This window comes from Cydia fagiglandana, chromosome 9 (assembly GCF_963556715.1).
Source record: "Cydia fagiglandana chromosome 9, ilCydFagi1.1, whole genome shotgun sequence".
NCBI lineage: Eukaryota > Metazoa > Arthropoda > Insecta > Lepidoptera > Tortricidae > Cydia > Cydia fagiglandana.
The window spans coordinates 10,787,805-10,859,893 of NC_085940.1; the positions used below are offsets into that span (position 1 = coordinate 10,787,805).

The 72,089-nt window shown below is 36.7% G+C and overlaps 1 protein-coding gene across 1 annotated transcript; it reads left to right on the forward strand.

The window, feature by feature from the left end:
* The first annotated feature begins 4,400 nt into the window (after nucleotides 1-4,400).
* Nucleotides 4,401-47,615, forward strand: LOC134667370 (uncharacterized). Its single transcript, XM_063524752.1, has 47 exons — nucleotides 4,401-4,494; nucleotides 5,247-5,409; nucleotides 6,240-6,492; nucleotides 7,094-7,197; nucleotides 7,644-7,819; nucleotides 7,925-7,994; nucleotides 9,151-9,282; nucleotides 10,321-10,531; nucleotides 10,914-11,092; nucleotides 12,232-12,309; nucleotides 13,322-13,429; nucleotides 13,715-13,856; nucleotides 14,375-14,517; nucleotides 14,971-15,147; nucleotides 15,660-15,887; nucleotides 16,846-16,947; nucleotides 17,293-17,454; nucleotides 17,993-18,094; nucleotides 18,298-18,389; nucleotides 18,843-18,960; nucleotides 20,095-20,214; nucleotides 21,319-21,417; nucleotides 21,983-22,090; nucleotides 23,228-23,323; nucleotides 24,082-24,170; nucleotides 24,848-24,971; nucleotides 26,702-26,899; nucleotides 27,297-27,356; nucleotides 27,492-27,720; nucleotides 28,381-28,434; nucleotides 32,269-32,420; nucleotides 32,717-32,836; nucleotides 33,476-33,691; nucleotides 34,243-34,317; nucleotides 34,628-34,820; nucleotides 35,519-35,614; nucleotides 36,239-36,375; nucleotides 38,539-38,691; nucleotides 39,051-39,183; nucleotides 40,180-40,304; nucleotides 41,065-41,189; nucleotides 43,997-44,174; nucleotides 44,511-44,598; nucleotides 44,898-44,962; nucleotides 45,174-45,333; nucleotides 45,929-46,125; nucleotides 47,495-47,615. The coding sequence occupies exons 1-47, from the start codon at nucleotides 4,454-4,456 to the stop codon at nucleotides 47,609-47,611; spliced, it is 6,288 nt and encodes a 2,095-aa protein (XP_063380822.1). The 5' UTR covers nucleotides 4,401-4,453; the 3' UTR covers nucleotides 47,612-47,615.
* The last annotated feature ends 24,474 nt before the right edge of the window (nucleotides 47,616-72,089 follow it).

Below are 72,089 nucleotides of genomic sequence, written 5' to 3' on the forward strand. Positions count from 1 at the left end.
GTGAGACTTGTACCCTTTTTCACTAGGGCCACAGAATTACTGAACTGATATTGTCATTTGACTTATATATGTATTGCATATAGCAAAGTGTACCCATATAATATTACTAAGCCTAAACTAGTGATATTACTACACGGTTGTAAGTACACCTAAAATTTGCTAGATGATAATATCGGCTTCATTTTATCACACCTTAAGCGCCCGCCCTAAGAATGGTCCAATATTCGACGATTACAATACACGTATGCTTCTGACGAGTGCTTTGGCATCACACACACATTTGTAGGCGACTCACACGCACGTACATGTAACACCTTTTGCCTGAAACTTTTCTCTCTGCATTGATATTGTTCCTGTTTGTGATCCTCGATATTGTATAACATTTTTTTCTGTGTTGCAAACGATGATAACAGCATACCTACCCGCATAGTTGACAGATTTTTGTTTGTAATATTTACTTAGATAGTGAGGTCGCTCTATGTACGAGTAGATTGCCTGCGTATGTATAGACATACAATATTTTTTTATTAACAGACGTTTATCATAAAAAATATTACTTCGTAGCGTCACATCTGAATATAGGTCAATAGTAATGTTTTAATACTTTAACCAATGAACAAAGCTCGGAAAATTAATAGTACATTACTATAGAGGCCGGGACAAAAGGGGTTGCCGGCCGAAGACATATAGACGGCCGAGCGAAGCGAGGCCGGATAGGTCTGAGCGCGGGCAACCCCATTTCCCGCCGAGGTATGTATAGTGCTTTTCTCAAACATGCAATGAAATAAATAAAATAAAAAATCCACGAAACCCAAGTTTTATTTATAGAAAAAACTAAAAGTAAACTACACCCAAAATATAACTAAACACGTAACTAAATCTTTATCACGCGTATGTTTTACACGAGTCGTGTATTTTTACTACCCGTATATTTTCATGTATCTTTGATTTTTTCGCCTTGTATCCGTCTGACTGTCGTTTTCGTCACATAAGTTTACATAGTCTTTCATGTTGATATCATGTTTCACATACATCGTTGCTTTATGCATGGAGAAAATAAGTATAATTTCCACAGTGTTCACGATTTTGTAGTTACTTTCATTTCTTTAAAATATGCCACAAAACTGTTTCTAATAAACTGTAAGCCATTTTTCTTAGATTCTAAAATAATAAAATTGCCATAAGCAACCATAAAGATACTTCGTCTTTGACTTGGCGGCAGAGGCAGCAAGTTATTTAAAATCAATTCTGGTTACGCTGCCAATTCCAACTCCTACGATTACAATTAAAATTAATTTCATTATTTTGTCGGGACTCATATTAAAGTAAAAAAATCAACAACGCACCATAAATCCAATAAAACAGAAATACAGAATGAAAATTTTTCAACTTTGCCTCCATAACAATTTAAAAAAACAATTACGCGTGTTTGAGGAGACCTTTTTACCGCTAACGTTTAGATGAAATATTTTAAATGTATTTATTTGTGTAGTTAAATTTAAAATTACAGAATTTGGTTAATAATGTATTATTTATTAAGTTCATGTTGATTTTATACAAATAAAACTGCAAATTGTAGCAAACATTGTTTTTTGTTTTTTTTTATAGGCGTAGTGGCAGAGTGTCATTACGAACCATAAAGCAAATACTGCCTCTAGTTTTTTTTAATGGCTGAATGCCACGGTGCTGTGTCACAAATATCTGTGAAATGGAAATTAAAAAAGAGGACTTTGCCGGCCTAGGCCTGCAAGATTTGTATGAAATTCCATTAAATACCTCTTGTCCTAGCCGAACTTGAAACGTCATACTTCGCAGCCTATTATAAGGAACATAACATCAATATTTCATTGCATGTTTGAGAAAATAAAATTATTGCGAAACGACGGATTGAGATTTAAATCCTCCAACTCTATTTTAAAAATATTCAGATTTTAGTTTAATTATTTATACGTATTAAATAATTTATTAAGTATTTAATAAATTTTTAGGGTTCCTAGGAAAATTTAATTTTAGTTCGATAATAAACGAAACAGACGATTGAGACAAAGGAAGACCATGCCATTAGGTCAAGTCATAATTTGTCAAGAGATACACAAGTTACAGGCCACATAAGGTAATGACAAAAAACGAATAAGACGAGCGATGCTGATATCATAGCTTATTTGGCAACTTGTAACCCGCGTAGCATAATACGAAGTCGCACACAACTTTGAAACACATCATCTAATAACGTCTTTAAATCCCCTCCGTGAATAAGTAAACATGTAGAACATTTTATAGGCATGGCTCTCTACCTTTTATTGGAAAGATGCGAAGTCGGTGGAAGGAGAATTGGCCCTGATTGTCAAAAACGTAATCTTATGGAAAGTGGCAGTCGCAGTGGCAGAACTAATTTTGCTCCATATAATAAGATTTAACGTAGAAAAGCCCACAAAAAGAGGGTAGCACCAGCCATGCCATGCCCTTGTACGAATTAATTACAACATTCTAAACAAAAACTATTACAATGAGATATATTGTTTTCTTGTCCTCAAAACTTCGTTCCTATAATATTCCACTAAATCACTATAACGAGAAAAACTTTGCCCATCAGATACGCATAAATAAACAAATCCAATCAAAACAAATCATGTAAAAAATATGCTTCAACGGTTATGCGCGCCATGTTGATTTTTTGTAAAAAGCTGTTCGAGCTCGCTCCACGTTACCCGCTGATCTTTAATCTCTTAATTACATGAGAGCTGGGTGCACGGGTTTCACCAAAATAACTACCTACCTATGCAAAGTGGATGGCCTCCCCCCACCCCCCTGAATATGAATTATTCTTTCGTTGCTACAGCTTGGACGCATATTTTCATTTTATATGAGTTGCTACAGCGTGAAGCTGCGTAGCAGTTTCACTAGTGGCTTTATTCTCGAATGTGAATTTGACGTATCGAATTTAAATGGAAAAAACCTTTTACAAAATAAGGAAATATATAATGATTCAAAACCAATGCATTGAAGTAAATTATTGTACCTCTAATTATTAAAATATACAATTTCTATGAAGTAAACAGTTCCGACGAAATATTTCAGTTCTAAGTACCATTTTGCGAACCGATCGGAACGATTGCAAGGGGGGTTTATGACGCTCAGTCGCTCACTGCTAGGAGTTTGGCACTTACACCTCATTGGGGATATTTTAAAGTTTAGGACTGCGCTCGCCGCCTGTCGTACACGCTAAGGGTGCGTTTACATTGGGTGGTCTTATACTTTGAAAAAATCGGCAGCCGCAGAGTCAAGATTTTAGCAGGAGACTGTCGAATGTGGCTGCGAAAGCTGATCTACCAGTAACGTACGGATTGAAGCGATGACAAGGTTGGTTTATGATGTACTGTTACGAATTTGGCACTTTCATCTCATTGGGGATATTTTCCTGTTTAGCGCCGCTTTTGCCGTTCGTCGCACGCGCTAAAGGCGCGATTACACTGGGTGGTTGTACAACTTCGACAGAAGGCAGCACACTAGCGCCACGGGATACTGAACTCGAATAATGGAGCTCCTGGTGAATGATAATTGATTTACTACAAACGAACTGATTGTAGCGGAGACAAGGGTTTATGGTGATCATGATCGTTGTTCGAAGTTTGGTGCGTTCATTTCATTGGAAATATAGTCAGTTTCAGAAATACCCATTTCTGCGCCAGGAATAAATGTAAAACCTTATACGCATCATAAACGGTTGCAATAAAGAAAAGATGTACGTAGTTGACTTGTCTGCCTAAGAATCATGTACCGTAAAATCAGGTAACTTTAGTGCACAACTTACAACTATGGACCAAATTCCAGTTCCAGAAAAAAAAAAATAGTATTTTTCAAATTATGTTGATTACATATATTATATAATATGTAATACCTAAATATTAGTGTACCTAAGCTCCAAAATAAATGTAACGAATACTAACCATAAAGGCTCGTTAAGAATCAACGTTAAAAACTGGACCATAGTTGTATTTAAAGACTATAGTTATCTACCTGAATTTACGGCAATAAATTTGAATACGGGAGAAGTTATATTTTCAATATATTAATTATGATCTCCCAGTGTGCCGCGGGGCTGCGCCCTCGTCCGTTTTGCACGCTTTACGACCAACGCTCTCGTGAGCCGAGCGCAGTAAAATTTCAATATCCGCCCAAATATGGCATTTCATTTCGGCTGCTTAGTGATACAGCCGAAATGAAACATAAAACTGTATTAGATTTCTCTTATAATGGACCCTTTGGGTATCTTTTTGCACTCGAATGTACAGGAGTCATTCGACAAGTTCCTTTCCTATCCTGTCGTATAAAAAAAGGATAAATATTGTATCAGCATTTACTGAACTAAAGGTTTTGATGAAAAACTAGGTGGTTATGAAACCATCATGGCTGCAGCTATTACTATTAGTGTGTAAAGGGTAATTTAATAAATATGTTGAGAAGTCTCAGTGAACCGTCCTTGGGGACCATCGGGTTAGTAATTGTATTGCATTTGGAATTTGTTTTTATTATTCCATGTCAACAATATTATAAATTATAATAATTGCCCCATTTTATACATTTCCCTCTGGCGGTTCATTGCTCGCGGTAATTAAAGCCTTAACGTAAAAGTAATAAAATGATATCGGAAAAGTATCTTTCGATTTTCATTTTCAAAGTACGAGTAGTAATTCCTTCCTCGTATTTTTTAATGATGACATTTTTCTTATTCTATTCTTATTCTTATAACTCTCAATTAGAGTTTAGTTGCTGGAAGTTAAAGTGCAGTAAGTATAGGTTTAGCCACAGAGTTTTTTAGTTCCGAATAAATATAAATAGTAATCCTCAAGATTTGCCTTTCTGAAACGTCATCTTTTCGAAACCAGATTTATTGACTTTCGCTCGATAGAAAAAATCACGAACATAGTTCTAAAAAGCACCTTACAATTTTGTAACAAGTTTTGCACAAAAGCTTAAAATATGAATATTGCTTCTATAATTGGGCATTGAACTCATCGATTACTTTTTTTTACAGTACATATGGTGGTGCTACTTTACCGCACTAGTGCGATAATTAGCACATTACGTGACAATGTCGAAAACTTAATGGGTCATGTACTGTAAAACGTTGTACGATACATGTGCGAATAGATAATTCGGAACTCGTGTCGATTTCGGTCGTGTTTTAATGTATCTCCACTTGTTTTCTTACTTTTCGCACTTGTATCGTAATGACACTATTACAGAACCACTGCCACCGAAATAACAGTAAGGTCGAGCCGCATCAACATCCACCATGACCAGAGCAAGCTGGACAAGCTGGGGCTCCGGGGACAGAGGTTCTTCGAGGGGCGGCTGTACCGCGTCACCATGGCCGTCATACTTCTACCCTGGCTCATGTGGTGGCAGGTCAGTAGTGTGTTACAAGCCTTTATTAAGACAAGTAGGTACCCTTAAACCACGAGTCACTGACAGTGTCCACACTATACGCTAACGTCTACGTAACTTACTTTCTGCACCTCGCTCGTACTCACGTATTAGTGTCAGCGAGAAGTATAGAATAATTATTTGTTTTACAAGGGGGCAAAGTTGTTGTTTAACCGCTCGTGCTAATATTGATGCCCGAGCAAGCGAAAGATTCCAAAATTGAACCACGAGCATAGCGAGTGGTTTGAAAAATGGAATCTTGAGCGTTGTGAGGGTTTCAAAGCACGAGGGCTAGGCTAGGGAAGCTACCAGTTTTTGAAGTGCAAAATAAGCCTTTCCGAGCTAGTGTAGTGAAAAGTAAATTACTTAGACGTTAGCGTTTACGTCAGTGTTGACACTGTCATTGACTCGTGGTATGGTTACTGCATTGACTTGCGGAGCGCAATCGGTACAGCGCGCAAAAGTTCCTACTGATCCGGGCTAGGATATGATTAGCGCGACAGATCTCACCCGCGAGTTAGACTACCCGTCCCTCTTTAATTAAAACAATCAGCAAAGACGGGTAGTTTATCTCACGGGCGAGATACTGTCGCGCCAATCATGTGCTAGGCATTATAGACAGGCAGGGTATCGATAGTGATGTCGCACCAATACCTGCCTAATCAGAAGAGGTTTTAAGTAAATTTCCTTTGTGGGTCTTTCTGCGTCTTTATTATATTCGGGGTCTATTTAAATTTGACACTTTTCTCACTTTTCACATAAAAATATAACATCTCATAAAGCGCTATTTAATTTAATTTTCATCATTACAGGTTCTTGTACAAGTGACGAATGTATACCAGTATATTATTCTTCTACTGACTGAATATTACTTGAATAATATTACCGAGTTCCCTATCTACTTGCTAGATACTACCATCTGCGATTTGATTTTCGCGGCGGATGTCTTTGTATATATGTTACACGCTTGTTGGACTTTGGCTAGACTTCATATAAGAGTTTATAGGAGAAGTACCATACTACTATTCTACGATGTGGTCAGTCTTATACCATTGCGCTTGATATGTAAGTATATTGAACTATAAATGTGTCCGTCTATCCATAAATGTACTTATTGTATACCTAGTAGATTAACCAAGGGATGAATGGCACGCATTTCTGCCGCGGTAGTTTCACTGCCGACTGCCAATAGTCCGAGGCTGAAAGGTCGCTTTTCACCCGAGTTAAACACTCTAATTTTCATTTCGAATATGAGGAAAGTAAAATACATGACTAAGTATATTTTTATAGCATTTTCTAAGTATAGTATAGTATAGTAACCGTATAGGTAAAAGTACCGTTATTTATGGAATGGGGAGTTAATTATCAGAATGGAAATTGTATAACAAATCCATTTACCTAAAACAATATTTCAATTGCTTATCTTAAAAAAATGAAAAAATCGTACTTGAAAAGTAAAATGATCCAGTGCAGAAATGTATCACTGTCTACGTAAGTGTGCACACTTATAGAACAACAATAACATGCTATTTGTTTTCAGGCATGATTTTTGTCCACTTATTATTTTATGCATTTTTAAAAAAATTCATTGCCACTGGTTGCCTATTTTGTGATTATCGATGCACTGAATAGTATCTGACAGTAGGTTCTTATTTCTTTTTTCTAGTTCAACACAGTGTGAACTACCGTTATTTGGCCACCATGAGCTGTTGGTTTTGTATAGGCCGCATATACAGACTGCTAACTTTCTTTATGCAAGTTAACGAGTATGTAAGTACCTGTTTATTATATCAAATAATTTACCACGTACGTACTGTAAGTATTTTGTATTTAAGTACCTTTTGAATACATAAACTAGTTTTTATGTTCTGGATTCGTCAATCTATGCGTTAAAGTTAAAACGGCCATTTTTTTTTGAGGTCAAAATACAGTACTGCCCTGCTAAGCCGAGTGGCGCTATCTCAAAAGAAAATGCATTGTTAATTTATACTTTAGTTTCTATAACTGAGAATTCCATTTTCAAAATCATTTGTTTTTGAGATAGCGCTTTTCGGCTTAGGAGGGCAGAGTACGTAGCGGCCCCCCATTTTTAAATATTTTTCGTTAAATTTAAATAATCACGATTATTTAGCAGTGGCGCTAGTGTGCACGTTGATGGCCTCTTAAACACAAATCAATGTGTAAAAAACTGTACAAACAGGCTTTTACCGTTGCAGATGCACAGTTCGAGGAGACTGATTTTACTCTCGCAACATTTCGTATTGATAGTGCTGTTCTTGCATGGTGTGACATGCGTTTGGTACCATATTCACAAAGTGACTTTTGATGCATCGAAACATTATAACCTGGGATATCCGCCGCAAGTCGGAGCAGATCAGCTAAGGTTTAACAAGTGAGTTTAATGTAAATGTGGTGCCTAAGGTGGATGCGTGTGGTACCAAAAGATCGGAAAATAAGGTGTTTAACCCAATAAAATTATGTTTTACTTGTTTCACAGTTATATGGCTTGCTTCTATTACTGTGCCTGTCGCCTTTTAAATGTCATATTTGGCGATTCTTTTCCTGTTGTAAGTATAATAATTTAATAATATTCCAAGTTTAATTTAGTCATAATGGCTCATACTTTTTTAATCATAAGGACTACTAAGTACTTATTACATAGTTAGGCCTCATATAGACGGCGCGAGAACTCGCATGCGAGTTTCATTACAATGCGGATTTTGATCGGTCGGTTGAATTGGTCATAACCAACAGTCCGCAATATAACTAAAATCGAATGCGAGTTCGCGCGCCGTCTAAATCAGCCCTTAAATACATAACAAATAAAATTTGGCAGATAGCTCATAACCTGGACGATTCCACAAAATAGAACGTTACGAAATAAATCATGAACAAGGTATTTTGATCGTAGTTTCATCCGGAATAATTCTATTAAGAAAATAAATATAAAGGAGCAAAAATTGCACATAATTAAAAGCGATTAATATAACATTACGCATACTAAACAAGTAGAGTACAAAAGCCAGTAAATAAATTTGCTCAGTCCGTAGCTTCCGCTTCCACTTTTCTTCTTGTAGCATGTACTTACTTATTGCTCGACCGGATTCTACTAGGAAATTCTAAGTGCAATCCGGTCTTGGAATTTAAAATAGGTGTGAAATGGGGCTACAATCAAAAGTTATTAAAGGTAGGGGTAGTATCTCTGATTAAACGAGTTGAGTTGATGTAAGATAACAGAGAATAAATGCACACCTTTATGTATTTTTTTTTATTATAATAATAATTTAGAAAAAAAACCGTCTTTTATGTTGTGTCTTTTATGTGTAAGTATATATCGTTGTCTAGTCAAAATTAGTTTTTCTGAAATAAATATTCGAATAATTCGTATGCTGTCTGCAATAATATCTCAAAATGTATGACTATTGGAGATTAAATATTAATTCAAAATTAAAATTATGTTTTCTTTAAAACATATGGTGCCCAAACATATGGTGCAAAAATGGTTTTGCGAAAACTAGTTTTGACTAAACAACAGTTAGAACTTGTTTTTTCCGAAACATTACGGTAATCTATTTTTTTTATATAGGAAAAACGGTTTTCACTAAAACCGGGTTTTTAAGGTAACATCCATTCAAAGACTACGTCGTAGGCTATCTCCCTGATTTACATTTCTTTTAGATATTTTATGTCGCTAACTTCATGTTGGTATTTATTTTTATATAGTTCCCCTTGGAAATGTGGTTGACTTCAGCCATGATGATAATGGGACACTGTATCGTGCGTTATCGTTTCATTGGAAAGCTCACTTGGGATTTGGTTGTGGGTAATAGCCGCCGTTTGCTGTTCGTCGACCAAGTAAGTTATTATTATAACTAATTTAGACAGAAAATACTTCTATCACTGAATAAGTAATAGTATTATGAAGTATTATCTCTATAATGAATCTTTACGAGTTTGTCCTCTGACTTAACAACTTTTTATTGTACCACGTTCTTATGGTACCTACGCCACGTCAAAATATTTTCAACAACAAACAAAATATTTTCCCTAAGGCACTTACACAGACATTGATGCGCATACTGATATGAAATACGAGTAGGTATGTATTAAACGATTTTCTAACTATGGCGAATCCATCCATAGTATGGTCCTATATGTATAAATCCAGAAAAGAAACATTAGTTACCTATGTACCTATATATTGCATGTTTTAAGCATTTCACAGAACGTGTACAGGCGTTCGTGGTAGTTACAAAGAATGTTTAAAATTTCATCTCCCAAGAAAGTTAAAAGAAGTTCAAAGTTTCTATAGAAATCTTGTCGGTGCTGAACATGTATTCCGATTGGAACTTTTATTGGATAACTGGCTTTTGTTCGCGTGGCTAGGATATTATGTATTCTTCGTGAGCATTTCTTCTGGCATAAATGCTTTTTGTTATGCTAAATTGGGATTGAACACGAACTAAGTCTCAAGCTAGCAATACTTAAGTAGTAATATGCATAAATATCACGATTAGTCTTCTTTCGATGCTGGCTTTTATAAAAACGAAAGTTTATATGAATGTACTATACAAAACTTTGTATATTTTATAATGGCAAAGTATAGATAGGTAAAAACTGTAAATTTAGAAATAAAGGGAAAGTAGAAACACTGTCTCGGGCCAGACCCGAACTCACGACTCCGGGATACCAACCCATCGCCCTACTAACTGAGCTACCGATACTTACCCGATGACAGCGAATGTTTCTACAATATCCTTCATATGGTATACTTGCATGTCCTGCATATGCCAAGCGGCATCTACCGTAAGAGAGTTATAAATTCTTTAACGGCTACACGGCACACACATGCACAATAACATACAAAATTAATTTACTTAAATTTATTTTCAGTTCCATCACATGTTAGACTACCTACAAAAGTCCGGTGCCCCAAAGTCGCTAGTCGAGCTCGCCTATACATACAAGATGCAGCTTTGGCGCATGAAAGACGGAGTCTTGACGTCTGATCATCTTCAAAAGCTACCGCTGCCGCTGCAGATGGAACTAATTTATGACATTAACATAGCTCACTTCCATGATACTCTGATATTTAGAGATTCACGTAAGATTTTCTAGCATCTTGTTTTAGCAATGAAATAAATTTGATAAAGATTGTTATCAGTATCAGACGCTCTCGCCCGAGACGTAATGCCAAAGAACGCTTGCTCTTGGTGATTTTTTATGACAGCATAACATGTTTATTAGCATTATTAATAGTAGTAGCTTACTACAAAACACATGTTTTTAATCTCACATGGTGACTACGGCTAGGTACAAGTAATTGTATTATTGACGAACGTGATAACTGTGCAAGTCTAAGTCCAAGTTACCAATACATAGAGTGCTAGTTCAATATTGGAAATATGTCATACGTATTCGATATATGAGTGACGTGTCACTCCACTTACTAATATTACTGGATGTCCATTTAATTTATCTTGCAGCTGAGGCGTTTTTACGCCAGATTTCTCTGCTCATGCGCCACGAGATCTTCATGGCTGGCCAGTATATCTGGAACCAAGGTGTGGTGAAAAACGGCATGATCTGTCTGAAGAAGGGCGTCGTGGAGATGCTATCGGACGAGGACAATGAGAGCCCGATGATAGCATTCACGGAAGGAACGGTAAATTCAATTGACCCTTAAGCTTACGTGTTGCCTCTCTCTCTCACTTGTGAATTCGTACGTAAGCGTGACAGGTAGGCAACAGGTCGAACGTGGTTCGCGATAGGCCCTCTGGTCACACCGGCTGCGTGTGCGTAGACGTGAACGTGCGCGTGCGCTAAAATATTTGATCCATGAAAATTAAGGGAATTAGAATTGAGGGAAAAGTGCTGCTGGAAAATGTATATTCATTTTAAAGATTTACCACTTCATGCGTTGCCGGGTTTCATCGTGTACAGTCTTTATTTATAAAAATCCTCCAGAAATTAATACCTAGGGAGGCAACGGGCGACCCCCGCGCGGGCAGCTTTCTCACGCAGAGAATTTCAATCGCAATCCAGCGCGGGAACGCTGCCTGCGTGTTGGGCACCCTCCCGAGGGCACCAAATTTTGAAAAGTATTGTAGTTAGTTTTAGTTTTATATTCCTGTTTATTTCTTTTAGTAATTTATATTAATAAATAACCATAGTAAGTTGATTTCTATTTCGTCTAGAATCATTATATAGCCGTTCAACTATAAAGATCAGCTCTTATACATTCTTTCCAATTCGCGATACTTCCGGTCTGTAAAATGACTGGAGGAATCGTGTAACTGTAATGGCGAAAGCTTGTCTAATGTGAATAAATAATGTCTACCTTTGAATAATTTAGAATCCAAGGATGGCTACTTTTAACTGTCATTCCCATTCAGTATTTAAATGTGTGACTTTCTGCTACCTCCTAAAATATTTTTTATGTATTTGATGTGTTCAAATCAAATTTGATTTTTTTCCTTATGTATTGTAACCAAACCTAAGCTTAAATGAGGCCTCGTCTTTCTTAGCCTCCTGACACCCAGAAGCTGTTGTTTTGAATTCGGAACCCTTAGTTACTCAATGAAAATTCATAATTAGATCTTAAAATAATATGTACTTACAAAAAATTGTACGCGAGGGTCTCTAGAGGTTAAATTTAGTTAATTAATGTTCTCTCAGTAAAGTGAGTATTTTCTTGAATAAAATATCCCATTACTTTTCCAATACAATTTTAAAACAAAAACTTAAGGCACCTATAACGCAATCAAATACGATTTATGATTGAAAAGTTTTTTGATTTTACAGGTTCTTGGAGAGCTGAGTTTGTTCTATTCGATCCCGGCCAAAGTTACCGTCACAGCTGCTACGTACGTGGAGCTACAGGCAAGTTTAAGGCTTTCAACTTTTCGACTGAATTAGCAGAAACGGGTTATTACAGTCCGTTTTTTTTTCAGATTAGTAATTTTATAACCTCAACGTAAGATATTGTAATATTTCGCTTGCTTCTAAAAATGCTCAGTTTTACTTTTGGTCGAACTATACAATTATTTTATTTAGTTTAAAATAAATACTTATAACAATTCTAAACAATGACAATTCTGTCAGTACATAAGCGTATTTTTTTTCAAACAATAATACACAATTGATATTATTCGTCGATAAAGCAACGATTGCTTTTAGTTTCAGCAATCAAAAGCAGATGGGCCCTTTTTCTCGCGGTTTCAAGAAAGTAGAGAAGGAAGAATAGTCCTTACGTGACGGAATTGGCCGCATTCACCTTACATTATATGTATTATACATTTATAGGTTTATATGTATAGGTTTTAGTTTAGGTTACGTATGTGTGTATTCTTTGAAAGGTACTTTATTACGTTTATTAACGAAACGTTACATGTACATAAAAGAGCTTTTAGATCGATGGCTGGAGCTTAATTGGGAACCAAACGAAAACACTATATGTAGTAACATAAATATGATAATATTTTATGAATAACCATTAAAATGGCCGCTGCACTCAATTTTTAAGCCGTCCTCGGCGTGGCGATTAACGGCTTCTGTTAATAATGGCCAATTTCATTTTCTGATTTCATAACGATCTCGCGCAAGTACTGAATTTTATTTTACTAGCATTAAATTTATGGAAAATGGGAAATATTTATAAATGGCTTTTACACAAAGCCAAAGGTTAATATTTCATGTGTTCAGCTACTTATATTTTAATTATATTAACGTGGACTGCTACAAGAGGGGTAGGGACAAGAGGGTGCGTCTGTGCTTGCGCGAGCACTAACGCACCATAATATAGGTATCCTGCGCAGCGGACTGTTTCTGGGTACTGGCATCATCATCATCATATTAACGTATATAATATTAAGGTTAATATGTCATTTGTTAGGTGTTGCGACGAACTGACTTCATGCGCGCTATGTCCGAGCAGCCGGCTTTATTGTACGAAATACGCGACAAGATAGAACGACGGCTCCGTAGTGCTAGGACAAAGCAAGTAAGCAGGTCTTCACGTTTGATCTGGTGTGTGAGCGAGAAACTGCTATGCACGTAGAGCGATATCTTGCTTACACACCGGAGCGGTGTCCCGATCCGCATTCAGTGTGATCAGTACCTAAGTAGTAAGTTTTACACATAAAACTCGTACCAGAACAAGTTAGTAGTATATAGTAGCAGAAATTCCTTTTTCGAATATCGTCGGCTTAGCGAAAATTCCATAGTTCATAGCCACACATGGTTGCTAAAAACTGCCGAGCTTAATTTTCTTACAATATATCTTCAGGAGGCAATAGAGGCGTATGAAGAAAATGATTCTAGGCAAATCAGGACTCGGTACAGACCAATGAAAGTGCTCAAAAATCGTTTAGCGGGTATAGAGGACGAGGATCCTACGTTCGTGGATGATTCACACATGTATTACAGAGGTAAAATTTATGGTCATATTAAAGTAAGGTACTCGAAACACTACACGGCGTTTCAAAACACGCATACCTGAAGTAAATAGGGGAGAAGACCGCTAGGCTGACGTGGGACTGGGCAGGTCACGTCTGCCGCATGCATCCGGATAGGTGGGCTAGTATAGCCACCAAGTGGATGCCGCAGAATAAGCGCGGATGTGGCAGGCCCAGACGGAGATGGCGGTATGATTTAGACACCTTCATTAACAATTAGCCGAAAAAACTCAACAACGGGAGTCGTGGAAATCCAGGTGAGAGGTTATTGCCAAGCAGTGGGATACTATAACAGGCTATTGAAATAAAGATATAGGGCCAGTTGCACCAACCACATTTGACAGACTGATCAACGTCAGCCGGCGCGCCCCGGCCCTTTACTATGAAACTTTCCATACATAAAAATTTAGCGAACTCTTTAACGATACGAACAGTTTCGTGCAACCGACCCATAATGTCTTCAATAGTTAACATACGGATACCTTCCTTAGATGCCAAAAACGTGCGTCGGCCGAAATTTACAGAGGAGTTCCTAGAACTGTATCAGATGTCCCCAAAAGTGACCAGTATTAAGGCTCCGAGGATTTGTCTCAGGGCGTCATTTCCATGGATTCTAGAACCGGACACTGATTTTGTAAGTTACAGTCTATAATTTGTCTCATCGAATAATTATTAATCATTGATTGATAACCGATCGCTTCTCGTCGGCGACAATTAGTCTTTAAGTGGAAAACGTACCATTTTATCTTATTTTTCCTAAGTTTCCTGATCTATTTTCTATTTTATTTTACAAGTGTAGCTATAGTTTTTGTAGTTTATAGAAATGTTGAGTCACAAGAAATACGGCCCAATTCCAACTTTAAGATACGTCAAATATAACGTCTAGATACGATATGGATTAGATTAGAGATAGATTAGACGTCAAAAGTGACGTTTCTTCATCAAACACACTGACATCTATATGTAATCCATATCATATCTAGACATACCTAATATTTGACGTATCTTAAAGTTCGAATCGGGCAGATATGAATTATAAGGGTAGGGAAGATAATATTAATAACTAAACGGATTCTGGACATTACAGATGCGCATGTTGCATGTCATTCACTTCATTATGATCCTGTACTTATGCATAATGGTCCCATACTCGAACATCATTCAGCCCTCGCAGTCCGACGCGGAGAAGGTGCTCAACACCGTTATCACCACCGGGCTGGTGCTCCACATCTATATTCAGCTCACTACTGCCATCTATGATAAGGTTTGTCAGATTGTAAACATGAAGCCAAAGTCAGCGTTACGGCTTACCACGACATTATTCATTACGGAGCTAAATTGCATCTAGAAAACGAATGAAAACGAGACACTGTGTATGAGAATTTTAAGTCAGTGTATTTTATAGTTAGTTAGTTTAGAAAAAACTAGTACCTACGTCAATTCTTGGGGTAAGAAGTCAAGCGGACCCCATCATGCTCTCACGAGCCGTGGGAAAATGCCGGGATAACGCGCGGAAGAAGAGTATTTTTTAGTCAGAAAGAAAAAGTACGTGCAATACTTAAACTTCAATGAATGGGAAAATATCTAAGTGCCTACCATTTGCACCATTCACTAACCGGGGTTAACTGGCTAAAACTGGAGTTACCATGGTTACCAGTACAATTTGTCACTGGATTAACGGTTTAACCGGTTAACCCCGGGTTAGTGGAATGGTGGAAGTGGGCCTAAAAATAATATTTTGGGAACTCCACTTTGTTCTTGTGCTTTTGTTTACAGAATGTTATAAGAAATACAGTAAAGGATATATCAGAGGTCAAAATGGCAACTTTTGGTTTCTACTTGGACATACTGTCAGTGTTCCCTTTCTACATTTTCACGGATACTCTGGACCCTCAAGGAAGCTCAGTAGCCAATCAAGTGGCGGCACTCTGTCCCGTACTGCAAATGTGGCACATTTGGGAATATATGGACAAATTGGAAAGGAATTTCAAAAGTAACGTCAGGGTATGTCTATGATTTTGTATCACAGATGATTTAAAACAGAATCTATAGTTAGCTTTATAAGAAAAGGTCAGCATAATATAGCCTACTAATATTGTTAATGTGACAGTTAGCATGTAAAATAATTCCTTCTACGCGGATGAAATTGATGCTGTCATTGTGATCCACAAAATTTGATATACAGGGTTATTTTTGGAGCGTTAGCCATATTGTGCGAGGTGATTAGGTGATTAGGTGATTGTACTCGGGCGAGTGCAGGCTGGTCGGCAGAACAATAGGATAAGGAAAAAATGTTATTTATTTAGCGCTCAGTGCAGTGGGGTCGGTTGTTGTAATTTAAATGATAGATTATACTGAGCATGTTATGAATATGTAAGTAGTTTCTTAAGTTGTTGTTAAAAGATATTTTATTGTTGTATAAAATCTACCGCGGATGGAGTATCGAGACAAACCTTACTGGTTTAACGATACTTTTGTAATTAAGCTTAGATATTGTGTTGTAATTACCTGAAAATAAATAAAAATAAAAATTAGGTAGGTCATACTGAACAATTCTTTCAATGTAAACAATCCCGAAATCCCAAAAAAAAATTGGCCTTCCCATAAAAAATGTCGACGTCCACTCGACCAAAATGTATGAAACGGCCAAAAACATTTTTGTGATTTCAGAGTTGGTCCCGTAGAAAAAGTTGTTCAGTGTTTCCTACCTAATCACCTCGCACAATATGGCTAACGGTCTAGATAAGATAAGATAAAAAGATAAAATTTATTTCATTGAAAAATACCCAAAAATTAATACAATCATAATACGCTTAAATAGTCTAAAAATAACAAGTATATCAAATAAAACCTGAATAATAAGTATATATTTTTATCATTCAGGTTTTCTGTAATTCTTGTTGTTACTTTCCAACTAGTGTAATTTACTAGTTAGTCGCTATAAAAATGTTAATGGTTTCAGGTTATTTGCGTTCTGAAGTTTGCTCTGATGTTTTGCATATTCTGTTACTGGTCGGGTTGCTTTCTATACTTGATCTCTTGTCCCAATCAGTTATGCCGACCGGTAGGTGTATAAAATTATTAATTTCTAGATTAATATTATGGTGGTGGTATTTATTTGTAAATCAAGACCTAGTTTTCATTATATGAGTATATTCCTTTTCATAAGTAGGTAATGTAACTCCATAAAAGTCTTTCGAAATCTAAGTACCTACTTAAAAAAGCTAAAAATATCCGTGATCAAATTATTTTACCACTTTCATTAGATATTTAGTTACTCTCTTTATTTCCATATAATGTTTAAGAAAAATAACAATGACTTCTTTTTGCTTGTCAAATACGCCTGTATTTTAAAACGATCCTTAATGAATTCTTGTTGCTAAAACCATGTTCGTCTATTTGCTTATAGAACTCATGGGTAAAGCACCTGATATTCTGGGAGACAAAGGTATTCTCGACTTTAAACGCTAAGCACGAAAAGCCGATGGTATCGTCGCTCATGTTCGGCGCGGCGGCGTTCACCGGCGCCGGCATTGCCGACATAGCCCCAGGAGTCGCCGATCTGTTTGTGGTGAGCAGGGCTATAACCGCGAAAATAAAAGTTCGCAAATTGCGGGCATTTTTCTCTGTCACTCTAATTACGCCTTCATTGGAGTAAAAGAGAAAGATCCCCGCAATTTGCGAATTTCGGTTTTGGCGGTAGCTCCTCAGTTCTGGCCGCATAGCCAACATGCTAATCGCTTACGCTCCGTAGCGATCGAAACGCAACTGTTACTGTTGCACTAATATGGAAGAATGATAGAGAGACACAAAACTTTCGTTGTCAAAGCGATTGTCCCCTTGGCTAGGCCGGCTGGTATAAGCAAAGGTGAGGTCAAAGATCAATTGTACAATTCGCAAGTCTACGATCGCGAGACTCGGGAAACACAATAACATGGGTTTTCTATTTCTAATTAACGTTTCTAACAATCAGCGCGATGTCCATCTACTGGGTAAAACCGACACAGTCCTGGTTGTCGATCGTTCAGGGTTTGTACGAGAAATGTGGCTTGTACTTATTATTAAAGGGTATTGAAATATAATAAAATAAAAAAGATTTACTGTTTCAGCTGATTGTAATCTTCGTTCTTGGATTTTATGTTAGCTGTTTCTATACGGGCACTATGTGCAGTCACTTTATGCTTGCAGCACGGAGGAGATGTAAATTCAAGGTAATTTCTTGTTAATTACATAAAATCACGGAAACACACAGCAACGGGCATATTACTAACGTAACTGTCAACTGTAACATATAATTACAGTAACATATACCATACTTAGCTTATATGATAACATTGAAAACATTAAGTAAGTAGGTACCTAATAGCAATATAAAAAAATTCAGTTCTGCGATATCTAAATTTATGTTTAACAGGAATCAATGCGGGAACTTTTCTGCTTTCTATCGGTAAATCAGGTTAGCGAGAAAATCAAGGCTCGAGTGAGGAAGTTTTTCTGCGTACAATGGTAAGCGGTTTTTTCTTTTGGTTAAATATAATTTAAAGTTTGACTTGTGCCATAACGTCGTGTTCAGATTTGGCCATTAGCAGATTAAAAACTCGGCCCCTAAAGAGTGCTGTAACAAAATACGCAGGATTATTCTAAAGCGTACTTTGTTCCAAAGAAATAAGACCTAGAATTTAACAAATTTATCTATGTAGTTGAGATATGATTAGCATGGTTAAACTTCGTTTACGGATTTGTTTATGCTACGACGAGAGTGTCGTTAATATTTCAGCTTGTTAACTTTTCATTAACTATTTACGTGTGTACTAATAACCTTCGTTTGCGAATTCGTCCGGTTACCTTTCGGTCGTCATTCGTACCTTTAGAGGTTGGTTTCAAAAAATGTTTTCTCAGTCAAAGTTTTTTAAATCTCAATCCTTCAACGGATAAAGAATGAAGAAATGATCTAAACAGGTATTACAATAACGCAGTACGTGTCAAGGATTTATTCGAAGACATGTCCGCCAACATTCAACAAGAAGTGCTGTCCATCGAGACCGTGGAGACATTATTATACTGTCCGCTGTTTCAGGTATTTTCTTAATTATACTTTAAGAAAGTATTGACAGTATATTGCACGGTTGCCATAAATTTCGCGGTTAAACTATACTTTATGCCTACTTGATTAGAGCTTTCAATTTTATACTGATATGATATAGCTAATTTGACAGTGCACAACGTTGTATGGGGACCTTGCACTTTGAGACTATGCGCTGAAACTTGGCACAGTTGATTATTAGCTGGTCTTGAGCAGATACAGACCGGTAGACATCGAGAACCACGTCTCATTTAGTGGGGGGAGAGGGGGGGGAGAGTTCGACGCCGCCGCGCTTCACTTGGAGCAACATTTCTCTAAAACTAGACCTATTAGGGCATGTAATATATCATTTTCGGATAAATTAAGGATGAGAAATCTAGTTTTGGAACTAGAACAATGCACTTTCTAACAAAAAAAAGCGTAAAGTAGAAAAGACTAAAAAACGTGATTTTTTCATAATTACCAATTATTTTTTAAAGTGTAGCAGGAATCTGAAAACAATAAATACAGTTGTAAAGCTACACTTATTACGTTTAAGAAAATATATAGTTTATTATACAAAACTTTTGATAAATGGGAGATAAAAAATAATATTAAGCGTGGGTCAGAGTGATCTCAATACAAAATACTATGAATGTGGGAAAGTTACTTATAATTTATTCTACAATCGTTTATTTTTTTTAGTTTTTCGTAAATAACTCGTAAACGGTAGCCCACAGCATTTTTATCTGAAAATGATATATCACATGCCCTAATAGGTATAGTTTTAGAGAAATGTTGCTCCAAGTGAAGCGCGGTGGCGTCGAACTTTCCCCCCTCCCCCCACTAAATGAGACGTGGCTCTCGACGGCTCCCGGTCTGTATCTGCTCAAGACCAGCTAACAATCAACTGTGCCAAGTTTCAGCGCATAGTCTCAAAGTGCAAGGTGTCGTGCAGTAACAAACTAGCTAATATGACATAATTTTTCTTTTGATTATGCTGATTGATACCTGTCAGTATTAAATGCCCAGCTCCCGGGGACTATACATAAGTACCTACCTATTATTTATTTAATCAAACAAATTATTTTTCAATGTTTGTTTCATTAAAATTATTATATTTTCCTGAGGGTTTGTGCCAATTTTAAGGATTGTAGCCGAGACCTACTGCAAACGGTTGCGGCCAATAGCAGAACCATAGTGTTACCTGACGACGAGGTCGTTCAACATGCAGCCGACATAGGCCGCGATATGTATATCGTACAAAAGGTACAGTTTATTTGAAAGGTAAATTATATCATGTTCAAATAGCCTACTTTTTTGTAGAATTTATAACAATTAAATTAAAGTAGGTAACTATAGGGAAAACAAAGGAAGGGAAAGTCATGTCCAATTAAATTGTAAACACCATTAAATTTGGCGGCGACACGGCGACCACTTCGACTCCTCTCCTAGTTAGTTCGGCGCTCGTGCGCCCGAAGATGGTTGACGTAGCCGATCTTCGAGGTGAACCTCCGAGCACATTGAGGGCACGTGAGGACACCAGCCACGTAGTTGTAATGGATGGCAGTACGCTGGCGCGTTCTCAGCTCGTCGCGTTTAGCGTCGAGGTCAACCCTACATATTGCTACTCGAAGTCGCGTAGGTACTTTGTCGCGCACCAGCCTGCGCCACTCAGAACGCACCTCATGGCTCCTCTACACGGTGGGCCATGGGACGCAGCCATGAGGTAGAATGAGATAGCAATATCACTTGCTCCCTCTAACGCATAAATGCGACCCTTGGAGTGGCCGGCGCTGGCCCATCGTGTAGAGGAGCCATCAGTCATAGCCTACATTATTGCCGAGACGGGGAGGCAGCCATTCTCTGGCTGTGTATTTATTTTAAGTAAACGAGCTAGTGAGTCCGTTTATAATGTCTATCGCATAAAACCCTTTTTCAGGCTTACTTAGTCCGATGTATCTACCTCAATAGAAATTCAACCTTAGCAGTCCGACTTAAGGTTCAAATGAACGTTTGCAAAAATAGATTTGAAATTGATTACCAAAAATAACTGTATTGAATTTATCTTAAGTTTTTTTGTAAAACAGTCTGGAATTGGAGCGGTTTAAAAAGGGTTAAGCTATTAAATATGTTAAAGAAAATTCGCTTCGATGAAAATTTTCGGTATACTCGAGAGGATATCATGTTTCGAAAGGGACAAATATTAAATTTATCCCGACCTTATCTATTTTCAAGCCTAAAGAAACAGTTACCGAAATAAGAGGTTAAACCTTTATTTTAACAAGTTATAATATTAAGCACGATATGAAGCTAGGCCTGTACAAACCGTACGCTAGTATTGATTTCTAAGAAAATTGTTTATATTTCTAGGGTCACTGCAATATTGTTAATAACCAGGGAAAAATAGTAACGTGCGTGGGCCCTGGAAGTCAATTTGGAATGATCGAAATGCTTTTTGGATTACCGAAAGTAAGCAACATTTTAAAATGTAAGTTAAAATGTGGGGAGAGTACTCTGGTAAGGTATTAACTATGTTATTTAAATACTAACATCAACACACTTTTATCTGACTATTGGTAGATCTTTACAATATTTTTCCACTGTAGTTAATGGCACCTGTCCAATTTATTTAGTTTGATTTCATTGACTACATTTTCGTCATCAAGAACAGGGCCATGGTACACAATAAATACAGTGTATATGTATATTGGGACAAATGCTTAGGTACATAGGGTTAGGCCAAGACAATCTTCTATGAAATCATGACGTATAAATAACACTTGCACTGCATGTGCTATGAAAATCGTTGTAGGCTTCTCTTGGTTTTACTCTAGTATTTTTCGTTTCCCCAAGAGAGACCTAGTAGTACTCATTACGTAGATAAAATACCAAAAAGGGAACCCTCGACCAAAACTAAACTCAAGGGAGGACGTACTAACTTTGTCAATTTACATAGTTCCATGTTATCAAAGGATTAAATTTTGCCGAGCATGCCTACATAACATAATATAATCCCATTGTTCACTACGCCCAGGTGTACACCGTGTTGACGTCGACTAACTGCATATTGCTGCATATGGAGTACAGTGCGTTGGTGCAGTGCTGGGGCACGTTTCCCGACATCAGCGCTCCCATTATGAAGGTGATTCATGCGAGATAAGGCTGTAGTCTTAGTGTAAGGCCTGAGTGGACGCTCGAAGCGGAGCGTTCGGCGGGGCGTGCAGCGTGGCGTCGGGCTCACAAGTGATTTGAGCAGCGTGCACTAAGGTCGCTCCTACGCATTTGTTTAACGCGAGCGCGAGCGTCCATTCAGGCCTTACACTAATAGTGAGAGAGCGTGAGACTCCGAGGATTGATGAGCGCGGTCTCCCTGACGATGTTTCTCCAAGCCATAACGTCACTTTTGACTCTGACACATCTAATCCATATCGTTTTTAGATCTATTAATTGACGTATCTTAAAGTTCGAATTGGGCAGTTACGGGTTTGCAATCCACAACATATCTAGCGAAATACAATATTATCTTTAGAGAACAGTTCTCATACGAGCAATCTTTTTATTATCCATACAATTGTAAGATTTTTGGAAACGATCTGTCCACACGGGATATCTCGTCAGTTTTACTAGTTAATCGTTTTATTAAATGACGATTAAATACACTTAGCTGATTGTATCAGGACTTGTAGAAAAAATTGTTTTGGACGATGTAATAGATAGACCACGGCCTTAACTACGAGTATGCCCCGTATCTGTGATGGATTTGTATTAACGGGGGATAAGATTTTTAGGTGTTTTTTTTATTAGAATTTTCAGCGAAAATCGTTGTCTGCCTATCGTACTGTTTGCATAGTCTGTAATTAATAGACTCGGAGGTCCCTCAACGATAGACAGTATACATATTATTTATGTATAATAAGCATTTTAATATCAACTGTAGCTTCAGACATGCCGTAATATAATTTTTACTATGTTTTATGTATTACATAAAACCGTTTGGTCGTCTAAATAGTGTTTAGTTTTAAGTTTATAAAATACATATGTATGTTAGTCTGTAAGGTATTATATGGGCCTTGTTGCCTGATTTAATATCTAATAATAATAATAAATACTGTACACAATATAATCCGGCCACGCATGATATGGTAAATTGAATGTTCATTTTCAAGGAGCACTTTTCCGATGTATTAATACTCTTAGTTTAGCATTGCGGCGTTTATTTTACCCTATTTTGTAACTTTGTGTTGTTGATTAAATTATGTTAAACTTTAATGCTTTTCAGGTTTTAGAGGATCCGGAAATCCGAAGCGAAGTGGTTCAATATGAAGTTGCTCAACCCATGGTAGGCCGGATAGACGTCAAAACAAATCGAATTGCGGTAAGACAACGAATTTCTGTGGGTAATACAAAGAAAGAGATATGGCTGACAATTACATTGCTTTGCAAGCCAACACTTTGCAAGCCAACACTTTGCAAGCCAACACTTTGCAAGCCAACACTTTGCAAGCTAACACTTTGCAAGCCAACACTTTGCAAGCCAACACTTTGCAAGCCAACACTTTGCAAGCCAACACTTTTCAAGCTAACACTTTGCAAGCCAACACTTTGTAAGCCGACACTCAGGACCTGTTATGACTTGTTGATTCGGAATTGGTATACATGCACCCCCACAGCACCCTTACATTACATCTACAGTAAATCAGGTAGTAATTATCAACTGGTAGTACTGATGTCACGCCAGTTCCTTACTATCAAGTCAGGGAAAGGCACGCAATAAAATTCACTTCGTACCAAAATGAAGAATATGCTCATTTGAAGAATTTGTGTGGTACTTTTCCGTGCTGTGGATTCAGGCATAGCATTTCACCGTTACGGGTATAAATCAAAGTCAAGAAGTTCTAAAATGTGGTCGGAGATTCTAGTACGCATATTTTTAATATATCAGTGCCTTCAAAGTAGTTTTAAAGCATTTGCAGACGGTTCGTCGCAGCGTTCGAGCAGTGAGGCGTAGGTTAAATCGAACTCTGATTTTTCAAGTCCGATTTGCGGCGTTCGATGTAGGGATGGCTGCCTGCAAAATACGCTAGTGTGTATAGGCTCTTAAAACCTCGTACGCAAAGTTTGTTCTCCTTACAGCAAGAGATAAAAGAAAGTTTCGTCGCCATAAGCGGCCGCGAGGAGAGAGCCCACTACACGAAGACCTTCGAAAAGTTAGGAGTGATGAGGTAATAATAAAAGACTCATCATCATCATCATACTGAAAGTTTCTGTAATGAGCCACTTAGAGATAACTCAGGTCAAGTATAAAAATAGTAAGTACCTGTTCTGGTTTCTCAGATTTAATGGTTTTTATTAGAATAACATATTTTTAGGCACTAATATATTGTTATTCGTGAACACCATAAATCGTTTTGATGAATAATGTGATGTTTTTATGAAATCGTTTTCCACGATGACTGAATATTTGGCGTGGGTTGAGCACAGATTATTTAATACTAGATTTAACAGATGCGCCACATACCCTGGGCTTATTGCTTAAATATTTTTTTTATTAAATATAAATATAAACACAGTAATATTATGTGATTTGAGTGAGAAAAACGCAAATTTAATTAGTTTTCATCTTCTAAGATTGCTATTACGTATTTTAATTTAACCTCTTTGCTTTTTCTGTGGCTCTTTATCTACGCCGCACTGGGTAGGGGGGCCCTTTAAGGGGGAATTCAAAGAGTAAAAGTAAGTATAAAGTATATAGGGAATCTTTGAAAGAAATGAAATACTGAGAATCTACCCGTTCATTTATCTTGTGTCATGTGTGGTCTCTTTATAGACGAACATACTTTACGTCATTTCAGTCATTTGACTATGTATATGGATTATTGCAGCTTCTTTCTATTCGCAGGTTTTTAAGGTTTATCATATTACCAGGAAGCATTACTCCTTACGGGATGTTTCTGAAGGTCTGGTGCATTGTGAGATCCCTCCTGGCCGTATATTATCTCATCACTGTACCATATTGCATAGCGGTAAGTACGACGTTGTATCGTCAGTTGACAATCCAAGTTCACTAAATGTAGAAAGGGAACACTGACAGTATGTCCAAGTAGAAACCAATAGTTGCCATTTTGACCTCTGATATATCCTTTACTGTATTTCTTATCACATTCTGTGAACAAAAGCCAAGAACAAAGTGGAGAGCAAGCCGTTCTCAAAATATTGTTTTTCGCAGGCCCACTTGCACCATCCAACTAACCCAGGGTTAACCGGTTAAACCTGGAGTTACCATGGTTACCATTACCAGTAGGTACAATTGGACACAGGGTAAACGGTTTAACGGGTTAACCCCGGGTTAGTGGAATAGTGCAAATGGCGCTATAGTTAGTTTTTTTTAGAACTTGAAAGAAGGTAAGCGATTTTGGCATGTCTTTTAATTGAAAAACGCTTATTCAAAATCAGTAACTATCATTTATGAAAGCAGAAGAATATAAATGATCGTATTAGATTCATAATTGTTACATATTTGCCGTAAATTATTATTAAAATGTGTTTTTCAATTAAAAGACACATCAAGGTTGTTTACCTTATTTCTAATGCTAAAAAAACGAACTATAAGTAACAAAAACATGCTTTATACAGCACGTATCTGAGTATCGATTAAGCGAGATACGTGATTTTCATGAATTTAACTTACAAATTTGCTCCACTCGAAAGAGATAACATAAAGTGAGAGCAGTTCATTTGTTTAATAATATTGCATGTCATGGTCCATCATTCTCTTGTGTTATATCCTTATAGGTATAACTTAAGCAAGCAAGCGCTATCGACCTATTTAAATTAAATAGGTAGGTAAGCAAGTATTAATGTTATTTTCTCATTTGAGAAGTTCCACAGGATGCATAAATTCCAGAAAACAGCTGTTTGCATTCGTAGGTAACATTGTTCAAATTATGAAAAAGTTACTCAATTGAATTTCCAGTTTGGAAACAAAAATTTAAAAAAGTCCGAGTTTCAGTCTGTACATTCGAACTTTTTTATTGCATCGCATCCTCGTAGAGTATACCAGCAAGTTACAATCAAATGAAATATGTTAACGAAAGTCTGTACCTACATAATTGGTTTAGGTTTGAAGTAAGCGCCCACATCGCACGTATCAGACGTATCGCAACGGATTTCGGCATGTCTTGTATATAAACTCATCACTCTCATTAGCCAAACAATGTCGTCAACAGGGTTTAAGATATGTTAAGTAAGGCAATAAACGTACTAAAGTGCAGGGGACAATTTCGATTGAGGGATAATTTCAACTAATCGAAATATCTTCCATGTTTTATATTATTAACTAGAGTCATGCACACACAACACATATTTTCACTATTTGGACATACAGTATGTATCAGAACGAATGACCAAGAAAGAGAGCTATTAATGTTTAGGTCATACTGAGCAACTTTTACTATGGGACCAACCCCGAAAACGCGGAAAAAAAATTGACTCTCCCATAGGAAATTTCAACTTCAGACCAGCAAAATGTATGAAACATCCAATTTTTTTCGCGTTTTCGGGGTTGGTCCCAAGTAAAAGTTGCTCAGTATGACCTAAACATTAATGGGTCTCTTTCTTTGCTTTTCGTTTTGATACATACTGTATATGGCACTTTAGTTAATAATGTAAAAACATGGAAGATATTTCGATTATGTAGTTGAAATTATCCCGCAGTCCAAATGGCCCTCCTGCACCTTACTAAACTTGTTTTCAGGTATCTTACAGTAGATTCCGTACCCATGAGGTTTATTACGTAGACATTTTGCTGTACGTTGACATGGCGATAATGGCGTATGTGGCTTATTACGATGAGCGATCTCTTCTAATCACTCATCCTTTATATACGATATCACGATATCTAAAACATGGATTTGTTTTGGATGCTTTCATCTGTTTTCCTTTATCCCGTTTTGTAAGTTAATGTATCTTTTATTTAAGTATATAAGTAAGGCGAATCTTGGTAATTCGGTGCGATGTAAAATAATTGTGTCACGCTGCTAAGTTCAAATTAAGAATTGCGGTAAATTCCGCCCTATAATATTAACTGAAACAACCAATTTGTTAGTAGAGCGATTTAATAGTATAAGCTCATGAGAATATCTAGGTAAGCGTAGTTTATATACATGCTAATTTAATGTAAAAGCTTGAGTTTTATACATATATATATATATATATATATATATATATATATATATATATACACTGATCTTGTATTTTAATTCACAAATAATCACAATATAATATGTTGTTTTTGTAGGTAGCTAATGTTCAGTATTTAAGTGTGTTTATAACATTGCTTCATATTCCAGGTAGGCCTTATAAATGATCAAGCAGATTTAGATAAGTATCGTTTGAACAAATTATTGCAGGTATGACTACGTATTTAACGTATTTATATTATAAGCCCAAAATGTATGGGCTTAAATCCTACTAAAAACAACGCAGTTTAATGGTGCCTTTGCAGACGATTTTCCCGTTTGATAAACTAATCATTACAATTTCAGCTAACCAGAATAGTGGCTGCGGTGAATTACTGGGAAGAAGATATAATGCAGACCAACCAATTGATATTTTTACTAAAATTTTTGCCAGCGGCCTTGACGATTGTGAATTTTGCATCTGCATTTTCTTTCATCTCGTTTTGTAGGCCCTTCCTTCCAAACGGGACGGATTATATCATGGCTAATTGTTCACGGGTTATTGTTATGCACGGCTCGAATCATAACATTGGAGGTAAGTGCAGACAAATGTATAGGGATTTTAAAAGGTCTCAATATAATATTTCATATCATTTATCTTAAAACAGCCCCGTCTAGTAGGTAAGCTGCTCTATTAGGTAATCTTATCTAAGTGAGAAACATAAACAACAGACAACACTTTCAATTTAAAAAAAACCGCCTTCAAATCGGTTTATTCGTTGCGGAAATACTTACCTACGATGCGACAGATATACACATGAAACTTACATTAAACTTATACCATCTCTTTAGTTCACAAATCACTTGAGGATGAGTACTTTTTGTGGCATGCAAAGCATGCATTTTTGATTAACATTGATATAAGAGAAATAAATAAACATTATTTAATAATCTTACACAAATCGACATAATCTCACTGTAAACTCAATAAGGCTTACTTATGCTCGTAGTGGTCTTACTCGTAGATGACCCATGATATTATACCCAATATACCCACATCTCTTTACCTCGACAGAAATGGGTGCCTTTCATCCCTTGGTTAATTAACGTTTAGTTCAGTGAAATACAACATTTTGTGCTTGTATGTTACATTAAGGACGACAACATAGTACTTGCGAGCATTACATATGCTGTTATTAGTGTTATTAGTTATATATATTTCTATTTTTAGTTTCATCTTGCTTTTATCTTTTAGGTGCAATAACGGAGTATGTCAAAGTGTTCTTTCACAGTTTCAAAACCTTTGTGGGTTAGTATGACTTGCTAATTGTACATTTAACCATAGTAAAATATAAATAAGTAATTAAGTAGAAGTAGGTATATCAGTTGACTTTTTTATGGGGTTGAAAGTTATGTAGGTACGTTTATTCAAGACTACGCAATTTTGTATTTAGCGTCACATGGTGCATCGTGCACTAATTACTTTGTGAATAGAACCTATTAAATTCTAATACCGGCCAATAAATACATTTTGTGTCTAAAATTGAGGTTCTTGACACAAAATGTATCGAAAAGAAAAATCATAAAATTAACGTCATAAGTACATACGAGTACATATGTGGATGATCCTATATCTAGTAGGGTCAGTAAGGTCATTTAGCATGCACTTTAGTCTCAGGCGATGCCGCTTGGCATGATTGTTCCTTAGGTCAAACAAAGTTGATCTGGCCCGGTAGCCAGGAGATCGTACCATGCAGACCCCCCAAAAAGGGGGGGTGAAAGAGTCGGCTCCCCAGGTCCAATCTATGCTATATTCCTTCCTAGTCTTAGCAACTAGGGCAAGTTATATATCATTTTCGTATAAATTAGGGACGAGGAATTCATTTTTGAAATAATGATTATGCCTTTCCATACAAAAAAATATATTTTTGTACAAAACATGAAAATGTTATGTCATTTTTTGTGACAATTTTGGATGTTACAATCACAGTGTGGCGATTTGCACTAAATAAAAAATTGGACGATGTAGCCCATGTATTCTTTATTCTGGAAAATATCACTTTATAGTAGGCATTCATACATTTTTTTGTAAAAAAAAATTAATTTATAGCGCGTGGCGGTAACGATTTCCATACAAATGGAACTATGCCCAAAGTCAAAGATTAAAAATGTTTACTAAAACACTGAATTTGACATTTTAAAAGTTTAAATATTATGTTTTAATAATTTTTCCATGCGTTTTTGCCCTTTTTTTGGTACAAATTTGTTGTTTTTATTTTTCTTCCACACAAACTTTCTCCCCCCCATTTCCCCCCCTTAAGCGTTGATTTTATAAAATTTTATTTTATTTTAAACTTAAACCTGTCGCATTTAATTGATGTTGAAAATTTCAGCTTTATATCTTCAGGGGTTTAGATTGTATGATGTCTGGAAGTAAGCAGAGTTTTGTTAGATATTTTAATGTATGGGATATTATGAAATAAAATGTCTTTAGCTCAAACACATGTAGATCCTAAACTACCGAACATTTTAACCTGATCGTTTGAACATCGATTAATTACAAAAGGAATAAGTTAGTTATAAAAACAAATTTAAAAATATCTACCCTTAAGGGTGGAAATGGGGGGGGAGAAAGTTTGTATGGAGAAAAATAAAAACAACAAATTTGTACCAAAAAAAGGGCAAAAACGCATGGAAAAATTATTAAAACATAATATTTAAACTTTTAAAATGTCAAATTCAGTGTTTTAGTAAACATTTTTAATCTTTGATTTTGGGCATAGTTCCATTTGTATGGAAATTGTTACCGCCACGCGCTATAAATTATTTTTTTATTACAAAATAATGTATGAATGCCTACTATAAAGTGATATTTTCCAGAATAAAGAATACATGGGCTACATCTTCCAATTTTTTATTTAGTGCAAATCGCCACACTGTGATTGTAACATCCAAAATTGTCACAAAAAATGACATAACATTTTCATGTTTTGTACAAAAATATATTTTTTTTGTATGGAAAGGCATAATAATTATTTCAGAAATGAATTCCTCGTCCCTAATTTATACGAAAATGATATATAACTTGCCCTAGTTGCTAAGACTAGGAAGGAATATAGCATAGATTGGACCTGGGGAGCCGACCCTTCCCCTCCCCCCTTCTTGGGGGGGTCTGCATGGTACGATCTCCTGGCTACCGGGCCAGATCAACTTTGTTTGACCTAAGGAACAATCGTGCCAAGCGGCATCGCCTGAGACTAAAGTGCATGCACTTCCATACATTTGTGTTCCTTACTGACCCTACTATATCAATTTTCAATCCCAGAAATCCCATTTAAACGGTGCGAGAAGTGGTATACAATGGTGTGTTTGACCAATCGAATGAATTAAGTGTATTTCTGTAGTCTAATAGGGTAACAGCACCAGTGGCCAGCCAGGGACCAGTGGTCAGCCTTTTGAGTCGTTTATTGGTCATAAATATCTGGTATATTCGTTTAAACAAATCGCGAGTACTCAAATAGGAGCTTTGATTCCTTATTGGTTAATACGTCACACGACAGGTGCGGTGAGGGAACGGGGGGAAGAAATATACACGTTCATACAGGTGCTGTTTGTCGACGAGTGCAAAAGTGTCATGTCGGCCATATTTTTTACTGCACGTGGTGTTCTCTTAACAGGCAAGAAAAACTATGTTTTAATGTTATAAGTTATTATTTTTGTTAATGATTGGTTTGTTTATTAGTTTATCTATAAAATTGGATTATGTTTTGATGAAAATATCAATATTTCACTTATAAATTGAGGGGGCTGGGCACTGGATAACACTTTTTTCCAAAAAATCCAGTGTTCAGCCCCCCACGGCTGACCTTTGGGTTATTCGTTTATTTTATTATTTTCGAGCCAATGTGACCGTTAGGACCGTTAAATTTACATTTTCAAATTTAGTTAGGCATGCCCTAGTAAATTTTAAGTAAAATCCAGTAGTCAGCCGCATTTGAAATTACGTTATAATGCGGCTGACCACTGGAACTTCTTCACTTCACTTCGCGGATCCAATACTCAGCCATTGACGTTGCTTGGTACGTCGCCGCCAAAAATATGTCCACATTTTTAAACCCTATCTCATTGAAATAAGGTTTAAAGGTGTATACATATTTATGACGTTAACTATACATAACATCATTTTGCTTTTTCCTGGTAGGTATATGACTTTGTTTATTAATGATAATTAGATCTGCATAGAATCGTTTCATTATTTTTTTACCGAATACCTTCTTCTTCCTTGCGTTATCCCAGCATTTTTGCCACGGCTCATGGGAACCTGGGGTTCGCTTGACAACTTTTTTAGTTAAGTACATACCTAGTACTTAACTAACAAATTTCGTGTCATAAGAATTGTATGTACTTATAGGAAAATTTAATGATAATCATATTGTTGGTTATGATATAAATATAAGTTATTATGATCAGATTATTATGAATATTATAAAGGCTGAGTACTGGGTACACAGAGGCTGCTTACTGGATTTTGGAGGCTGACTACTGGAGAAAAGTGCCACTTTTTGTTTAAACTTAATTAAAGATATAATAAAGAGGATTGTTATTTTTTTAAATATTTTGTTTTGAAATTATGATAAACAATTGATCTAACTATGTCATTTGTTTAATTAACCGACTAATCCTGTAGAAATGCCGAACGTTCAAACTTAAAAAAGTCGTTATAAGGCTGACTACTGGTGCCTTTACCCTACTACGTAAAGAATATTGCATAGGTATTAGGTTTCGCGCCGTCTAAGTGGGCCTTTCGCGACATGCAATTCTGTATTAACCGCAAGGAACACCCAGTGTCATTGACATAGAGATATCTAGGACTGGCTTTACGGGCAATAATAATGAGCCAGTACAGCGGTGTGACACCGCTACAACGCGATTGGTTGACGAGTTCGCATCACGTGCGCGATTTGTTGACGAGTTCGCATTACGCGCGCTATTGGTCGCAAATAGTTGCGTTAGACTGCACGATTGGCTGGAATTCGTGAGTAACACCGCTGAACTAGTATCATTTTTAGTGCCCGTAGTGCCCGTCCTTAGATATTATACGTCAATGCCCAGTGTACAGTGACTTATAGAAGCTTGGTTTTAGGGTGCGGATGCACGCCTACTATGTCTGTGAATACGACGGACGCCCTGATCTCCACAACGCTTGCAATCTTAACTATCTTGTATTTCGCCTTTATGTGCGGATATGTCGCGTCCGCTCGCTCCTCAACGGGCAACGCCTTACTTGATCACATAGTGAGTGTTAAATAGTTGCATTTCACTTCTATGATAAAATCCCCATAAAATCCTAACTTCGCCTTTAAAGGTCTTACGCTCTATGCCTAATAAAAAATGCATTATCAATACCTACTGTTGTTTTCAAACTTATCCTCTAGCTGCCCAGACGTCAATACTTGCCAAGAAAAATGGGATTTTGATTTGACAAAACAAAAATTCAAATTATAATGGAACAGGAGACCTTTTTATAGGACTCTGGGCGGCTAAGATTATAATATTGAATAACCAAACACAAGTGACTATTTTTATTTAAGGAAAAAACATCAGACTTGGCGAACTTCTTATACCAAGAAAACGTCGATCCAATGCTAACAGCAAGGACGTTAAAATACTTCGATTACTTGTGGCGACGCACCAACGGAAGCAATCCTCAGGTGAACGGATAAAATTAATACCTACTTCACTATTATCAGGGGTGCGAAACCCCTGACTTCGGCCAAACTCGGCTCCGCTCTGCTCAGCATTGCTCCGAGCAATTATTAGGGTTGACACAACTTGACGTCCCTTTGCGTGCACGACCACATATAAGATAATGGCTTGAATTTTGACAATCCTAAATAGCCGAAGGCATAGTGCCGTATATTAGAAAAGGACAGCATGATTCGACAAAACCGCTGTCAAACTTCGGTTTTGTAGGAAGTTTCCTTTCTGTACGGCGGTACTAGGTATTATTTATTTTGTGCTATAGTTGACTAAAATTCAACGAATAATGCTAAATCCGCATCACTCGCACTCTAAGATAAAAACTAAAAGACGCTGCTATATGTGATTCTACCTATAATGAAGAACTCTTTTGAATTACCTGGCTATTTTATATTTACCTCGAATAATCTTTTAATCACATTTAATTTTACAGTAAGTCCAGCACATGATTGGCGCGACAGTATCTCGCGGCGAGATACGTTTTCTATGTTAATTAAAGAGGGACGGGTAGTCTATCTCGCCGTGAGATACTGCCGCGTCAATCATTGTGCTAGCCCGGCTGACATAAAGTATGGATGTTATTTGTACAGCAAATATGCCGGCGACTCAACTCTGCGTTAATGGAAGATACTCTCGTGTTCATGTACGAGCGGACCCTACGCGAGGTCCCACTCTTCAGCAAAGTGGAGCGCTCCTTCATCAGAGTTATCACTCAACACCTCAACGAAATGTACTTCCTGAAGGCTGAAACCGTCATACAGTGCAAGGATGTACAACCTTATATTTATATTATTTATCGGGGCAAGGTAAGGAACACAGACAAAACATCCTTCAGACTGAGCATAGTCACGCTACCCCCTCTGCCACGCATACGGTAAATTTACTCCATGTTCGAGTCGAAAGTGTCTTTGTGTGACGTCCGTGTCTTTGAACGGACCAATCACGGCACGGGACTTCGCTCACCTCGTCCCGCGCACACCGTATTTTTGGCATCATCGGTTTCATGAAATAATTGCTCTAAACTCGGTCTAGAGGATTCCTAGTCTATGGTAAGGAAGCTTGAATTGCGGGTTTGCCATTCATTAGATTTTTTGAAGGATGGTAAGTAGGTATTACCGTTCCATAAATACTCCATAACCTCTTGGGGTTCAATGTCCTAATACTAGTACAAATTACCTCTGAATTTTAAATATTAATGAAATGGAACAGAGTTGCATTTATTTTGTTTCGTTCGATTAAAAAAAAAACAAACTCAACTCTATTTTCTAATACGCTTGATTCAAATTCGATTGGCAATGTAGCTGGTACTCGTATGGTGGGCCGCTAGAGTATAATATGTGGTTAAAATATTTTTCAGGTTGACGTTATGAATTCGTACAATGAAATGATCACTTGTATGGGACCAGGCGGAATGTTTGGGAATTTTACTGGGGTAAGGAATGTCTTAAAATGTAAATTTGATATCAAATTGCTTTTATTTACAAACAAGATATATACAGTGGTATTACTAAAATAAATTAATAACTAGCTTAAATCTAAAAAAGGCCCTTGAGGCATTGTACCAAGGATGGCTTCGGTCGCCAGTTACGTCAACCAGACGCTTCGCGATTTCTGCGAACAACTTATGCGCGCTGGGACCCCATGGACTTAGAGTTTCAATTTAATATTATTATAATGCATGTTTTAAACACTTGAAAAATGACAGTAAAACATCAGAATAAGCAATAATTTTGTGGTTTCAGCATCCGATATCGTGTTCCGAAGTGTCAATTTACGCAAGCCGGAGCCTCGACTTGCTCGTGATCCCGAGCCAGACGTTCTTCAACCTGGTGAAGTACTACCCGAAGATACAGGAGCCCTTGAACAAAGCGTTCGAAACGTCGAAAGACTACATTCTGCCAATCAATGTGAACATCGCGGATGATTCTGACTCAGGTACAGAGGGCCTACCGCGAACCACGTTCGACGTTCGACGTGTTGCCTTTCTGTCGCACTTGTAAATTCATACGTAAGTGTCACAGGGAGGCAATACGTCGAACGTGGTTCGCGGTCGCGGAAGGCACTTATTCGACTTAATGTTGGAACGAGGGAATTTTTCTTACTTGTATCATCAATATCTTCAGTAAAACTGTTCTTTGTCCTTCGGGGACTGGTCCGGGTCCGTGATTTTTTGATATTTGTTACGATTTATTTCGTACATATCTTTATTTACACAAACGTTACACGTTACGTTATACGTTACGTTTGTGTAATTAAATATGTGTACAAAATGCGAGAGTTTAAAGTGTTTTATTTCGTACATTGTAAAAATGTACTATTATTTATTTAGGTATTTGTCTAAAGCTGATTTGTAACCTATTCCGTGATATGGTGGCTGTGTTACAAGATTTCCGATGTCACATACGACATAAAAATAAAAAAAATAAAATTAATTTAAATTCGGAATAGGATATTTAAAGCGGTACATCTAGTTATCAAGGATCTGAAAAACAAACAAAAACCAAACATACTTATAAAATAAACAGTGAAATATAGAAGTAAAAGTTCCAAGCAATATTTTGAAAGCTGTGAGTTCTATATTCATTTTATTGCGAATTCGTTAATATAATTATCATCTCATTATCTATTTACAGAAGGGTCAGAACTCTACGATGTATACTCTATGGACTCTAAATTCAGCTCCATCTGCACGACCGATGACAGTCGTTATGACATGCCTGAATACTCAGGTATGTAAAGAAAATAAAATCTTAAAATTTAGGTACGGAACCTTGAAAAACTGCATAATCTACATTTGGGTTCTCTGCTTTAACGTGAACGTAAAATGTGCCGTTGCCGTGGACGTTCACGGTACCTAAAGTATAACGGCTCTTTCGCTCGAGAAATTACTACAAGCTACGTAGCTGTCTTGCTATCATATGATTAACCTTTTGGACGCCAATGACCGATATATCCGCACCGCAGGTCCAACGCCAAAGACGGATTAATCGGTCACAGACCACGTGCATAGGGGCTATCCATAAATTACGTCATTTCAAATTAGGGGGGGGGAGTCTGGACATCGGATAAAGGTAGCACGAAGTAGGAGGAAATGGGGTCATTCGAAGCACGATTTTTGGATGATTGTAGGGGGGGGGGGGGGGGGGTCAAAAATCGTCAAAAATCGATGACGTAATTTATGGACAGCCCCATATGCATAAAGTTCAATTTCAGTTTTGACACCTCGGTGACGTGGCGTCCGAGTGACTGCTTTTGTGTTTGACATGGCGTCGAAAAGGTTAAGAGTAAAGCCTATTCCATCTAGTATACTTATCAAACTTTGATATTGCTTATGAAGTAAACTTTGTACGCAGCTGTTTCAACATTAAGAACCGCCCATTCGCAGTCGAACCTGAGCCAGACGAAGTCGGTGGGCACGATGAGCGCGTTTTCCCTACAGAGCCAAAAGAACGTGTACAATTTGTTCAGGCCGGGCACTTGGATGTATTTGGTGAATATTTAGATTTATATTTAGGTACTTACATAAATACAGGGCGTTTTTTAAACAACTAGCCATATTGTGCTAGGTGATTAGATAGGCCATACTGAACAACTTTTTCTATGGGACCGACACTGAAATCACAAAAATTTTTTTGGCCGTTTCATACATTTTGGTCGAGTGGATGTCGACGTTTTCTATGGGAAGGCCAAATTTTTTTTGGGATTTCGGGGTTGGTCTCATAGAAAAAGGTGTTCAGTATGGCCTATATAATCATCTCGCACAATATGGCTAGTTGTCCAAAAAACGCCCTGTATAGTTTCGGCTAAGTTCTTATTCTAACGCAGGCATTTTGTACGCATAAAACGTGTGCAAACAACATAAACTAATATGTGCTGTACAGACTCTTATATGTTTAAAATATAATTTTACAGTGATATTTTTACAAAGGAGATGATATTTGTGATAAGGATAAACGGTTTTTGGTCATATTAAATATCCAACTTTTCTAATTGTCAGTCAATGTAGGTACCGATTGTACTCCTATTAGCATTTTGTAAGGTAAACGTATTAGTGCATGACAGCCTTATTCTAGTAGTTTGTCACCCATTTGTCACCTTTATTGCTTATAATTAAACATTAACGTTACTGTGTTTACAGTATCAATGTGTTGGTTATTCCCGCTTCGATTAGAGGCCGACGACGCCATTTAAAGTCCGAAACGGCTCGCGTTCATCATTGTCAGCAGTCCGATTATCTTTTAAGCCTTTACACTCACTCCGGTACTTTTCCTCTTTTAAATAATTATACGTAGGTACCCGAAACCGGCTAAAGAAATAAAATATGAGTATTTTGCTGGAGATTTGTAACTGGCATTAATTCAGGCGATGATAAAAAACGCTAGCTAACTTAATTGTTTTTTATTAGATAAGTACTTTCTTTTAAACAAAGCGTATTACAATTATCTGAGTTAGTAATGTGTGTAATAGGAATGTTTCCTGTACTTAAAATAAATTATTTCAAACCGTGTACGAAATAAAGCACCAGATAATTATTAGAAAAACATAGAAAACAGCTAGTTTTCAACACAATTTGTATCTAATAAGTAGGATTGAAATATAAAAAGTAGGCGAGTTTACCGTGACGTCACTACATTCGTTTTCATATAAATTCCATATTACCAAATCGTTTTGACAGTTCTAAAAAAGAAGCTGATTTGACTAGTAGGAAAGTAGCCTATTAAATTGCTATTTTAATGACAGATTTTTTATAATGATCACTTGATCAGCATAATAATTATGCATTACTGATTAGGTAGTTCATTTTAGATTCCGTTAATTTGCAATATCAATATCAGGGTTTCCCAATATTTCCTATCCGCGGCGCCTTAAACTAACTAGGCTATACGAAATAAAAGCTTGTAACTTGTAATACGGATGCTACTTTTTGACAGCTTATGATAGAAAGGGACTTCCACTTGTAGGTATTACAAGTTATAAGCTTTTGAGAAACGGGCCCCAGAAGTTCTAAAGTCGCGTTTATCGCGTCCACGACGTGATAGCGAGTCTCTTAATACCTTCTGAATACTATTGCCTGATTATTGCGCGGTGTCAAAGTGACATTAATGCTTTTCTTTTCACTAAAGAATGGGATAAGCGCGACCCACTGAAAAGTGGTTGATCTGTCGCGACCATAATAATACCGGGTGTGGCCTGTAACATGAGCAAATAATTAAAACATAGATTGTACTTCTCAAACGGTGACACTTTTTTTCAACAACTTTTAAAAATTATGAAGTATTTAGACTCCCTATTTATCATACAAAATAAATATTATCTTCAATGGACGCCATCGCCACGACATATCATTGTGATTGACGTTGCTTGTCACGCCTTAAACATAACAAAATTCGTAATACATTGCGTCTTAGAATAAACTTTAAAGTGTAATAAAAATCAAACCACTAGTTATTTTTAAAAGTCGCTGAACAAATGTTGGTCAGTATGAGGAGTACAGCCTACAGTTTAATTTTTTGCTCATATTACAGGCCACACCCGGTATAATATGCAGTTTCAAAAGTAGGTAGGTAGGTAAAGGTAGGTAGGTAGGTAGGTAGGTAGGTGTAGGTAGGTAGGTGTAGGTAGTCTGTCTTGAACTTTTGTATTTTCTTTACAGATGGGAGGCTACTTGACAAGTTTCATGGCAACGGCGAATTATGTGATTGTTCTCTACAGCATTACTACGCTAAACGACTGCTATGGTATTATGTGGGCGTTGGCATTATTCGACATTTATTTTTATCTGAACATGTATTTGACGATGCATGAGGTAAATTTTTTCAGTTATAAATCTATTTCATATTAGGATTAAAATCGACACTGGAATGTTGAATCTGTGGTGCGAAAGGCCCCGTGCATGAACTATAGGGGCCAGCATAGGAGCCGTCAGATTTTTGGCGCGAGGGGTAAATCTGTAGTTTTTGCATCCGATGTAGCCCACAAGATGGCAGGACCTACTATGCACAAGAGGAAACGTAGCGACGAGAACGGTAGATGGTAGCATAGCACTTGCTTTGGCAATGTACATGTGCACATATGTTTCCGATTCAGGCCACAAGATGGCAGACCCTCCAACGCGCACGATCCCTATAAAGGATTAATTTTATTTTGAGCTTGTTACTTTTTCAGGGGTACGCAAGCAAGCGTGGCGAATTGATCATGGACGCTAGCAAGTGCCGTAGAAACTACTACAGACATACAATATTGTTTTACTCAGATCTGTTCGTTAACTTCCCATTAATGCTCTTCGGATTTTGTTTTCCGTAAGTCGACTGGATTTAGTGCTCCGAGTAACATTTTTATTGTCCTAACTAAACCAGAGCAATATCGGAAAAAAATCCGTTCAGTAGTTTTTGAGTTTATCGGGAGCAGACATACAAACAGACAGACGCGGCGGGGGACTTTGTTTTATAAGTATCTATATATAGGTAGGTCATAGTATTGGTCATTTCATGATGTGAAAATCATTGAATTGACCGGTTGGCCACATCATGAAAAAGTCAAACGTAACCTTACCACCATGTGAATAAAATGCAACTTTGCTATTAGTTTTTGAAGTGCAAAGTAAGCCTTTCCGAGCTGGTGTGGTGAAAAAACAGTTTTCTAAGCCCAAACAACTTTTCTCTCGCAGAGACTAGTATAAATTATATCAAAGTACTTATACCTATTCCCGTGAAGCGTACAAGGTATTTTTGAAATGCACTATCCTGGATTTTATTTCCTGTGCCTTATTTTTTAAACATCATTCGAGATTTTGCCGGAAACACACATGCTCGTTATTTCCTTTTGCTTCGACGAGTGTAAAAATTTAATAGCGTTCATTACGCCGAATTCTCTTAACTTGTTTTAATAATATATTACCAGAGCTTATTACCAATAGCAGATTATAAATTATGGTTAATAAGGCATATACGAGTATATTATGACACCGTAAGATTGTGAACCCGTATTTGCAATCTAACGTAGGTTAGGTTAGTTTGTAATCTTCCTACAGTCAGTTTATATTATAATTTAACTAGCGAGATTAGAAACTGAGGAGAGTTTATGGTGACATATGTATAAAATTAATGTTTTATAAAATCTATGTCACAGCTCAAGTTAAGAGCGTTTAATAGGTTAGCAGCATACTCGTAGCTTAGCATGAATTGGGATATTGTGCGCCACCATCAAGGTACCTATACAAAAATACTTTTGTGTATATATATTTTAAATTAATATTATTAATGTTAACTATTAATGTTTACTTAACATTTAGTTACTTACAGGAAAACTATCAAGGCTATGCACTACCTGAGAGCAAACAAGCTGTTCCGAATCAAATACTTGTTTGAATTTTATAACAAGTCATCGGTTGTTCTTACAAATAACCTTACTACCTTACAGGTTTTTTACTACCTTGTTTACTCGTATTGATTTTTAAGTTAGTATTTAGGGGCTGTCCATAAATTACGTCGTCAATTTTTGACGATTTTTGACCCCCCCCCTATAATCATTCAAAAATCATGCTTCAAATGACCCCATTTCCTCCTACTTCATGCTACCGTCATCCGATGTTCAGACCCTCCCCCCCCTAATTATTTGAAATGACGTAATTTATGAATAGCCCCTTACAAGATTTTATGTAACTTACTCTTGTTAGTTATTATTTTACTAAGTATATGTTAGTGAGTCAAATATTGGAAGCTAAATTAGAACCGCTTCCCGATGCTCGATTGGGCTCAACTTTTTTTCTTAACACCATTAAAAAATGGAACACAAAACTAGGAAAGGAGCCACTTGACAACAGGGCTTCTATTTTTTTTTTCTTACCTTTATAAGTTACATGCATGCCAAGTTTCATGCTTTCTTCCGGATGGGACTATACTTTTGGAATTTGTCAGGGAAATTCACGGGAAATGAGCCGGACTTATGTATAGAACATATTTTAGGGCCACCCCACATCTAGCGTCCCTCGAGTGTCGGCGTCTGGTCAGCGCCACTCAGCGCTATGGAAAATGACGTCGCTGCGCAGTTGCGTCAACGTTGCGTCGAGCAGCGGCCATAGACGTAGTCGCCGACGCTCGAAAGACGCCAGATGTGGGGTGGCCCTTAGGTAAAAAAAAAAACATTTAATGTTGTTAAAGATAAGTGTGTGTGTGCACAGGCGGTGATGACAGTGCACGCGGTGGTGTTCTTCGTGCACACTTTCACGTGCCTGTGGCTTTTCGTCATCATCGCCGTGCAGCCCATCTGCACCGTGCGGACGATCAAGACGCACTTTCTTGAAGAGTAAATGTGTTTCATATTTATTTCCTTTTGGTATTTAGAATATGTTCCAAGAGGTCACAAGTTCGAGTCTTGCCCAAAGTGGTGAAGCTTATATCTGCACTGAGATACAATAAACATGGTAATATAATACGCTGGTCGAGCCGCATTCATTATATAAGTAAATTTAATTATTCTTTCGACCACTAGCAAGCTGTGAATGAACAGAAATTGTATTAATCGTAAATTACGTGGGAATTCATAATTATATCATTGAAAGTTCGATAATTTTCTTGTGCGTATACCTATATACAGTGAAACCTGGTTAATTGGCACCTGGATAAATGGAAAACCTCAATAATTGCAACCAAAAGTCCGGTCCCGGTCCCTTGAGACCAAAAGGCCTCTATAATTGAAATTTTGGAACCTCTATAATTGCAATTTAGATTTTAGTGCTTTTCGTAATTTTGCCTCTGTAATTGACCACATCGCAACTAAGACCTCTATAATTGACACTGTGTTAAAAAAATCCGTTATTTTTGGTCTTTTTTTACCTCTATTATTGGAACGAGTCTTACTTATTACCTCTGTAATTGAAATATTGTAGTTGTAGACAGCAGAAACAATATTTTAATAGCAATGATAATTTGATTTATATCTTCATCCAGAATTCAATTTATTTATTGGGTATCTATCACAGCCTGTAGTAGGTGAAATAGTTTTGTTAAAATCATAAACAAAGTATGCTTTTTACATTCTAATAAAACTTTCTTCTACAATTCAATTGAATTGTTTAAACCCAAATGATTAATAAGAAAATAAAGTAGTAATTAATGTAGTGTAAAAGTACAAGTATTGACAGAAGCTATATATAGGTATATATATAGATAGCTTTTTTATAGACTAGAAACCAAGAACGTAAGAGTGTAAATCTACTTTCAATGGTTATTTGCACCTCTATAAAAGAAATTTGTCAGAACGCAACCTCTATTAATGAAAACCTCTATAATTGACACAACGATTTTTTGAACCTCGTTAATTGACACGACCTGCTTAAATGAAAAACCTGGTTAATTGACAAAAAATGGCCGGTCCCTTGAGATTGCAATTATCCAGGTTCCACTGTACAAACTAATATTGCTCACGTCACGTATAACGTATCCAGAGGCGTATACATAGGAAATATTAATACTTTAAAAGCTTTTAGAGGTTATTTTATCTAATCAAATACACAGACTAAATTGATTATAAATGTAGGGACGAGTCCCCAAAATAAAGACAGCGAGAAATCTGTATTGTCTCGTTCTCGGCTATACTTACCTCAAATAAACTTCGTTGAATTTAACATTAGTTTGTCACAAGATAATCCATTATTCTCGTTTGTTTGTATCATTAGTCGGATTTTGCTTCAGATACAGAGTCTACGAGCTGTGTTATTGTTATTAAATAAAATTTTGTTGTGTTGGTTTGGTACATTCAGCATCAAATTGATAGTGACGGTCAAAGTGCCCAAATATATCGGAACGCATCCTTATTTCTACTTGCGATACGAGTATATGATGAGAAAGGCGAGGCGTGCAGATTATAATCTGAATTACTTAAGTAATATTTTATCCCATCAAAAACATAAATGTAAAAAAGGAGAGCCAAGTTCAATACAAAAATTATGCTTGGCTGTGGGGTTCGCCGCAAAAAGAATGGAGATCTAAATGAGTGCCAAGTTCTATGCAAAGTCCAAATATGTATTTATAGGAACAAAATAACATTATAAACAAGTATTAAACTATATTTCTTTGCTTTATTGGATACCTATAACAATTGCTGTTATTTAAAAAAAATGCGAGATCTTAGGTTACGTTTAGGTACTATATGTCAGTCACAATAAAAAAGAAATTTGTATGGGGACCCCCCCTATTTATTAACTTTTTTTTGTTTTTAGATTTTTTCCTACGCTTACACACAATAACCGAGCTGGATTCCAAATTTCATCCTTCTAGGTCATCTAGGTTTAGGTACTTATATGTCAGTCACAATAAAAAATGGTTTTTTTGTATGGGGACCCCCCCTATTTTTTAAGTTTTTTTTATTTTTAGATTTTTTCCTACGCTTCCACACAATAACTGAGCTGGATTCCAAATTTCATCCTTCTAGATCATCTGGAAGTAGGTTAGGTTTAGGTACTTATATGTCAGTCACAATAAAAAATGTTTTTTTTGTATGGGGACCTCCCCTATTTTATAACTTTTTTATTTTTAGATTTTTTCCTACGCTTTCACACAATAACTGAGCTGGATTCCAAATTTCATCCTTCTAGGTCATCTGGAAGTAGGTTAGGTTTAGGTACTATAAGTCTGTCAGTCAGTCTTAAAATTTACGACTTTTTGACCTTCATATCTTTATAACCGTTTGAGCTAGCTTCATGAAATTTGGGCTTCTAGATGTCCTTATGGATATAATTAAACACACGTAGTTTTATGTGTTTACGTTAAAGATGTTTTGAGTTATAGAAGGGTCAAAAGTGGCACCAAGTGGCTCGTGTAATATTACACTTGGCGCTGGCTAGCCAGTTCCTTTGCTTGAACTTGGCTTGACACGCTGCCGCGTGTCTAGATACAACCTTTTTATTTCAAAAATAATTTCGTGCAAGAGTGAAAAGTGGTAGAGACTGGGGTGGAAATGTGTGTTTAACTAATTAAATAAAACTAAAAGTCCGCAAAAGCAACGGATAAAATGTGCGGAAAGTAAAAGTGCGCAAAATCGACGGATAAAACCGGACAATGGCTTAGCAAGTTATGAAAAAAAAAATATATCTACTTACCTTATTTTTGTAGAGAAACGCCAACTAAAGTGTGGGACTACACGACGTCTTTCTACGTGATGGCGACCTTGCTGACCGCTACAGGTGGTGACGAGTATCTGGTCAACGACCTGACTCCCGAGATCATTCAGAACATTTGCCTACTCTCTGGGAAGGTGCTGGCAGCTGTGGTAGTCGCAACTTCTATGCAGGTAAATATTCGCAACTGTTATTCATAGCATATTTTTCTTTGTAACGGTCACCCCGCTGACCACTACAGCGGCGGTAGCAGGGTCGCATTTATCGCTTGTCACCATTCCTGTCACTTTTTAACAAGTATGTAAAGTGCGAAAGTGACGGGCATAGTGACAGGCGATAAAAATGGAACCATGCTGCGCCCACAGAACATATAGTTATTACTTTATTTTTACTTACTTACTTACAAAAACCAACTTATTTATAATCCAAACTTAACCATTTACGAGTAGTATAGGCTTTAAAGCTTTTAACTCTAAAAATTAACATGTTGACCTAACTTTTAAATCTAGGTCACGTTTTCAAAAGAACATACATTAACAAAATACGAAAAGGCAACGGGAGAACTTATGGACGTACTTAAAAATCAAGGACTTTCAGGTAAACGATTCACTTAGGCACTGGTCCCACCGCGAGCTAGTAAGCTATGAGCTATAGGCTATAAACACGAACAAAAGATAAGCACTCCCGTGTAAATAAAAGAGACACGGCGATATTTATAGTTACTCGCCCAGCGGTGAGCTATAAATATCGTTCGTGTTTATAGCCGATAGCTCATAGCTTACTAGCTCGCGGTGGGACCAGTGCCTTAACGACTTATTTTTAATCCAGCTGGTAATCATTTACGACCAGTACCTTACATGTTTTAAGAAGCTAATGAAAATATTCTATCATTTAAGATTACCAATCCCAAAAATTGTGGAAGTATGTCAAACAACTCTGGGTGACAGAGCGTGGACGACAGGTATTAACCAAGATTATTTTTAAATAAATGTGACGTTCCACGGCAAAAGGTACCTTATGGCGGCTGGCGCTTACGTCGCAAAGCGCCGCAATATTGGAGCGGCGTTAATAATAGCATATGCGCCAACCGCCTGGTACCTTTACCGTGGGACGTCACAAATAATTTCGTTACTTGTTGCGGTAATAATGACATCAAATATTTGATTAAACAGTTGCCAGCTCTCTTGGCCCAGACCCCGTACGTGAGACGGTGCGACCTAATGTCGGCAATGTTTGGCCAACATTTGAGGAACTGCTACGTTTTCGCCGACACGGGGGAGTCGTTTCTTCGTCAGCTCACCGTGGCCATGGATTACACAATATTCTTCCCTGGTAAATCCCCAGTTAATTAAGCTTTTGTTTCATTAAAAAAGGATTTAGGTGAAAAACGCGAGGAGCTTCGTTTTTAATTGTCTCTGTCCTCATTTTAAACGTAAATAGCTTATTAGATTTTAGCTAAAGAGAAATTAGTAATTTTCATCATTCATTAATTTTAAGGTCAAGGGAATTATGGATTGCGCGGGATTGTATGAATTTTAACCAAATTTTAAAGTGAAGTTGTCATGATGACAGGGCTTTTGTTAAGATCAAACTCTACATAATAATAAATACTGTTAAAAAATAAACGTTTAACTCGATTCCCACTGGCTTGCCCGTTTATAGACAGCTGGAAATTTCATTCAAGAAATCCCAAAGAAACAGCAAATTAAATAAATTCCGACTTAAATACCCAGCGAATATTTTTAACGCCCCGCCACTGGTATTGCCTTTCGAGGTTCAGGTATTGCCTTTCGATGTTCAGGTCGAATCAATAACCATAACTATTTTTTTCTGTGGAAACTTGAAATTGGCTTACTGTCTCTATGTTATTACCTAGCTTGTTACTCTAGCTGTAAGTTTTCCCAACAAATAAAATACTATGTTTTAGGCAACTACATAGTAGTAGCGGGTGACAGCGACGCCCGCATGCACTGGGTGTCCTCCGGCACCGTGTCCGTGGTGTCCGTGCGCCCCGACCTGACGGAAACCACGCATGAGCTATTAGGACCCGGAGACGTGTTCGGGATTCTGCAGGGATTGCACCGTGGCATCATTCACTGCTTCTCCTACAGAGCTGAGACCAAGGTGAGAGTAACAGCCGTATTCGAACAATGAGATAAGTACGTCAAATACTAGATATTGAAATGATGTGGACCGGATATGTCAGTGTCAAACGAGTGTCAAAAGTGACGTTTCTTCAAACAATAACATTACTTTTGACGCTAACATATCTAATCCATATCGTATCTAGCCGTAATATTTGACGTATCTTAAAGTTCGAATCGGGCCGTCATCTCTTTTTTTATATAAACTATGGGCCCGATTCGGATTTTGGAATAGACATCTATTAGATATCTTTTAGTCATCACCAAGATACGATAACGATATGCTTAAGATCTAACCTGTCAAATTTGACATTTGTGCGATTCTGGAGATACTCTTGAACGATTTCCACAGGATATGGCTTAGAGATCCAATTCACATCTAATAGATATCTTACTCTATCTAACGTAAAAGTGACATTGGTTGCCCGAATCGCGCTGCAAAAGAGAACTAGTTGATATCTAAACTATAACGTATCTAGAATGGATCTAGTACGTGTCGTCTCTTGTGAATATCTTGAAATTCGAATACGGCAGTATCAATGGTTATGTTATTGTAGTAAATTTGTACAGAACTGAATTGAAGAGGGTACAGTCGGGCCTCGAAATTGACAGTTCTTTTTATTGATACTCTACGCTACCGAAAACCTACACAAAAGGTTGTCAGATAATGGAACGCAATAAGGGTGGATGGAATACAATCAAGGCACACAAGTGTGATTTGTGTCGAGCCGAAATTTTATTTTCGTTATTTGTTAATTATACGAATATCGACTTAATGTAATTTTGCATACGGAATCGATATCTTTGCTATTTGATATACACGCGTATTCGGGAAACGAGATAATTGCAAGATTAGAGACGGACTAGAGATTTTTGGGATCTACATTAGATATCGAGTAGATGTGACTTGCATATCTAAGTCATAACTTGTGGAAATCGTTCAAGAGGACGTCCAGAATCGCGGAGACGTCAAATTTGACATATCTACCTTACAAATATCTTTAAATTATCAATATCGTTACTTCTTGATGTCTAATAGATATCTAACTCATTTTCCGAATCGAGCCGATAGTTTCTTTGTATGATCTATTGGTAAAGAATTATGAATAGCTATACATTTTATCCGTGTAGAGTCTGTGCGGAAATAGAAGAGTCAAGTATTGTGCTATTTGTACCCCATACTTTCCACGACTCGTCTCTTTCCGCACAGACTATGGTATATAACTGAGGTCCAATTTAACTACATCTATTGGCCTACGTACTTACGTAAAACTTAAAAATTCAGTGAAGTAAATTTTAAATATACTTATTGCGAGTATTGGTATAGATTAAATTACACATGTTTTCAGGTAAGCATTTTGTCGCTGTCACTGGATTCTTGGATCCACATACTGCCGTACTTTCCGGAGGCGCAAAATAGTATTACAAACAGATCTAACATTCTGTTCGCTCGTATTACTAACTAAAATGTAATAAAATGCGGTAATGTAACCACGTACCGATAAGCAAAGTAGCTGTGCGTTATTTTTACACAGAAAAAGCCACATTTACTTGATTTTAGATTTTAGAAGGTAGAAGATATTTCTGCATGGGAAACCTTTAGAATTAATTTTATACTGATTTACAATTTTTTGAGTGCTGTCATTTGTATCTAAGATTTATATTGTAAGGTTATAAGTAGATGATGCAATAATTTCAGTGTTATAAATTATAAATAAATAATATGTGTAACTAATTAGTGTAATATTATTTCTAAGTACAATAATTCTTGTATTTAAATAAATCTTTGTTGGGATTATCACTTTTGCCTCACAATAATCAAAGATGAGTTATTCAGATTGGTAACTTACATAGGTAGCATTCTTATACCATTGGTTATTCTTGAATGCCTTTACAAGTCTTTCCACTGTACAATATTTGATGGTGTGACATAAATAAAGTCTTTGCTTCTATACAGCTAAAGGGAGGCAAAACAAAGACGTAACATGCGATAAACCAATACGTTCTTATTTTTCTTCACACTAAAAATTACTACAGCATCACTTCACGCGCCGCCATGATTCTTCAACCTTCTAGGTACGACGTAGTATCCAATCCATTTTATGTTAGTAACTATTGTAGGTATCCGCAAAAGACAAGATGGAGGCATGATAATCGTCACCGAGGAGTTTTATTATTTCATTTCATTTATTTCATTTATTTGCATAATCAGGTACATTACAATACTTAGGTGTTATTTGTAAAGTAGGTGGTACATGATACCCAGTCAGGGCATTGCAAAAATCTCTTAAATACTAAATTTTAGGTACAAACGTCATGCATATAGGATTTTTTTTTCTAAGCAATACTATTAACAAGCAAACATCTGATTTCTATTTTTAACGCCACACGGGTGCACGTTCAAAGTAAAACAGTTTGGTATTGCAATATGTCAAAAAAAGTTAATAAGGAGCATAATTCACAATAAAATAACTTAGTAAATGTCAAAAAAAGATTAAATGAAATTAGAAAATAAATTAATATAAAAAAATAATTATTTCACTAATAGGTAAGTATCTATAATTATGTACAAAAGTTTAATATCATGCAATGTCAGTCATATATTCGGAGTTTTATTAGAAAACCTTTTTCAAGGTAATTTATTGGAAATGTCCTTTGAGAATAATAGTGATTTTGGCTGTCTTTTTGCCTACCTATCTGTTAGCAAGAAAAGGGGCAACCGATTGTAGATACTTTTGATTTTCCTTTGCTTTAATCAAGAGTAAGTTTTACATAAGTATATACCAAATACGAACAACAATGTTATTACAAGGAAGTTGATGTAAGTTATACGGTTCAGAAAACGAGCTCTTGAAATAAATTTACTTAAAATATTAAATGTATGTGTATGTATCTCGCTCGCACTCCTAAATTGGTGCAAAAGAAACGCACAAAGACAATTTGAAATCAATATTATTGAAAATCTCAGTAAGCTGCCTTGAATAACAATCAAAATTCGTGTTATTTTCAATTTGAAACGAGATCCGATAATACCTATCTCTGAATTAATTTTGTTTTAGAGGAGGTAGATAACTTGAAATGTAATAATGAAATAGGGTGCGTTGGGGTAAGACGGAACGTATTTCCAATCTTACCTAAAGCCAATATACTCGTAAAACCTTTATTGTTCATTTGTTTAAATAAATCCGTTTTGTTCAAGTTGTTCACCATCTTTCGCGCGTTAGCACAAAAATTTGCCGAACCAGAAAAAACCGATAGATTTTGAGCATTAAACATTTTCGGTTCACTTAGTGCTCGCGGTTTGGCGCGATGAAAAATCCGATTTTCCATAATATTGATTTGGATAGCAAATGGAGGCAATATCGAAGTGCTGATTTGTCGCTCCGCTGAATATTGGTCTGGCGTGGAGTCAAATCGACGCGGGGCCGACCGACGAATATCGACGATGAGGCGCGACAAAAACAGTGGGGCAGCTATTGGATAGCATGCTCTCTTAATGTTTTGTGACAGAAGAGATATTTTTACTAATGACTTTAATAAATTAGGTAGAGGGCATCCACACCAAATCCACACTAAAATTCCTAAGAGTTTTTATGAGATTTCCACGTGGTTTAAATTCAGTTTTTGGCACTAGAGTGTCTGTAATGATGTCTGTAACCAGTGTATTTTTTCTACCACGTTACATTTTTATTGGATATTAAGGAAAAGGGAAAAGCGTGGTATGTTGGTTAAAGGTATTTTCGGAAAGTTTTACAATTACAAACACTTACAACAATGAGTATATATTGATTTATAGGAGTTTCGTGGTAGTCCTATTTTATTACATTCGATATTTATTCGCGCCCATACACTATGCGTATTCAAAAAACTTGAACACTGCTAGGATAATTCGTGGTTTGATTACAATTTACCAACGTATACCGTCAGTCTTGCTCTTGATGGATGGCAACATTTTCCCGTCAAGCACAATGACCCAACATTACTTTTGAATGTTGACCTTTTTAGGCTAAGCTTAAATAAAAGCTTATCGTCGGGTGATAATACGTTTGTGCCATACGCCACTTACATGGTTTGCAGGAGAGCGAAAAGAAGCAAAAAAAAATATTATTCGGAAAGTTTTACATTTAGGAAATATTGAACGTATATATCATTTAGGCATATATGTTTACTATTTATAGTATCAAACAAATATTGTGAATACAGTGGTACGAGTAATCATGAATTAATAGAATTTTTATTTATGCCATATCCGTTTTGATGAGTAAATGTTAAACGTATAATGTAAGACATGACACAAGAGTTGTGGATTTCTCACACTTTTGTGTTAATTTTCTGTTGACAGAGTGTAATTATCCTATAACTAGCTGTTGCCCGCGACTTCGTCCGCGTGGAATCTTATCTTCAACATTTTACATCTTTAGTACCTATAATTTTCATATCCAAGCAATGTTGAAATTAAGTACTTTTCTTTTTTAGCAAGTTGTATGAAGTTTTAAGTCAAGTGGATTTTGATGTTGGTTGCTGAAATTACTTTTCTTGTATTCTCATAATAGGTACCTACCTATGCCCTTACACAAAGATTCAAGTTCCGCACTCACAAAATATCTGATCTCCATACAAACTTTCAACCCCTTTCTCACCACCTTGGGGGATGATTTTCAAAAATGCTTGAATTAGTTTTCATGTTTATTAATTTATTACCTTTTTTTTCTAAAAAGTTAAAGTCCCTAGCTTGAAATTAAATTTACACCCCAAGACGAATTTTCATCCCCTTTTTAGCCCCCTTAGGGATTGAATTTCCAAAAACGTTGCAATTACTTTTTTTTGTAATCGGCTATTATGTCTTTCTAAGAAGTTTCAAAGCATTTGTAATGGATTCAAACTTTGAACCCCATTTTAACCCTGTTAGGGAATGAATTTCACAAATCGCTGAAATAACTTTTATTGTCTTCTAATAATATCCCCAAATACAACGATTCAAATCCCGCGCTCGAAAAAAATGCATGATATCCATACAAACTTTCAACCCCGTTTTCACCACCATAGGGATGAATTTTCAAAAACGCTGAAATTAGTTTTCTTGTATTTTAATATAATACCTTTTTACAAAGTTTCAAGTTCCTAGCTTCAAATAAAATTTGCACCTGAAGACGAACTTTCATCCCCTTTTTAACCCCCTTAGGGGGCACATGGTCGTAAGCCGCATTGAGAGAGCCATCCATGGCAAAGAAATGTGCCTCGGCACTTTCATTGACATAGAGGGCGCTTTCGACAAGACTCACTTTTCCAGTATAGGGAACGCCTTGGAAAGCCACGGCGCTGAACCCGGACTAATAAAGTGGATCATGAACATGCTAAATCAAAGAACAATAAGGTATGTAGGTGAACCGCAGGCCGTAGCGGCGGTGCGAGGATGCCCTCAAGGGGGAGTTCTGTCACCTCTGTTATGGAACCTAGTAGTCAACAACCTCATAACCAAACTGAACGAGGAACACTTCTACACAATAGGCTACGCTGATGATCTGGCAATATTAATATCAGGGAAATTTGCCAGTACAGTATGCGACCTCACCCAGGCAGCTCTTCGGATCGTGGAACGCTGGTGTAGAGAATTTGACCTATCAGTTAACCCCACCAAAACAGAAATGGTAATGTTCACCAATAAAAGGGTACTTGGCAACTTTACCAGACCAACACTTTTCCAGACTGAGCTACAGCTGACCGATGAAGTTAAGTACTTAGGGCTGACTCTCGACAGTAAACTCAACTGGAACAATCACATCAACAAACGCATAGACAAGGCGGGAGTAATCTTCTGGCAGTGCAGAAGGATGATTGATAAGAAGTGGGGACTTAACCCGAAAATTACCCTTTGGCTCTATAAGACCATAATCCGCCCCCTACTCTGTTACGGTGCTCTGGTTTGGTGGCCAAGAACAAACCTAGGCAACGTACGAGACAAGCTACAAAGACTCCAGAGGCTCGCATGCGCGGCCACCACTGGCTGCACGAGGTCCACTCCGACTGCAGCCATGGAGGTCATGCTAAACCTTTCACCGCTGCACTTACACATACAACAAGAGGCCAGTCTCTCAGCGGTAAGGTTACGAACCCTCAATATATGGTCTAACACCACAGGAGCTCTTCACACAACATGCCTGGAAAAGTTATACAGCGAGTTTCCGGTGCTCATGGCGGGCACGGATCGAACTCACAAACAAGCCATTTTTGACAAAAGGTACAAAATACAATTATTTGAGGACGACAACTGCGAAGGACTCAATCCCCGGGAGCTGAGAATCTTCACTGATGGGTCCAAAACAGACAGCGGATCAGGCTCTGGAACCTTCTCAGAAGACCTGAACATGTCAATCACCACTCCGCTAGGAGCCCATAACTCGGTATTCCAGGCTGAGTGCATGGGCATTATTAACGCGGCGGCTGCCATCACTGCAAGGAAGGTAGTAGGATCCTCCATCCGCATACTCTCCGACAGTAGAGCAGTCTTAATGGCCCTAAAAAGCCATATAATCACATCCAAACTTATACACGAATGCCACGAACGACTAATGGAGGTATGTCAGAACAATAAGATCACCTTACAATGGATCAAAGGACACAGTGGATCCCGAGGCAACGACGCCGCGGACGAGCTCGCCAGACAAGGATCGGGTACGGGGGCTATTGGCCCGGAACCGATCCTCCCGATACCGTTTAGTAAGGTACGCTCAATGCTGCTGGCACGTACAGGGAAACTACACACAGAACACTGGCTGAACCAAGCTGGATGCAGACAGGCCAAGCAAGCCATGCCTAGCATGAACGGTAAGCTCACAAGGACGCTCCTTTAACTAGGAAAGGTTTGACTGAGTATGGTAACCAGTGTCATAACAGGTCATGGACTTTTTAACAAACATCTTTTTATAACAGGTGTCACAGACAGTCCCCTATGCCGTGGGTGCATGGAGAAAGAAGAAACAGCCTCTCACGTGGTGCTGGAGTGCAGCGGATTGGCCCCATACAGGGCAAAACATCTCGGATCCCCGAGAGACCTCCCCGAGGTCCTACTCAACATCAAAGGTTTGATAGGATTCCTCGAGGAGCTGGGCTGGCAAGACTAGCCCACCCCCTATCACGCAAAATAGGCGCAAGACGTCGAGTTGCGGAAAATCGCCCGTACTACAATACAATACAATACAATACCCCCTTAGGGGTTGAATTTCCAAGAACGTTACAATTACTTTTTTTTGTAATCGGCTATTATGCCTTTCTAAGAATTTTCAAAGCATTTGTAATGGATTTAAACTTTGAAACCCATTTTAACCCTGTTAGGGGATGAATTTCACAAAACGCTGAAATTACTTTTATTGTCTTCTAATAGTATCCCCAAATACAAAGATTCAAGTCCCGCGCTCGAAAAAATGTTTGATATCCATACAAACTTTGAACCCCTTTTTCACCACCTTAGGGGATGAATTTTTCAAAAACGCTGAAATGAGTTTTCTTGTATTTTAATTTAAAACGTTTTTACAAAGTTTCAAGTTCCTTGCTTAAAATAAAATTTGCACCCGCAGACGAACTTCCATCCCCTTTTTAACCCCTTTAGGGGTTGAAATTCCAAAAACGTTGCAATCACTTTTTTTTGCAATCGGCTATTATGCCTTTCTAAGATGTTTCAAAACCATTTGTAATGGATTCAAACTTTCAACCCCTTTTTAACCCTGTTAGGGGATGAATTTTACAAAACGCTGAAATTACTTTTCCTGTCTTCTAATAATATCCCTAAATACAAAGATTCAAGTCCCACACTCGAAAAAATGTTTGATATCCATACAAACTTTCAACCCCTTTTTCACCACCTTAGGGGTTGAAATTCAAAAACGCTGAAATTACTTTTATTGTCTTCTAATAATATCCCCAAATACAAAGATTCAAGTCCCGCGCTCGAAAATTTTTTTGATATCCATACAAACTTTCAATCCCTTTTTTACCACCTTGGGGGATGAATTTTCTAAAACGCTGAAATTGGTTTTCTTGTATTTGAATTTGATACTTATTTACAAAGTTTCAAGTTCCTAGCTTAAAATAAAATTTGCACCCGAAGACGAACTTTCATCCCCTTTTTAACCCCCTTAGGGGTTGAATTTCCAAAAACGTTGCAATCACTTTTTTTGTAATCGGCTATTATGCCTTTCTACGAAGTTTCAAAGCATTTGTAATGGATTAAAATTTTCAACCCCTTTTTAACCCTGTTAGGGGATGAATTTTACAAAACGCTGTAATTACTTTTCCTGTCTTCTAATAATATCCCTAAATACAAAGATTCAAGTCCACCACTTGAAATTTTTTTTGATATCCATACAAACTTTCAACCCCTTTTTCACCACCTTAGGGGATGAATTTTCAAAAACGCTGAAATTAGTTTTCTTGTATTTTAATAATATATCTTTTTACGAAATTTCAAATTCCTAGCTTAAAAAAAACTTTAACCCCATACAAACTTTCATCCCCTCTTTAACCCCCTTAGGGGTTGAATTTCTCAAAATCGCTTCTTATCTCTTGTACACTGTATAAATGCAATCTGGTGTGCAAATTTCAACTTTCTGGCTTTTGTAGATTCGGCTCTGCGTTGATGAATCAGTCAGTCAGTCAGTCAGGACACTTGCATTTATATATATAATATATATATATATATCTAGACACGCGGCAGCGTGTCAAGCCAAGTTCAAGCAAAGGAACTGGCTAGCTAGCGCCAAGTGTAATATTACACGAACCACTTGGTGCCACTTTTGACCCTTCTATAACTCAAAACATCTTTAACGTAAACACATAAAACTACGTGTGTTTAATTATATCCATAAGGACATCTAGAAGCCCAAATTTCATGAAGCTAGCTCAAACGGTTATAAAGATATGAAGGTCAAAAAGTCGTAAATTTTAAGACTGACTGACAGACTTATAGTACCTAAACCTAACCTACTTCCAGATGACCTAGAAGGATGAAATTTGGAATCCAGCTCAGTTATTGTGTGAAAGCGTAAGAAAAAATCTAAAAATAAAAAAAAGTTATAAAATAGGGGGGGTCCCCATACAAAAAAACCATTTTTTATTGTGACTGACATATAAGTACCTAAACCTAACCTACTTCCAGATGACCTAGAAGGATGAAATTTGGAATCCAGCTCGGTTATTGTGTGTAAGCGTAGGAAAAAATCTAAAAACAAAAAAAAGTTAATAAATAGGGGGGGTCCCCATACAAATTTCTTTTTATTGTGACTGACATATAGTACCTAAACCTAACCTACTTCCAGATGACCTAGAAGGATGAAATTTGGAATCCAGCTTGGTAATTGTGTGTAAGCGTAGGAAAAAATCTAAAAATAAAAAAAATTAAAAAATAGGGGGGGTCCCCATACAAAAAACCTGTAATACGCGCTAAACAACCGACCAACGGTGTGTCGTTGGCGGCGCGCGGCACCACATAATTAATACAACGAACAGAAGTAAAAAACATGCAGCGGAAACACAAGAAAAAACATTAAATCTCAATACCTGCCTAGTTTTCTTTACAAAAAGTATTGATATCCCATCAAAAACATAAATGTAAAAAAGGAGAGCCAAGTTCAATACAAAAATTATGCTTGGCTGTGGGGTTCGCCGCAAAAAGAATGGAGATCTAAATGAGTGCCACTGCCAAGTTCTATGCAAAATCCAAATATGTATTTAGGAACAAAATAACATTATAAACAAGTATTAAACTCTATTTCTTTGCTTTATTGGATACCTATAACAATTGCTGTTATTTTTTAAAAAATGTGAGATCTTAAAGGAGGTTATATTTGGCTTGGCCAGTTTTTATCAGAATTACAAAATATATATGTTGAATAACTTTATAAAATGACTGGTGTAATGAAAACTGGCCAAGTCAAATCTAACCTGCTTTAAGATCTCGCATTTTTTTTAAATAACAGCAATTGTTATAGGTATCCAATAAAGCAAAGAAATAGAGTTTAATACTTGTTTATAATGTTATTTTGTTCCTAAATACATATTTGGATTTTGCATAGAACTTGGCAGTGGCACTCATTTAGATCTCCATTCTTTTTGCGGCGAACCCCACAGCCAAGCATAATTTTTGTATTGTACTTGGCTCTCCTTTTTTACATTTATGTTTTTGATGGGATATATATATATATAATATATATAATATATATAGATAGTAAATTTCGGATATGGCACAACATTTTTCAAAAATGGATTTTTTCTAAATCCGATTAGTGTCAATTATAGCATATTTTTTGGTATTTTAGAAATCATTAAAAGACGATTTTCTCAAAAATGGATATGGTACAAACGTATTCTCAGCCGACGTTATAAGAAATGGGTCCGCTGTCCCTTTTCCCCTACACCCACGATCCGACACGGCACGCAGAACAAAATAGCTAACATTGATTTCGTTTTGCTCATCCACAGCTCATTGGTGGACCGTTATCTATTACTTACACTCGCCGCGACTCGTTCAAGTATCAAGAGCAGTGCATTTGATGGGGATAATGTAGAGTCGGTAAACTCAGTTGGTATTCCCCTTCCCATACAAAATGAATCTGCCTAGCGGGTATTTTTGTAGCGAAGCGAAAGTAAATAATGGTTTTTTCTCAAAAATGGACGGCAAAGTCGACTTTGCCGTCTAAAAAATAGGTCGCGAAGCGCGTAGTTTATGGTCAGTCAAAAATTAAAAAGTTAAAAACATTGCAGTCTCGATTTTGGGACTGCAATGTTGCATACAAATTCCATTATTTGTCGAGTTCCAAACTTTTTAAAAGTTGAAATGACCATATCAAATGAAGGCACAGGCCCATTAAACAGCCAAACAGATGATTAGTACCGCGACTATTTAGATGTCTCAAATAGGTTGGCGTATTTTTGGCAGAAAAATACACTTCTATTTTTTTATTAAAAAAAATAAAAAGGCGGCAAGGGCTTTTTTCTGTCAAAATATATATGCAAGAACGTTGCTTTTGTAAAATATTTCTATGATATTTATATTTCTTGCACCATTTTTGAGAAAAGCACTATATTTGACTCGGCTGGAAGGCTACTTGCTGGCTTCGGATTCAATTAAACGGACTCCCAAGGTCGTCCGTTTAAAACGAATCCTCAGCCTGCAAGTAGCTACTTCCGAGCCTCGACAATAATGTACTATTATTTATTCCTAACTATCAGAACTGCCCATTGAGTTATTATTACGATAAATAAGCTATACCAAACAATGAAATTATCGCAATCGAAACCTGTACCACGCGACCAAAAGCGCGCGCAAATACATAGACATTAGCGTATACTTCAGTGTCGACACTGTCAGTGACTCGTGGTACAGGTACAGGGGGCCAATTTTTAAATTTCGACCGCTCGATTTCGTGTATTTCTTTTAAATAATATCTCCAGTACCCGGCATTTAAATTCTACTAATAGAGTTGAAAACGAGTGAATTCAAAAATTAGTATTTCGCTGTTTTCCACCAATTCTCGAGTGACGAAATCGAGCGCTCGAATTTAAAAAATCGGCCCCCAGGAGTATTTTTAATTGTGATATTGAGTATCAATTTGGTTGATTGTACTACTTAATTATTTTATTGATTGACTTTATCATTTAACTACCCAAGAATAGGTAAATGAAGAGAAGTGAAGGACCGCCAATGCTAACTTTAATTTACCAAGCTGAGCCAGTCACTAACGAATAACGATAGCTCCGTGGCAGTCAAGCCTTGATTTAATTCCGCCGAAGTGTGGAACCTCGGCTTGATAATATAATGCTCGACTAAATAATGAGAGCCATCTCTCTCGTCTCCACCTCCGTACCCCTTTTCTAGTGTTGCCAGGCTTTTTGGGAAACGGAATATACTTATAACTAATTATTTCACGGAAATATTTTTCTCTGAAAATATAAATTAATGGGATAAGGACAAGTGAATGATGATGATGATCTGAGAGCCAGTTTAAACTCGAGAATACACTAGGTGATTTGGATCCATATCGCTACTTGTGTGTCAAATTGCGTTTTCTTGGTCATATGCCTGTGCATAACGCCTGTGCATCTCGAATGACGCCTGTGCTTAAAAATATATGACGTGCCACCTGAATTTATCATAAGGTTAGCAGACTGAAAAATACGAAAAGCTGTATATTTGTTAGGAAATATGATGGGTATTCCAATGACACTTCACACCACTCCGATTTTAGTCGCATAGAGTCGGACCAAGAAAAGTCTGCAGCGGATTTGATAGCCCACGCAGTGCAAGTGTCATTTATACGTCATAATTTAATAGAAGTTTGACGTTTAAAATAACACGTGCACTGCGTGGGCTAACAAATCCACTGCAGACTTTTAAGGGACTGACTCTACGTATTTTTGATATTTGACATCCGTAGCCTTTTGTCACTCTCTAGTAAAATAAAATAGGCACGACCAATAATAATTCAGGGCACACACTAAAATAAACTTTTGAATGCCATACTAATGATTGTAGAAATTGTTGTATTTGTAGAAATTAAAATACACTCTATATTAGTTTTCACGCGTTATTAGATCCAATTTTTTATGTCAAATACAAAATGTATAAATCTACAGATTATTTAGTAATTCTGGCAACCCTATTCTTTCCCTACTGTTAGATTAATCGTCAACATACCTCAATGTCAACCGCTCTTGTAAATGATGCAAAAAATAGTGACATATAGCCGTAAATATGAAACAGTCCTTTCAAAATCACTGTCGTTTTATTACACGGAATTTATTCTTGTAACGATGACATGCAAACGCTTTTGGGCCTAAATGATGATGGCGTTTTGTTTTTTTTTGTGGAGGCATTATGTTAAATATGCTCACACATTTCTTTTTAAGAATAGGATTTCATGTTGCTGGATGTAGGTCAGTTTAAAACTTTTTATAATTTTTATAATTGCTGCAGGGGTTAGAAGTTAGAACATCATCATTCAATTCATCACCATCATTAACATAGAACATCTTCCATAAAAAAAACTTTTATAATAAAAACATAAAACAATTAAGTATCTACCTACTTAATACTTAAATATATTGCACAACGGGACACACTATTATCGGTAAGATGTATTTGGGCAATTATTAATATTTCAGAATGTCGACCTGTAATTCCATACTGAACATCACCTATAATTTCATCATATTAGATTCGATATTAAGAATTAGGTACCCGAAATATTTCAGAATTCAGAAATTCAGAATTTTATCTCGGTTAAATCAGCTGTCCTTTTTCACACCGAAAGTGGCCTTCTTTTTTGTACTTTCAGACTTGTACTTTTTGGCAGACTATGCAATTCGGACTTAGCATCACTTTTATGGGAAACTATTGTACATTTCATCGTGGTATCAAGTCAGTTCGGTTTTTTGCGGTCGGCTCTTCTACCAGGAGGGGTCCGAATACTCCGAATAAGCAGATACCCGTTTTGCAAAACTTACCTAAATCACGTATCGGTCGCACACGCTCCGAGTCACGTCCCGCGGTGTCCGTGACAGTTCCCAGTTGAGCTTATTTCTGCGCCATTACACACCTACAATACCTTGATATTTTATACTCTTCATTTAATTGAATATCACTTTGATATAACAATCTTAAAGTATCATCATCTTGGCCGAGTGGTGATAATATTTACCTATGTAACTATATACCTGTTTTGTATTTGAAAAGGAATCAAATCATGTTCGTATATTGTTTCGAAGGAAAACCTTTAAAATTATATATTGTATAAATCTTGAATCTTAACTTTTGACATATTTATCAATTCAATCACTTTATCGATTAAACAAAGCGACGATAAGCCATACTTAATACAAATATACCGGACCTACATACATCTCAATCAAGTAAGTTGTACAGTAAATACAAAGTAGATACAGTCAATATATTTTAATTTTTTGTACCTATAGACTGTAAAACCCCAACATTTCCTTGACTTTATATCAATATGGTCAATATTGTAAACTATAGGCATAACAGAAATTAATAACTGTAGGCGCCAGGTAATATAAATCACTGCACACACCTAAATGTCACAATTTGATGATGAAGCATCACCGCGTCCCGCAGGTCGCAGGCTACATCAATCTCTATTAGACAAGGGATTACCTGGAGCCGAAGCCACGTCGTTGCATCAGATGCTAATACGAGACCGAATTCCGACAATATTCAATGGATATCAATTTCTATTTTAGACATGAAATATTGTATGTATTTTATAAAATATCTAGAATACTTTTATTTCTATAACATACTTTATATCAATTGTCTTAATATACAAATAGAAGTCTGTGCTTTGCCTGTTGGCGTACAATTAGTATTACCTTAACTAACTTAAAAAAAATAACACTTAATTAAGTTTAGTAATAATAGACGATAAAAATAAACAATGAAGAAATAAAAAATAAAACTAGATTTATAAAACATATTCAATTGTCGTGTTAAGTAGTAATTAGTTCATTTCATTACATTCAATTATCAAACGAATACAAAGACTCTTTGCGCTAGTACACATGAGAATGAATTTGGAGTAAATGAATGAACGCAATGTCGATATCATTTCGATACGTTAAGTGCTCATTCGAGAATAAACTCCCCGTGGCTGATTAAATTGATACCTTGCGAACGTATCTCAAAGCTTTTTCGAAGCTAATGAAGTTAATACGGATTTGGAGATGGAAGATTCTCAATGGATTGATAGGGATTTGTTTTCGGTCCTTTCGAAATTAAACGGATATGGATCACATGGTGTTTTTATTGCTTTTATTTCTTTTCTTGGGCCTAAATAAAGCTCTAAGATACCTACGAGTAAGCAATCTAAATCATAAGTTAGATAATCAATATCACACTCCATATTACAACTTTTAAATAAAAATAGTTTTCTATTTGCAGATTAGTTTCGAAATGCAATGTTTAAGCACTTTTGACGATTGACTTTCGATACAGTAAAGTGCTGATTTAAGTATCAGTAAATTATCTCCTGAATATAATTTATTCGTTGAGATGTGAACGAACTCAGTCTTATTAGTAAATTTATTCCACGAATACTCATATTAAAGTTTACATGACTGTCTAAAATAAATGTTTCTCTTCCGCTACGTTGGGTAAAGTAGGGGCAAGTTGGCTTTGGTGTGGCAGCGCGAAAGTTTCGCCCTGGATGAGTCTCACTGGAGTTGCTGGCTTAACTGCGTGTCCCGATGCCACTTGACGAGCTACTTGCATGCTAGCTAGCTTCCTTCACTTGAACAGAGCTTAGGAGCTGCATGAAGCGACAACAATTTAAACAATTATAAGAACGTTTAATCATTTGGTAAAATAATGTGCAAAATCTTCTAATAGAAAGTCCAACTTTCATTTTTATCCACGGATTACACCCGCTTAATTTCTTAAGGAGAAAATGATTACAATTCCACGTTTCAGCACAATGGGGAAAGTAATGAGATGCCTTTATCTTAATTTATGATAATGACAACAAGCGAGGCAGGAATGCTTCGTCAAATAAAATGATGCTAAACCAGGGACAAGGAAATGAAATATATACGAGTACGTATTTGACGTAATAACCCTTACATGCCTATTTGTTGATAAGTTTGATTAAGTACTTTAAATTTTTAGTAAAACACACCATCAGAGCTACCTGGCTGAATCACTAATTTTGGACGAATTAGGTAGGTAGGTCTTATAGATTTGGACGCTATGTCTAGCACGGAAAGCAGGATATCGGCGATATTAATAAATCTTCAGTCAACTAAAGTGGATATTTTTACCCTCTAAAATTACATTGGGACCTTGAAATGGCTACAATCGTATCCTGTGGATCTCACAAGATGTATGACTTGTGTTGTTCCATTTGTAATGAGTGTAATCACATTCTGTCTCGTTGTACTCGATGAACATTGTGTTCCAAAGTAGGCATCTAAATCGATTATCCTTTCAATCACTAAAGTTAATCCAAGAAGCCAGTAGAAATAACTTGCACCATAAGTAGTGTAAACGTACCCTCGCCGTATCAGAAACCGCGGTGTCCATAGGGGACGAAGTTTACGTCACAGGAGTTGGCCGACGTATTGAGCTACTAATTTACTTGCAAATTCCCTAAACCCTTCCTAAAGTTAGAAGGTAACCATCGGCATAATTAAGCCCTCTTCATTATTAGTTTAGCTAACACTAGTATCGGTACTAAAATGTCTCCTATCGTGAAGTGATTTTATTCGGTGCAAACAAGCCGGGTGCAAATAAAACAAGTACTATCTTAAGATTTCGTTTTATTTGTTTATTGTTGACTCTTGACTTGAGAGCGCAGTGAGGCCATAAGGTATCTAAGTAATTTACGTAACCCTTAGAGTACGAGGCGGTACGAGTCCGACTCGCACTTGACCAATGACCGGTTTTTTCATAATTTTCATATATGTTTTGGTAATTTTCATACTATGCAATACCTCGAGTTTCATGTAAAGAAATAGAGTGAGACTTCTTCAGCTCGATAACCAATAAGCTGGAGTCCCAGATGGTCAGTTTGTAAGAAAAATAAACCATTGGCTACCAAAGAACATCCTATCTTCTCTCAATGGAACTCTTTCCCCAGAGCACCTTATTAGTAGCGAGTTTTTGATGGTATTTGGTATAGTTTTTAATCCCATTTACTTACCCGGCTAGCCGCGCGCGCGGCTGTATTGGTTTAAGTTATACGATTCGATATCGGTGTCAAGAGAGGACGTACCAGGAGAAAAAAAAAATTGAATTTGAGCGATAGGGAGGTTGATAAAGTCGATTTTCGGATTTCGCGGTAGGGTCTCTACCAAGGCCTGTTCACTTCCTAAGAAAGTTATGTCCCCAAATAATTGCGCATGTGTGCGCCTGAAGCTTCTATGTGTGCGTTGGCCTCCGAGAAAAAGTTGCGAGTAATAAAAATAAAAACATTTTTCTACAGCAACATTGCTCCCAACTCTGATTTAAATTATCACGAATTTTATACATAATTAATCATAAAACGGGACTCAAAATGCTTAAAACTTAATTACACGCGATTAAGTTTTATAATGAATATTTGCTTTGTTTGAGCGTTATATATATTATTATAAGATTTATGAGTAATTTGCCATTTATAGTGGAAATAGTTTAATTTGAAACCTCAAACAGCTCGGCCTAGATCTATGACAAAGATATTTTATCTGTGCTTTTCGCTCTTGCAAAAATGGCCGCTCAAGCTAGTTCGCTTTCCTTTACAATAAAACTGAAAATTAGTTATTGTGTCGATTCACGGTATAAATGTGTGTGAAAAGTAATAATACAATGCGTCTTTTCATAAAATCAAAGTTTTATTGCATAATCATCCACCATAATAAAAAAATATATTTGTCAATGACTCTGTCCAACTGCTGTGGTTAAAGTTCATAACGAACATTTTATTTATTAAATCTTTAAATAATAAATACAACGTAGCGGTACAACCACTTAAGACTGTAAGTCTGTACCTACATAGATTACAGCAATGCACATAGAAAATGTGTTAAATGCGGAGCAATGGCTGTTGAAGCAGCCAGAGTGAAATTTATACAGCTTTAGTGGGTTCAGAAGGAACCGAGTCATAACGCATCTGGAAAGCGTATTAATTAACCGTGAAGAAATGTATGAATACAAGTTAGAAATCTGTGTAAAATGCCGTGTGTAAAGTGTAGTGTATCTGTTTGTAAAGTGTAATAGGTAGGTATGCCTAATGTTATTTGTATAATACTGAAAACTTTGTGAATGCGCTTTATTAATGTCTATTTTTATTAAGTTGCCAGGGTTTAATTTTCAGTGTATATTTCTATATGTAAAACAATGCAATGTTATAAACATAAATATGCCTTTTATTTAAATCAATAGATAATACCACAAACAAGGGGTAATATTTGCATCTTTCATATATTTCGTGATATGAAGATAACAAATATGTTTATCAACATAATTACTATATACCTATAATACCAATACCCGCCAGGCTAAACCGGTTGTTAACTTTAGTTCCATTGGTACACATCGAGGGCGCCAGTAGTATAAACGTATAAACGGTTGGGGACATTTTTTTGTATGGAGTTACCGTTCTTCTCCTAGTGAGTATTATATTCTTTGGTCTCTACTCTTGGTCGACGTAACTATATGAAATGTTATGGAAAATCATTTAAATTGAAAAAAGTATTAACCAATAAGAACATAGGTAGTCGAGTAACATGTCGCATAGGTAATGGTACTGGTAATGGTGGGTGGTAGGTAGGTACAAAAGGTCTCTTACTCGGCATTTTTGTAAGCCCAGTCCCAGTGAGTCGGCCTAAAAACCGAGGCAGTCTTGCGTTACGGTAAGTAATTAACTGTTTCCAACTTAACCACTTTGATTTAGGTAATGGATGTTGCGCCACTTTGGTTTTTAACCGACTTCAAAAAAAAAGGTTCTCAACTCGACTAGTCGCGTGAGGGCGGATTTTAAGTATCATTTTTATTGAAGATAGGTACCTAAGTACCTAACCTATATCATAAACGTGATTATTCAATTATCTTTTAGTAAGTATTGTCACTTCTTGAGGATTTTTATAAAAATAGTAATAAATTGTTACTTTTGATATACATTTACTTTTTCCTAGACATAAAAGCTTTGTATACACTAGGGACTTGGTATTTTTTTCATTTATCATACGTGTAGAAAATTATTTAAATATTTAGGACAAACCTGCCTGCTTGTTGCCGGTTCGAATATATCTGCCACGCGCTCCATGGGGGTAATAAGTGAACTTTACGTGAAAATATGAACATTTCTGAAGAATCACAGTCCTATGTACTTACTTAACAAATGGGGAGACACCCAATCTTTTTACGACGTCCAATAACCGCAATATGTCGTTCATACCGACGCGTTCGACATAAATCAGGCCTCGTTATTTTATAGGTTTTAATTTTGGCGTTTTATGTCGTGATAACATCTGTGCCGTAATGGCGCGCTTTACGAGGTCCGCTTTATGACCGGATGTTTACAATATACGATGTATTTTTAAAAATGTAAGTGCGGCAAAATGTGGCATAAAGTCATTACTTTGAGCGTGTGTATATACATATGTATTATGTTTTATTACGTTGATAAGAATAATAAAGCATCCATCACAAATACATATAGGTACATATATAAAATTGTAGGTACGTTATTATGTTGAACAGTTACATTTTCAGTAAGCCTACGGTATTTTCCTACATCTGTCAATATAAGCAAATAATAACGTGAAAATTTTCGATATCGTAAAGAAAGGCTACAATAACATTTAATTTTATGAAAGCCTTAAAAAAGCAAACAGCAAAATAAAAAAATCTAAAACGTATTGTGTCCCTAGTGCAATTTTATTGGCAGCTAATATGGATATTAAATTATTTTAGTTAAGTAACAATTGAAATATCTAGGTAATATTGTTACATATTATAATATTGTAACCTTTACAAATATAAAAATATTTTTAGATTTGTCTGTAGGTAACATTTACGGCTCGTCAACCGGTGTTCGGTTCATGTGACATCAATTTGTTGTCATCAAGAAAATATATAAATTTTATTTCGGCCAACACACTAGCGACAATATTTGTCTTTTTCAACGAAATTGTTCATCAAAATGCAAAATAGCGCAATTTTCCTGCGCTAGCGCGCCAAACGAGAAAGAACTGAATTAACCGGACGTTGAAAAACAGATAACCGGATTTGCATAACCCGTTCACACGGACGCTGCTAACCTAATTTTACTTGACGGGTTAAAATGACACAAATGGGGGAGGAATGCTTTTGTTGATAAGTAATTGGAGCATTCAATTTTTCAATTAGGTATTTATTTATTGAATGAATATCAATCGAATAAAATTATACCTAATTAGTATTTAATTATTAAAGGTATAGGTAGGGTCCGTCTAAGCTCACTTAGCACTGACTTCAATAGAACAAGGTGTGTTATAAAACGTCATATTTCCATGGGTCTTTAATAATGACATGGCCACACTTTTTTACTGCAAATGCGATGCAGAATTACCTTGGTTCTACTCTATTTAATTATTTTCTTGGTTTTACTCTATTTTATTTTTATTTCTTGGTTTTATTTATCGTATATACGTAATCTAGGGATATCCCTAGTTAATGGCAGAGACAGATTTAATACAGTACCTATTGGGGAAAAGCTTCAATTTGCTTGTTTCTTCCTGATTTGTTAGGAGTGGCCACAATTACTATGTTGGCCGATAACTATAGCAGTCACCCTAGCTAGCCCTTCCTAGCACTCCCCTGAAAACCGAGATTAACATAGATTTTTGTAATGTTAACCGTGTTACGTTTATACGCACAAGTTACATAAACACTTATCATATCTGTATGTTACTGCAAAAGTAACATAGCGAATAGAATCCCCGTCGCATTTCCAGTCGCTGACGGCCGTCTGAGAACCTCTGTTATTGTTCATGAGAACAAGCGGGCAGTTACCATTAAAAGGTCCGACGTTTGCCCCGAGAGAGCTCTTTCATCGACCGAGAGTGTATGTGAGCAAGGAGCTATAAAAAGTTCAGAGGACGTTATTATTACAAGCCTTGGAAGGGGTATACAAATATTTATGCAGGATGCAGATGTGCTAAGCTAAAAGTTTTGCCGACTGTATGATACAGAATGCACGTACTCTGTTTTATTTGTATGTTTATTTGCTCTTATTTAGCACCAAATCCTCAGAAACCGAATATATTTAGGTACACCGTTTTCCATACAATCCTCATAGCTATGTGTAGGTAAACTGTACCCGATATTTCGAAGGTGAGGTATTAAAAGGCACGTGTAAGAGATTGTTACAGCGAGTATTTGTCGGCTGGTGTTTATGTTACTTTGAAGTGTTGTGCTGTTGTGTCCTGTTTCTGTTTATAGCGTCGTTGTAATAATGATTTTGGATTAAGAACCGTTTTGAAAATTCGATGATAAAGTCCATATAATAATATGTATGCTGTTTTGTTACATATAGAATACAGGTAGATAAGATACTGCTAATATTATTATTAGAAGGTCATCTGCCAACGTACTTACCTATAGTATACACGACGTTTGATGGTTAAAGGCCCTATGACAGAAAAATGCTCTTTTGGCTCTCTAGAATTCGCTTTGAGCATGACTAATGAGATTAATAAGAGCGTATTATTACTACAACTGCATGAACTAATGATGAATGGAATGAATGGGCGTGGAATGGAATGGTGAATGGTAGATTTTAGTAGAGCTTGTCCGTTGTTCAAATAAAATACTACTGCAAATTGTAGCTCTCGGTGTCGCGACGGGCGGCTATGTGTGTGTCGCATAGATATCCTTCAAGACAGACTCCGTTTGATGAAGCGGTCACAAGACTTTCACTCGGTTTGTTGAACAACAGCTATTTTGTGTCCCTACAATTATTGACATCAATACACTTAATAATTATTATTATTTCTACTGATTAATGTTTTTAAATATATTTTCGGGCAAATGTTATAAGTATTTTTAGTGGGTCTTAGTAGGTACATTATCCGCCTTGTCACAACAACCATTGGCAATTTTATATACCTTGCTTATTTTCTTAGAGTTGCTTGAAATTGATTCTAAGTAGATCCAATTAGGGGAACAACTTGAAAATAGGTAAATAATAACTGTCTCTGTTTAGCCCTATCTAGGAGAGAATGTCACAGAACATGACATTTTGTAGGTACATATTGTCTGTATCTTGTGCAATAAAGTTTAAATAAAAAATATCGATTAAGACTTAAAGTTTAATAATATTATTAGCATAATATTATTAGTTTGCATTGTAGTAAGAAGCGCTGGTGGCCTAGCGGTGAGAGCGTGCGACTTGCAATCTGGAGGTCGCGGGTTCAAGCCCCGGCTCGTACCAATGAGTTTTTCGGAACTTATGTACGAAATATCATTTGATATTTACCAGTCGCTTGTCGGTGAAGGAAAACATCGTGAGGAAACCGGACTAATCCAAATAAGGCCTAGTTTACCCTCTGGGTTGGAAGGTCAGATGGCAGTCGCTTTCGTAAAAACTAGTGCCTACGTCAAATCTTGGGATTAGTTGTCAAGCGGACCCCAGGCTCTCATGAGCCGTGGAGAAATGCCGGGATAACGCGAGGAAGAAGAAGAAGGATTATTAGTTTGCATTGTGCTAAATAATATTAGCACAATGCAAACATAGTAATATCAAGATTTTAAAAATCTTTTTAGAATTAATTTGCCAAGTCCATAAGCGTGGATGCAATCGAGGAGAGTCTTTTCAATAGGGCTTATTTCTCTATGGACATCATACAAAAATAAGCTCTTTAGAAAAGACACTATTCAATTATTATGACAGCGGCAATGATGTCCAGACATCGAGTGCATCAAACCGGCAAGTGATCTGTGGCGCGTCTACACCTGAGTGGTGATATCTCGCGAGCTGTTTGCTCGCACCATTCACCGCAGATGGCATACAGATAGCGTCGTTCCCGAGGAAATTAAGTCGCTCGTCGCGGATACGGTAACTTTAAATTATAGTTCTATTAGGGGATTACAGGGATAAATTTGTGTTTGTTTTTATATAATAATGCTTGTGTGCATAATAGGAGTATTGCGTTAAAGAGGAAAAAAATAATATTTCGATTACAGTTCATGAAAATAGACGACGTTGCTAACGTAGGTGTGCATGAAATTTTTTAAACAATATTAATTTTATAAATTTAAAATAAATTAACAGATAGTTGAATACTTACCTACTGTAAAAATGAAAAAAAAAGAAGAGCCCTCAGATAGGTCTGCCACCGTAACAGAAACTCATTGTTGCTATGCGGAAAAATATATATTGAAGTCATTTGATTGAACATATTTTAAAATATAAGAATAGACATAGATATAGTGGAAGTATATTATCTCATCGTACCTTTCGGATAGAACTCAGCGAGTAGTTATTAATGGAACTCAATCGGCGGGGTCCCCGGTAGCCCTCGGAGTGCCTCAAGGTTCAATTCTTGGTCCCTTCCTGTTCTTGGTATACATTAATGACTTACCAAAAGTTGTGCAAGATAGACATGATATAGTGTTATTTGCAGATGACACTTCCCTTATATTTAAAGTGGACAGAAAGGAAAATAGCTTCGAGAGCATTAATGACGCGCTATCTACCATTGTAAACTGGTTTACGGCAAACAATTTGCTTTTGAACGCCAAGAAAACCAAATGCATCAAGTTTACGCTACCTAACGTCAAGCAGGTAAATAACAGCAAGATTAAAATAAAAGGTGATACGCTGGAATTTGAGGACCGAACTGTTTTCCTGGGAGTCACTCTAGACTCCAAACTGCAATGGCATGCACATATAGGCACTCTAGCCGGAAAACTTAGTTCAGCAGCCTATGCAGTGAGGAGAATCAAACAGCTGACAAACGTAGAGACGGCCAGGCTGGTATACTTTAGTTACTTCCATAGTGTTATGTCTTATGGAATTCTGTTGTGGGGAAAAGCGGCAGATATTCAGACAATATTTGTGCTGCAAAAACGAGCTGTACGTTCCATCTATGGACTGGGCGCTCGAGTATCCCTAAGAGAGAAATTCAAAGAAGTTAACATTCTTACCGTTGCATCTCAATACATACTAGAGAATATTATGTATGTTCGGAAAAACATCCACGAATTCAAGGTTAACAGTGATATCCATAACTATAACACTAGAAACAAACATAAACTTGCTGTGCCCGCCCACCGCCTCCGTAAGGTTAGTACGTCTTTCGTCGGGAACTGTACACGTTTTTATAACAAAGTCCCCACTGATGTAGTGAATTTACCACTTCATAAATTTAAGTCGCACATTAAGCACTCCTTGTTACGTAAGGCGTACTACACTGTAAATGATTTTATAAACGATAGAGATGCTTTTAAGCCGGTAGCTTGATTTCATTAGTATAATAAGAATTAAATAAATATTGTTTTTTTTTTACATTGTGAATTAAATATGCTAGTGTCCAGTAGAATTGACACATGAGACAATGATGTTCTCGCTTGATTATATTGTTTAATTTAATTTTAGTTTTGGACACTTGGAGACCTTATACATCTCTAAGTACATATTTATTTATTTGATTTTTATTTTTGATTATACATACTTACCTATATTTTTAATGTTTCTGACACTTAGAGACCTTTACATCTCTAAGTCAACTTAGGCTAGTAATTATGTGAAGCTATATTACTGTCTTTTTATGTAACATATGAGCACAAAATGCCGTGTCTTACAGCTACATGTTATTACTATTTTAATATTAATATAGGCCGGTAGCTTGAACATGTCATGCTCGCTTAAAAGTCTTTGCTTACGGTGGCGTTGTTGATCGGGTCGCCACTTTCCCGAATGAAGGTTGAGGGAGGCGATGGCTGAGATACGCGTCATACTCGTGAACGGGTGCTGTTTGTGGAGACTGGTCTGTTAAGCTAACACGAGCTATTATACTTAGTAACTTTTATTAATTAATTACAGTGAGACGCCTCATTCTGTTCTCGTATGTTTCTTTTCTTTTAATGAATGTATTAATTATACAGGATATTGACTCTTGGAGACCTTATACATCTCTAAGGATAACTTGATAAACTATATAATCTTATAGTTCTGACACCTAGAGACATTTACACCTCTAAATATTATAGATTTTTTTTGTGTGTGTTTTTTTATCTGTATTTTGTATGTAATTCGACATTAAGAGACCATATACATCTCTTAGTAATTGTAATACGTTAGATTGAATTGTTAGTTTTATTTTATAAAATTGTTGATGTTATTATTTTTGCTTTTATGTAAATTCAATGTTGACGTGTAAAAGTGCCCTTGTGGCCTATTTGCTGAATAAATGTTGATGTTTGATGTTTGATGTTTGTTTGGAAGTTTTGTTTGCTTATATTTTGTACCTGACTGTCAAAATGCAAAAAAAAAAAATACAGAAACCTTTACCTACTTGAAATTAACTTGCGTCGTAAACCTAACTCATAAACTATTCACAAGTCGACTCTCGAAAGTCTCGAAATATTCAAATGGGTGCTTTTAAATTTCGATTCCACTTTCAGAAGCGACGAACGAATCATCTAATTAGACATTACGTCTGTTTCATTTCTGAAAATCCTTTGTATTGCAGAATTTTATGCGTTCTTTGTTCCGTCAGCGTTTTTAAAATGTCGTGGATGATGTAAATTGGACGGTGTGGTGCAATTGATAAGGTCGTTTTTTGGTTGGGGTTGGAGGAGTAAATATTGAGCTCGTGACAATCGCAGCGCGCCGCGAGACCGCTCGCTAACGAGCCCCCCGCCCCCTCATTTTCATTTTATCGTCGCCCCGCCCCTTGTCGCCATAGTTTCCCTTTTTCAGAACGGCTAAGTATCCTAATGTTAAACTAATGCGAGCAGAAATATATATTCAAGAGTTTTGTTTTGAGAGTTTTGGGGATTCTCAACTTAAGGAGTACCTACTTACATAGATATACATTACCGTAAAATGGGGTGAGTTGGGTGAAATTTGATTTTCAAACCTCGATAAAATTTTATTTTTACATGTGAAAACTGAATGGTGTATAATAATAAGTGGTTCGGACGTTTGTATTTTATTTTGGGTAGTTTCATTTCATAACGTTGACGATAAAGAGGAAAACCCACCTCACCCCGTAGTGCCTTGTATTTGGGGTGAGAGGGTTTTTCATACAAAGGTGATTTTGGAACATTGTTGGATCGTTTTTTTTTATTATGCGTATTACTATAGCCCCATTTTAAATTGGAATACATTATTTTTGTAGGAGTAGCCTTAAAATCCCTTCTCACCCCCCTCTCAAACCTTCTCTCCCCATTCATAACCCAACTCTCCCCGCGAA

What these genes read in the sequence shown, in the direction of transcription:
- LOC134667370 (XM_063524752.1), top strand. Translation starts at nt 4,454, where the DNA reads ATGTTGAGAAGTCTCAGTGAACCGTCCTTGGGGACCATCGG. An exon ending in GAGTCGCCGATCTGTTTGTG is followed by an intron (nt 17,455 to 17,992) that starts GTGAGCAGGGCT and finishes TTACTGTTTCAG; the next exon opens with CTGATTGTAATCTTCGTTCT. An exon ending in ATATTATTTATCGGGGCAAG is followed by an intron (nt 33,692 to 34,242) that starts GTAAGGAACACA and finishes AATATTTTTCAG; the next exon opens with GTTGACGTTATGAATTCGTA.